This window comes from Lactuca serriola, chromosome 2 (assembly GCF_051521515.1).
Source record: "Lactuca serriola cultivar US96UC23 chromosome 2, Lser_US96UC23_V15, whole genome shotgun sequence".
Lineage (NCBI taxonomy): Eukaryota > Viridiplantae > Streptophyta > Magnoliopsida > Asterales > Asteraceae > Lactuca > Lactuca serriola.
In genome coordinates, this window is record NC_136409.1 from 159,978,920 (window position 1) to 160,051,008 (window position 72,089).

The 72,089-nt window shown below is 34.4% G+C and overlaps 4 protein-coding genes across 6 annotated transcripts; 1 reads left to right on the forward strand and 3 right to left on the reverse strand.

Moving 5' to 3' along the window:
- Positions 1-9,556: 9,556 nt before the first annotated feature.
- LOC145087174 (TPX2 (targeting protein for Xklp2) protein family) lies at positions 9,557-11,263 on the forward strand. Of its 3 annotated transcripts, XM_079025086.1 has the most exons (6): positions 9,557-9,686; positions 9,799-9,897; positions 10,066-10,212; positions 10,357-10,416; positions 10,580-10,674; positions 10,755-11,263. In XM_079025086.1, the coding sequence occupies exons 1-6, from the start codon at positions 9,654-9,656 to the stop codon at positions 10,864-10,866; spliced, it is 546 nt and encodes a 181-aa protein (XP_078881212.1). In that variant the 5' UTR covers positions 9,557-9,653; the 3' UTR covers positions 10,867-11,263. The 3 variants fall into 3 exon arrangements, with proteins under 3 accessions (XP_078881212.1, XP_078881210.1, XP_078881211.1); XM_079025084.1 differs by having other exon boundaries at positions 10,580-11,263; XM_079025085.1 differs by having other exon boundaries at positions 9,558-9,686; positions 9,808-9,897; positions 10,580-11,263.
- Positions 11,264-20,623: 9,360 nt separating this feature from the next.
- On the reverse strand, positions 20,624-24,595 carry LOC145087175 (transmembrane 9 superfamily member 2-like). Its single transcript, XM_079025088.1, has 7 exons — positions 24,385-24,595; positions 23,699-23,739; positions 23,022-23,604; positions 22,804-22,941; positions 22,567-22,723; positions 22,013-22,497; positions 20,624-21,055 (listed from the first exon to the last, which is right to left on the reverse strand). Exons 1-7 carry the CDS (start codon positions 24,540-24,542, stop codon positions 20,836-20,838), a joined length of 1,782 nt encoding a protein of 593 aa, XP_078881214.1. The 5' UTR covers positions 24,543-24,595; the 3' UTR covers positions 20,624-20,835.
- A 6,565-nt stretch (positions 24,596-31,160) lies between these two features.
- Positions 31,161-36,479, reverse strand: LOC145087176 (transmembrane 9 superfamily member 2-like). The gene is made up of 7 exons (XM_079025089.1): positions 36,257-36,479; positions 35,209-35,249; positions 34,535-35,117; positions 34,322-34,459; positions 33,964-34,120; positions 32,170-32,654; positions 31,161-31,680 (listed from the first exon to the last, which is right to left on the reverse strand). Exons 1-7 carry the CDS (start codon positions 36,409-36,411, stop codon positions 31,461-31,463), a joined length of 1,779 nt encoding a protein of 592 aa, XP_078881215.1. The 5' UTR covers positions 36,412-36,479; the 3' UTR covers positions 31,161-31,460.
- Positions 36,480-45,025: 8,546 nt separating this feature from the next.
- On the reverse strand, positions 45,026-50,907 carry LOC145087177 (glutamate decarboxylase). The gene is made up of 7 exons (XM_079025090.1): positions 50,709-50,907; positions 50,414-50,618; positions 47,000-47,200; positions 46,685-46,899; positions 46,347-46,600; positions 46,178-46,230; positions 45,026-45,660 (listed from the first exon to the last, which is right to left on the reverse strand). Exons 1-7 carry the CDS (start codon positions 50,792-50,794, stop codon positions 45,184-45,186), a joined length of 1,491 nt encoding a protein of 496 aa, XP_078881216.1. The 5' UTR covers positions 50,795-50,907; the 3' UTR covers positions 45,026-45,183.
- Between the last annotated feature and the right edge of the window lie 21,182 nt (positions 50,908-72,089).

Sequence of the window (72,089 nt, forward strand, 5' to 3'; positions counted from 1 at the left end):
TGTGTGTCAATTATGTATTTTTGACATTTTCAATGAGTCATGGGCAATATCTAAATCGAGCAAACATAACTACTTTTTTTATTTATTTGTAAGAGTTTCTTTGTATTTAATATTGTAGGGGTTAATTTGGTTCATTTAGAATAAACATAAATAAGTTGCTATTTTTTGAAATAAACAATTCTATTTTGCAATATAACCATGAAATAACAATGTATATTGAAAGTACATAGTCAAATGTTGGATTATATTTGCGTGACCTGTTTTCACCCATGGTTAGCTATATGTAGCTATTTCCCATGTCACAAGTAAAAAAGGTTTAAAGGTACTTTGTGATGAGCAAGGTTTCAACTAATAAAACAAAAAATATTGTCTATGAAGAGGTCCTTCAACGACTATATATATTACCAACTTCAATATATTTTCTACACATTTCAATAATACCAATAACCCTGATTTTCTTATAATTATTCTGCAATATCTATATACATTTATATTTTATTTATTCGTTCCCCCACGTTTAACGCTGGTCATAATCTAGTAATACTTATATAATTAAATCAGTTAAATATCATCTCATAATATCTTATCTAACACATAATATTCTCAGCACCGATTTTAAGCACATAAGCATGTAATTATCTAGATACTTCACATATATATATATATATATATGTGTGTGTGTGTGTGTGTGTGTGTAAGATGAAAGTAACTATACACTCACTTGACAAAAATGGATGACTGACGGTTTCAGCAGAGCTTCGCTTCATACTTTGAAAAGACCTGGACGCATAAAGTACTAAGCCTTAGTTTAGTTTTGTAATCCTTGTGACAATAATAATTATAGTCCAGATTCCTCACTAATATCAATGTCTACATCAAGATCTATCAAGTAAGGATCAACCAGGCATGATAGTTGGGTGGTAGGACCATTTCGGCATAATAGCTTTTCTGAAATAAAACAACCAAGCCAACGTGACCATTCTAGACACATCTCCCGTAAGTAGATAAATCAGTATAATGACATGGAATTACTAATAAATCTTATTTATAGGTTCATAATAACGACTATGAATTATAAATATAAATTACACTAAGATAAAGTCGAGTGTAATTTAACTTACAAAGATTCCCTAAAAAAAGTCTGAAAGTTGTGATGGCAGAACTTCTACTTGCTAGCTACTACTACTTTAGGGATCGTGTAACATCCCAAAAATTATAAGGTAAAATTTTCATGTTTAATTCAACCAGAAACACCAATAATCCTTTTTCCAATCATTCAAAAGTATTTCAGAATAAAAACAATTATCAGAGTACAATCCCAAAATCATAGAGTTGCGGAAACATAGGTAGATGTGCTACGATCAAGTCGGGCCCTTCCCTTTCGAACCAGAAGTACCTAAAACCATAACTATAAAATTGTAAGTACAAAGCTTAGTGAGTTCCTCAAAATACCACATACCATACATATCATTGGGCCTAGCCCTCATACAATGGGCCCAACCCGACATTACCATGCAAGAGTCACATAGACAACTAGCATCCTATATAACATACATTGGGCCTAGCCCTTCCTGGTATGTGGGCCCAGCATAGCTTAAAATAGGCTTAGCTTGTCATAAAATGGGCCTACACCAACATACCATGCAAGAGTCACAAAGAAAACTAGCATAACAGATCCTAGTGGGCCCGTATTGGTGACATCGACCCACGTGTATAGTGAGAAGACTCACCTCAATCCAAGATGACTGAAACACACACGTTGCTGCTACCAGGATCCTCACACTGAACATCAAATTATCCCTAATCAATACTTAAGATAATTTCCCAAAATCCAAGGTCCAATTAATATTCTATCCTTCCAGTGGGTAAAAGACCATTTTACCCTTCCTATATCTGGCCCAACAGCTCATGGCCCACGTCCTAAAAGACCCAAGGCTCAAAAGGCCCAAATGGAGCACTCCAGGAGTACGCCCTGGATACCAGATTTGTACGCTCCGCGTACTGCCTGCCGTTGCACAATGTACAACCCGCCAAAGCTGAAAACGGGGAATCTATGAATTACATTGAGCGTACACATACGTACGCCCACATACTCAATTTAGGATCCAAAACTCTCAATAAGCACTTAATTCTTAAGACCTAAATGTCCAAACTCTGATCTAACCTCTAAATAAGGTCTTATTCCATAAAGTTACCAACTTTACTCCTTTGCATGTCATAATGGGACCCAAAACCCATTTTTAGCCATCTAAACCCATAATATGACCACCAAATTAAGCATGATTCATCAAAACCCATCAAGATGACATTTCTATGCACCAACAACCTCAGAAATGCTAAGATCTAACATTCTAAGCTCTTGTAGTAGCTCATACTCACAAGGATGATTCAAGGGACCATAATAAACCCAAAACAAGCCCTTCACTATATCTAACACAAAGAGTCATCAAGTTAGAAGCTTTATACCTCCTGGAAGTTGATGAAGATGATTAGAGCTTGGATCCGTAATCTTCAAGCCAAGCAACGCTGCTTACAAGATCTCCTTCTTCTCCAAGGCAAACCAAAAATCACACCAAGACTTGAAATTCACACAAGAGAGGATAGGGTTTCGAATTTAGGGTTAAATAGGATGGAGGCTGAAGATAATAGGGTTTGAACCTAACTTGAGTACGCCAAGCATACTCCATAATGCACCTACGATCACTTAGTCCAATACGCCCAATGTACTCGACTAACCCATAATTCTTCTAACTTCCGAAAGCCAAAACTTCTTCTTTCTAACTCCGATTTCGATGATCCTTATATCCACCGAAAGGTGATGAGAAGCTCTACAATCCTATCAACTCTCCTTTGCCTTAAAACTTTTCGAACATATATCCAAAATTAATGAAAGGCCCAAACCATCACTTTACTATTATACCCTTGGGTTCCAAAGCACAAACCAAATTCTTGGTACCCACAACCTACATTATCCACAACCAAATGGTCCTAAACATCTCTTTCCGCAAGACCCAAATCCTTATGATAATTGATCATCGGGTTAGGGCCCTAAATTATGAAACAATTTGAAACAAGGTGTTATAAATCCTAGGGGTTCGCCAAAGACTAAAACTAAGGAAAAAAGGGCTAAAATTTGAAGGAACTCGAGAGGAATGAATTGAAGAGGTTTGAATGTCGAATGGGGGGCTGAAGCTCTATTTATAGCCAAATTCGGGGTGCACGACGTGCAAATGGGGTGCATGTCATGCATTTTAAGGTTACATCTCCCCATCTATTTTTGTACCACATGTCAGGCTCTCCATGGTTTGGGTTTTCACCTTCTAAAATCGCACGTCGGGCATCGCATACAGCGAAAAACACCAATTTTGTAAATTCCATAACTTCTTCATACAGACTCCGTGTTTGACCTTCTTTTTTCCACGCATAGCTCTCAACAAGTACTACAACTTTCATTTAGGCTCCATTGGCTAATTCTGAATTTATTTTTAGCCTTTATTTTTATATGATTTAATGATTTTGCAAAAATCATAACTTTCTCGTTCGGACTCCGATTTTGATGTGTCATTTACCAAAATTCATATCTTAAAGAGTATTATGACTTTTGTTTTGGTGCTTTACCCAAAAGCTAACCATTCTCTTCGTACCTTTTGACATTAATAATTTTTAATTATTTGGTTGATTTTTATATCTTATAAAACTCATATCTCCTTCATATAAACTTGGATTTCTACGAAATTTATATTTTCAGGATCATGTCGACGTATACTTTATATATATATATATATATATATATATATATATATATATATATATATATATATATATATATATGAGCACTTATTTTTACGATTTACGGACGATTCGGTTGATTTTTCATATTTTTCTTTAATACGAAACTTGTATTATATAGTCTACAGCGTGCATGACTATAGATTATCCTATTTAAGGATTTTATTTTAATAACTATTACTTATTATGTGTAGCTTGAATTTATGGGTGTTATAGAATACGAGTATTATGTTCTAAAATTAACGAAAATGATTGTTAACGAAGGACTTGAAGTGTTTAATAACAATGTAAGTAAATATATTAGGTATATGATGAAGGACTTGAAGTGTGGTATAATTTTCATATATAATTGTTTAATTATTATTTTTTGTGGCTAATATATTAATTTTTCTCAGTTTTGGGTGAAGAATGAATATATGACCGATGAGCTCGACAAGGTGCATGAAGACTAGACCTATTTATGTCATATCCTTTATTTACTATTGATATGTATTTGACAATTACTTTTTGATAAATTTGGGACATGGTTTGTATCGGACATTATAAATGGTTTGTGCAATTTGTTGTCTTTTTGTACATGTATGATATTTTATTTTTCATTATAACATATTAAATGTTTAATATATTGGTATAAACTTAGAAAAAAATATAGATTTTATAAAAACATAAAATTATGACATAGAAATTTAAGTCATAAAATTATGTCAAAAAATCAGGGCGAACAAAATATGCCTCTAATTTTAAGTCATAAAATGTTCGTTAAGAATTACAAAAATGTTATAACATGCATATGAAAGTCAATCGTAAATGAATGTGGTATATGTTTGTTATAATTGTAGGTTATAAATGTATGTGGTAAATTTATGGCAAACAAAATGTTTGTCATCTTCCGTTATGGAATAGTTCTCAATGAAAAATATTTGTCTATAATGAACTAGACAAATGTCCGTGCGTGGTGCAGAAACACCTATATAGTTGAAGTTTTTATAAATATATGCTTTTTTAAATATAACAATAAACTGTTGTTAAATTTGATATAATAATTCGAATACTAAATTGATATAATATATTGATTATTTTGAATTATATGATAATATATACATCTATTATAACTGCATAATCTTAATCGTTTGAATGACTTCTACCTACGAGTTACACATGAATAAAGTAAATATAATAGATGGTTTAATGTTATCTATAGTTTTTGTTATTGTTAATTAATTTTTTAAAATTTATTTGCTTAATATTTTAATTTCTATCATTATATTTATTTAAAACATCAAACATTGTTTTTTTATTTTAAAGATAAAAATATAATTATTTATATAAAGTTATTTTTAAGTATTATAATTTTAAGTTATTTTAAGATACCTATCTGAAATTTTTTAACGGTTATAAAAATATCTTTAGGAAATATTTTATTTAAATTGAGATTACAATTTAGTTTTTACATTTAGCACTACGATTTATCACTTTTAACTATTTACAAAATATTCTATGGTTTTTTAAGTGGAACTGAAATTTATATTTAAGTTGACATTGTAATGTTATATTTAAATTAACAATTTAAGTATTTTGTCCAAACTGTTCAAAAGTTGTAGCTTTAAACTGATAATTGTTTAAATACAACAACATATTAAATCTAATAAATAAAGTATAATATGTGAAAAGTTAAATACATAACTTTATAAGTAGAAGTAAAGATATTATTTTAAAATTAAAATTTAGTTTATTTATTATTACACTTTAGGTTTGATATTTATTTAACCTTATTAACCAAATTATAATTATTATTAGAAGACACCACAATTAATCACTTTTAACTATTTACAAAATATTATTTGGGTTTTTTAAGTTAAACTAAAATTTATATTTAAGTTGAACCTGTAATGCTATATTTAAATTAATAATTGAAGCATTTTATACAAATTGTTCCAAAATTATATCTTTAAAATGATAACGATTTACATCCAACAATATATGAAAACTACTAAATTAAGTATAATATGTTAAAAGTTGAAACATAACTTTATTAAGTAGAAGTAAAGATATTATTTGAATATTGAAATTTAGTTTATATATGATTACACTTTAGGTTTAATATTTACTTAACCTTATTAACCAACTTATAATTATTATTAGAAAGAAATTGAAACATCATGGGAGTTTCAAATGAATGTGTTGAAAGGAAAAATGTTTCTTTTATAAGTATATATAGATATAAATATAGATATAGATATAGATATAGAAATAGATAGATAGATAGATAGATATAGATATAGATATAGATAGATATAGATATAGATATAGATGAGAAATATTTAGACGTTGTACATATCAAAAGCCTTTTTCTAGTAATGAAATTTTATTGTTATAACAATTATTATTATTGTTTGTCATTATTATAACCAGAGAATATCAATTCTTAACACATGAAAACCTAAAAAAAATGAAGCAAGGTACTCACCACTAGTATACGTTAGGGTATAACAACTTCCGATTGCAACGGTAAAACCATTCGAAACCTCCAACCTTATATAAAATATATAAACACGTAGACATTGTACATTGAACTTAGTCATTCAATTGAAATGAAGAGGAAAGTCAAAACTAACCTCTTAAAAGAACTTGTTGGTGCCACAGGCTTTAAAAAAGTTAGGTAAGATACCTTTGAAGATATCACTATATTTTGTGTAGGATTCTCTAGAGTAAAAGATATATCATCACCTTGGTGCCAAAGGCTTTAACCAAATAATATGTCACATAGAATACAGAAAGAAACAATTAAGCATTATTTAGTTCATGAATGATGGTTTCCATACTGAATGGTAAAGATAATGTTGTTAATTTATAAAAAAAATATATTGTTTCAATATAACAATCAATAATCTAAAAAAAACAACCCCCTTTAACTACTATTTATCAAATATAATCAAAAGCTTCGACATCTAAAGCACTTACAGCCCAAAATATATTGAAATAATTGAAAGTATTAATGAATTGAAAACAATCTCTAACTCTTACAATTCCAGACACCTGAAAATCATAAATTTAGATTAAATAAAATATTATGACATATTTAATAAGCATAATCAAAATGTAGTAATTATGGTGTAGACATAGAAGGTAATAAACAATAAAATAAACAATTTATATTAAAAGGACCATTATACTCTTGCCTCTTTCATAAGTAACCAAAAGTAAAATATATCCGTTTGTACTCTTTAATAAAGTGTAATATTTATAGAGTTACCAAATTACCATTGATCCTAGACAAGGGTAACCACACCTTGTAGCCATCACCTATGCAACATTTAAAAAATAAATACAAGAAACGTTATAAAAATTAAACTATTGTTCTAATATCTCTTCTAGGATACATATGATTATTGAAATTAATGTCAACAAAAATTTTCATTATTCAAGTGGGTCTAAATATAACTACCCTTCAGTTTTAAGGACCTTGACTTCACTCCACTCCTAAGCAGAAACGATCCATCAAATACTCTAAAAAGCCTGAAAGATTAAAATATACACACAAAAAGATGAAAATGGGAAAATAAACTTTCATATATAACAACAATATTTTATAGACAATAGTACAAACAAGCTACAAATATGCAAATAGAAATGATAGAACATGTAATGGATTCTTTTTTGTGATGGATTTCTGAATTACTTTTTTGAGATATGTGAGGTTGCAAAGAATTGAACAACAAAGAAATGGAATGGATAGGTAATCGTAAAAGCAAGATAATAGAATGAATAATTTCATTCTAAAAACATGTTTGTGAGGCATGGAATGGAATATAATAAAATTTTCATTGGATTTTTATGTTATATATTGCAATTTAAATTGTATAGATAATCTTTCACATATCTTTGTTTAGTTATTATTATGTAATTACAAATGGTTTATATTGCAACTTTTATACTAATATCTTCTCTTATTGTTCAGAAAACTTTGATACTCACAATGTTCCCAACCTTATTTTCAAGAGTGTAAGGTGTAGCCATTTATCCTTGAGAAAGTAAGCTCAATAATAAGATCCAAACCAGTTAAACAAAAGAATATGGTTGTGCAAGGTTCTTACTATACTTCTCGGCATGCCCAGATAATGCAAGTACTTGCATAGCATCAAGTTCAAAACTAAAATGTATTATAAAAGCAAAAAAAATAGCAATATGAGTTCTATGTATGCTTCCTTGAAGAAACAGAATAATATGTAACATAAAAATTAGTATACATTTTTCATAAAGTATTCAATCCCAAACATTTTCCAATATGGTTTATCGATGTAATCTATTACATTGTATACTAAAACTTTGTTTTTTCTTTGTTATTGAGTCTAAAAGATGTTTTTCTTATAATATTAAAAATGGATTGGTGAATAACTTCTTTCTGAGAGCCCAATTTGTGTTTTTATATATATATATATATATATATATATATATATATATATATATATATATATATATATATATATATGTTTTTTACAATAAATCAAAACACATATCATCTCTGGGTTTTGCTAAGTTGTAGGATATGTGGATCACTCACTGGTATAAGGGTTTGAATTTCATCTCCAAATCCAGGAATGGATCGAATGGTGAAAGCATTATAGACATTGACTCAAGTATATCTTCTCATTCACGACTTGGTAAGCTACAAACAAAATCATTGACTAAATGCATATACAAAAATGTAAAAATAAAAAATAAAATTGGCATATACAAATTCACTACCTAGTGGACATATCTTACAAATCAAAACAATGGATGAGAGGTAGTGGTGCTGATGTGTCCATCATTTTGCTCTCCAGATACCTATAACTTAAAAAATCAAAATCAACAATACAGATCATAAGAACAAAATCGAAGCAGATTCAAAAAAAACATAACCATTATCGATTTAAACTTAAATTGGAAGGTTTTATAGATTGGAACTTCATAGTTGAAACATAATAAAAGAAGCATAAGCTAAAACGTAGCCAAAATCGAACTAAACTATGATCTAATTAAAGTAGAATCCAAAAAAAAATTATATCTATATCATTCCTCCTTCTATGATGATCAAACACAAGACTGATTCACACAAATCAAAGCCCACAGGTATTATATTTCTTCTTTCCCCCATTTTCTTCTCCAGTATAAAACTTAGGTTAGATAGATTATGTAAATAAAAAGGAAGATAGCGTAGGGGTACTGATAATGAGGGGTGGGGCGGGGTAATTTTTTTCATTTTATTTTTGGGTGAGATTTAATTGTTATTAATAGAATTCCTAATTTAATCAATTTTATTTTTGGTGGGATTTAATTGTCATTAATAGAATTCTTAATTTAAAACGTCATATACATTTTACAAAATTGATGGACAAAAATAAAATGTTGACAAAGATGACGCAGTAAATAATCAAAATGTGGAAAATATATGATTGAAATGCAATCAATGTTCTTGATTTCTTCAATTTAGAATTAAAGAATATATGTGTATATGTGTATTTGTTTCTTTCGTGAATAAAAGCAACTTCCTCGAATATGTTTTTCCCCTGCTATTAGCTGACAAATTGATGCTCTATGGGAAGACGAATATAGCAATATTAATATCCATATAGATAAGATTTTTTTCATTTTATATAATGCACCTCGTCCTAATCATAATAATACGAAGGATGGGTTTCATCAGAAAGTTTGGTGCAAGAAAGCATGCAACTTTCCCAATAAGCTGATGATGTTCCAACATCCACCGAAACTCAGATGGCTACAAATCTCCAACCCCTACTCCCATATATAACACACACTATACACACTCTTCACTTCACTTCACTTCAACTTTAACTTCTTTTAAGTTATTTACACTCATTATGGAAACCCCTAGAATAAAAACTTCTCACAAGGTCAATATCATCATGCATTAATTCGCTTTCTTTATGTTTTCTTCACCATCTACTAATTCTCTTCCAGGTTTAAGACATTCTAACATGTTTCCCTTCGTGTTGTTGGTTTAAGTATGTGAAGAATACTTCTTACAGCAGTGATGCTGTTCGTTCACCAACAAGACCTGTGAAATCCGACCCCTCTTCGCTTCCCATCAAAACAAAAACTTCGGTATGACTTTTTGATTGAGTAGCTGTAATAAAGTTGGATTTATTTATTATATGTAAATGTTGATCACAAGAACTAATTAAGAGCCATTAAAACAAAGAGCTTCACTTCCAATGTGATCGTATCTAATATTTATTGCGACTAGAAGTAAAAGAATTTATCTTAGTTCAGGTTATCACAACAAAGACATCAATAAAAGAAAATATGAAGCCTGAGTATGTCAAGTTCCAAACACTAGCGAAAGAAAACACCAAATCCATGGAAGTCAAACTCCAAACGAAGGAAAGAGCAGTCAAACGTGCTTTCTTTAACTACTCGGTGAGTTTTGCTCAAGTAAACCTACTGAAAAGGTCCTTTTCGGTTTCAAATTAATGACATTTGGTGACATTTATGACCACATTTTGGTTACAAATGGGTATCGCCTGTATCCATTTACTAAAGTTTAAGACTGTTTGCATACAGATTGCAACCAAGCTCTATCTTATGGAGCAACAAAAGAGGCAAATAGAGAAGATACAGAAGGCAAGTATAGTCGTGTGAAATTTAACATAAATCCCTTTCTTTATTTTGTCGTTAAGCATACACAGATGCACAACAACATATAGATAGAACTACCATAAATAGAACAGGAAAAACATATACGATCTCATTTGAACATTTACATTGATTGAAAACCTGAAACCAGATGATCGAGGAAGAAGAGGTTCGAATGTTAAGAAAGGAGATGATCCCTCGAGCTCAGTTGATGCCTCTATTTGATAGGCCTTTCTTTCCACGAAGGTTACCAGTAAATACTAACAAATCTCTTACTGATCTTCTCGCAATCTTCTTCGACTACTTAATTTCTTTCCTTTTTACAGATCTACAACTCCTACAAAAGCTGCGAAAAAGTCAAGTTCTCAAGAAACGCATAGAAACAGCTTCTCTTGTGCGCAAGAATTCTACAATTTCAGAGAAAATGAAGCGCGTTGATCACCACCATCAATCATTGATCGTGTAGGATAGTACAACTCCAGCCCATGTCTGTTGAGCTGCTTGCAATTGATGAGATGTTTTGACTTTATTGAAGAGTGGTATTTTAATTTGTGAACAAAAGAAAGTAGATAAAGATGGATTTTGTCGAATAAGATCTGAAGTGGCAACTAGAATAAAGTGTTAGTTTGTGGGCTGATTTTTTTCCGAACAGCAATTCATCCAAGGTTGAAGCTGGTGAGGTTCGAACTTGGGCAACTTTTTTTTTTTTTTTTGAATGCTTAAATCCCAAACGATCACTGTTAGGTCACCTCGATGATTGCTATTGGTTTGGTTTCTTTTATGTTATCATGTACTGATTGATCTTGAATGGAAAGTTATGGATTTTTATTTCTCATCTCCCTTTGTTTCAGCATACACTGCGTACCAAACATTTTTTACAAACTTGTGAAAAGTGATAGGACCATGTGGACTTGGCTATAATAGTACTACAAGGATACAAATTGTAGAATAGGAGTGGAATACAATAAATTTCAATGGTTAATAATATTTCTTGTTAAACACTTTTTGGTTTAAAAGCTCAAGGACTTGTGGAAGAAAACTTTGAAAGACAAGGTTGAAACAATTCACCTCATACAACACCTTAACACTTATTTCATAGAGATAACGTGAATGACTTCAAGCACAAGTGACAATTAAGTTTGCTTCGAAATGCAAGTAGAAATATCATAAATACAACGCTTGTGATCAAGGTATATTTTCTAGAATTCTGATGGTATGAGGGAAGTAATTCGATTTTATTGATTGCTTAATCAAAAAGCAATAGAAGAAGAATTTAAATAAGGGAGCAAAACAAACATCCTAAACAATAGGAAAAGATAATAACGAGAATACATTATCAATATCTATGCTATCACTATCCAATACATCCCTTCAAGATGGAGCATTCAAATTAATAATGCACATCTTGCCAAGTAGAAACTAAAGTTGGTTGGCACCAAGAGCTTTGGTGAGCAAATCTACAACTTGCATCTTACGATCAATCTTCATTAGCGTGAATTCCTGAGAAGCAACTCGCTATCGAACAAAGAAACAATCCATTTTCACGTGCTTAATCGAAAACTGGATTGTTCGCAATATGATGGGCCGACTGGTTGTCGCAAAACAAATTGGTGGACGTGTCTAGGAAAACTTGTAAGTCCTTGAGGAGCCATCTAACCCACAAAACTTCACAAACAATCGGGGCCATAGCACGATACTCAGCTTCAGTGGAAGAGTGAGAAATGATGGATTGGTTTTTAGTTTTCCATGAAATTGGAGCACCACCAAGCAGAAGTAAGTAACATGTTCGATAACGTCTTGTTTATGGACAACCGAGCCAATCAGAGTCACAGAAAGCAGTGAAAATTGGTTCTCCAGTCTATGGTAAAAGAATATCTTGACCCGATGTCCCCTTTAGGTATCTTAGCACTCTAGTCATACCTTGCATATGACTTTGACTAGGGTCAGAAACAAACAATCTGACTCGACAAATTAACGGCATATGTAACGTTAGGACGTGTAGCTTGAAGATAGAGAAGCCAACCAATAAGCCTTCGATATGACTAGCATCAACCAGAGCTTCCGCTTCTCGTCGATCTAACTTCAAGTTATGTTCAATAGGAAATGAGCTCGATTTGCAACCCAACATTCCACTATCTTGGAGAATGTCTAAGATGTACTTTTGCTAACTCGAAACTAAGCCATCTGAAGTTTTTGCCACTTCTATACCAATGAAATATTTTAATTGTCCAAGATTTTTAATACTAAACGCTTCATCATGTTGCCTTTTTGTTTGTTGAATCCGATCAAAATTATCACCAACTATAATGACATCATCCACATAAATCAAGATGGCAGTGTAAATTCAGTCTCGATTTTGCAAAAAAAATGAGTCACCGGCCTTTGACTGACAAAAGCTTATGCTCAAAACAAATTTTGTCAATTTATGGTACCAGTTCCAAGAATCTTGCTTTAGACCATAGAGAGATTTTTACACGCGAAAAAACACGAGTATCATTCTTTTTGGAAAAACCTTGGGGAACTTTCATATACACTTCTTCATCCATGTCATCATGCAAAAAGGCATTGTTGACATCGAGCTATTGTATGAACCAGTTCTTCTTGGCAGTAACTCCTAATAGAGTACGCATGGTGACAAATTTTACAACTGGGGCAAAAGTATCGTGATAGTCTACGCCTTCCATCTGAGTGAAACCCTTTGCGACTAGTCGGGCTTTAAACCGTTTGACCTCGCCGGTTGGTTTATATTTGATTTTGTAAAACCATTTTGAGTCAATAGCCCGTTTTCCCTTTGGAAGATCAGTGAGAGTCCGTGTTCCATTATTCACAAGAGCTAGAATTTCTTGTTGCATAGCTTATCGCCAACGTTCATCCTGAGAAGCTTGTTTCAAAGCTTTTAGCTCATTATTCGAGGTAATGACCGTTAGGTAAGCTTTATGATTTTCAGAAAAATCTTGTATCCTTTGGTTTCTTGTGGATAACCTAAGAACACACTAGGCATCCCTTTCTTCTCAAATTTGTCTCTCTTTGTATCGGTATTTTTGTAATACACAAGACAGCGGAAAACTTTCATATGGTCATATTGGGGTTTTTGGTTCCAAATGATTTCGTAAGGGGTCTTATTTTTAATGACTTTAGAAGGAAGGTGATTGATAATGTAGGCAGTCGTTAGAATGCATTTTCCCCAAAAAAAAAATTTGGAAGGTTTTCTTTAAAACAAATTGCTCGAGCTGTCTCAAGCAAATGTCTATGTTTTCCTTCTACCACACCGTTTTGCTGAGGTGTATGCGGACAAGTTGTTTCTAATCAAATCTTTTCTTTGTTATAAAACTGAATCATAAGATTGGAGGTGAATTTCCGATTTTCCGTCATTGTCGCATCTAATTCTTTTTATATGTTTCTCAAATAAGACTTTTATCACTTTGTGACAATCAACAAAACACTTGCTAGCATCACTTTTATGTTTGATAAAAAAAAATGTCACACAGCTCTACTAAAATCATCAACTATACTAAGGAAATTATTAGCCTTCATATAAGATGGTATACAATACCCACCCCATATATCATAACATATCAAATCAAAAATTTCTTTGGTTTTAATAGAGTTAATAGTTAAAGGCTTTCGGGTAAGTTTTGCTTTAGCATAAGAGTCACAAACTTCATTAATAAAACTAATGGAATTATTTTTAACTTACTCAATTCTAGAAAGCTTCTCCTTTGAGCTATAACCCGATCTTTTGTGATAAGTACCCGCGACAGTCACCATAGCATTCCTTTCCTTGGTTATCCTCATTCGTTACAATCCACCATTACATCTACCCACACCAGTCAAGTTCCTCGTTAGTAACCTCTACATCATAGAAAACTTAGGAAAGAATGTTACTACACATTGGAGATCTTTACTTATACGACTAACAGAAAGTAAATCGCATTGGAAATTTAGAACACATAAAACCCCGTTCACTTTTACTCCCCCCGGGAGAGTACAATCACATTTCCCTTTGATAGGAATGGATTCACCATTGGTTATAACAACTGGGGACTCAAAAAAGTTCTTTTCTTGTTCTACCAATAAGCTAGGTAAATAAGTTATGTGTTTGATGCAACCTGAGTCAATAATCCAATCACCTTTATTGCTTGCTTTACATGCCATGTTGGAAACACGCCCCTTTACCTCGTCAATGTTGGGGCTAGAAAAGTGTTTCACAAACAATTGATATTACTCGTTAGTTAGTTCTTGTATGGGACTAGAATTGTGTTCAGTGTAGGCTGCCGCCTTCGGTTTCGCTTTCTCCTTTCTCCTGGACTGGGTATCCTACTAGCTTGAAACAACCTTCCTTCTTGTGGCCATTCCTCCCATAAAATGTGCAATTCTCGTTCTCTCTTTTTCTCTATTGTCTTTAACGTTCTTTGAAAATCATCTTTCTTTATGCACATTAAGGTTTCCATATCTTCTTTGAAATGCCTTGAACGCAAGGGAGTCAAGTTGAGCTCTCTTGTCACTTGAGATCGACCTCTATCTTTCATCTTTTGCCACTAGGTGATAAGCAGTGCCCAAATTTGGAGTGGGTTTGGTTGCTAAAATTTGTGTTTTGATGACATTGAAATCCGAATCTAAACCCATGAGGAACTGATACAATAGTTCCTTTTCTTGAAAATCGTCTATCCTTTTTTCCAATTTCACAAGAACAATTTTCACTCGAACAACGAGGGAAGAGCTAGACAGATGAACTTTCATCCCATAGTGATCGGAGTTTTTTGAAATACGTTGATAGGAGGCTCCATCTTGCCAAGTTGCTGCAATTTTCGGTTTCGGTTTGTATGCTCTAGGAGAGCTTTCCTTGTTGAATCTCTTAAGCAGATCTGACTACATCTGTGATGCATTGCTTGCGTACTTCACACTATTGTGAATGCTCTTCTCCACGGCGGTGTTAAGCCACCCTTTTAGCATTTCATTGCATCGTATCATGTGACATCCTCTAATTTTCAGAACCAATTAAAACTTTTCTTTACGCTTTTAGAATCATCTGTGTATATTTGCGGAAAATCCTAGTACAAAAGATCATTTTGATTACAATTGTTTGTTTCCAAAATGTTAAAAACCTAAGGATGTCATAATCAATACAGATACATAAGTTATAGCGTAAAGACATGATGGTCCTGAATACTATTGCAAGTTGTCTCTTAATCACTCAGCATCCAACCAATTTCCAGTAGCTTAGTGCATGTAACCAACTTTTAATACCAACTCTATTATTAGGTGACACTAACCTATCTTAGTGTATATCTATTCCATAAGAGTATTAGGTATTATTAATCATTTATCTTCTCAACAATTCTAGTTTTAATATCTTTATATAATACTATCCAATTATCCTGACATAAAATAAAACCATATCTGGTTCGCACATAGGCACGTTATGTGTGTGTGTGTGTGTATATATATATATATATATGTATATATATATATATATATATATTCCAGGCAATAAGCACATAATTCACGTACGACTTTCAGCAAATATTTAATATTTTAATTAATACTTATATTAAATCATATTCATAAAAGTGACTATGCACTCACCAGACAAAGTGTCTAGTGATTGGTGAATTAGGCAGAGCTTCGCCTTACACATTTTTTCCAAAAGACCTAGATGTACATAACGCTAAGTCTTAGTATAATTTCATACTTTATGGAACTATTATCTTAAGGGTTTAGATTCCTCAACAATCCCAAAGTCTACTTCAAGATCCAAATAAGGAATAACCAGGTAGGATCATATTGAAGGTAGGGTCTGTTTGGTATACATAATATATTATTTGTAAATTCCACTTTAAACACCTCACTAAATTCAGCATCGACATCACCCCCATGAGTAGAGCAACCAATATAATAACTTGGAATTACTGATAAACCTTAATTGTAGATTCATGATAACGACTATGACTATATTTAAAAGTTACACTTAACATGAACTAAGTGTAGCTTAACTTACAGAGGTTCTTGATGAAAATTGGAATCTAAGCAGGCAGAATGCTGACTCGGGATTTCCTACTCGAAGGCCATTACTCAGATGAGTGCTCAGGGGTGTCACAGGGCTTCGCTATAGGTCAAAAACGAGAGAAAAATGGCTTAAAAGGTAAGATCGCTCGAGAGAGAAAGTGTGTAGGGGTGTGGAGGTGAAAGCATATACAAAGTCGGCTATTTATAAGCAAGAAAAACCTTGCGTTCCGTGCACTCTAGTTATGTGCGCCGCGCACTAGGGCCTGAGTGGCTCTATTGGGCTTCTGCCACGTGTTGTGTCGTCGTTCGCCCACCTCGCCTCCTTCTAGAAGGTGACACGTGTCACACTCTTACGAAACCACATGTTGCATTATTAAGGGTACGTCGACGTGACTCACAAAGGAAGCGGCTCCTGACCATACCACTTGGCGCCCTCTCGTGGTGCCATGTCATTGGCGTGTGCCGTGCACTTTGCGCGCGCGATTTTCCAGATTTTTAAAAATGGCGTAACTTCTTCCTACGAGCTTCGTTTTCGACGTTCTTTATACCCCCGAAAAGCGCTCGACGAGATCTAAAATTCCATTTAGACTCCGTCGGCTAGATTTAACTTTATTTTTAAAGCTATATTTTTAACAGGCTTAGACTGTTAAAGTCCATTAAAAATTTATAATTTTCACATATGATATTCGTTCTCGACTATCTTTATAACGACGGAACCATATGGATGAGATCTTCAACTCTCGTTTAGTTTGTTTTTCCTAACAATCAACTGATCTCTACTGGTTTCTGAGTCGTATACTGCTGCACTGGAACTTCAAAAAATCATAACTTCCTCTTACGAAGTCATATTTGGGCGTTCTATATGTGCACGCTCAGTTTAACGACTATTACGACTTTCATTTAGATCACTTAAGCTAAAAGTAATCTATCAAAAATTCACTTTTTACGATACGTAAAAACTTCGAAAAAATCATAACTTCTTCATACGACATCGGATTTTAGCGTTTTTTACATGTATGGAACCCTTGTCACATATACTATAACTTTGGTTAAGGTTATTTATCCTAAATAACTTTCTATAAAAAATAATTTTTATAGCTTATTCTATTTAATTGACTAGCACGTATCTACGGGCGTTGCACATCACATCCATGGCATGTAGTTCGAAGATCCCTTCCCATGTTTCTTGATGGTCCCGTCCATGAACTCAAATTTGTTCTTGGCGAAGAGAAATTTTTCAATCTCTTGTGACCAATCGACATAATTGGTGACTGTGAGAACTTCGTTAACATGGAGTTTGTTTAGGGAAATCGAAAGGAAGGAGATAGTAGGGGGGAACTATGATCGTCTATTGTGTTGGAACCTTCCCTTGCATCGCCTTTGTATTTTGGTTCACTGCTTCCTTTCATTCTTCAAGTTCAATGAAGGAAGGTCTTGAATCAAAGTTCTAAAACATGCTCTGATACCATCTAGAATTCCGATTGTATCATGGAAGTAATTCGATTTTATTGATTGCTTAATCAAAAAGCAATAAAACAAGAGTTTAAATAAGGAAGCAAAACAAACATCCTAAACAATAAGAAAAGATAATAACGAGAATACGTTATCAATATCTATGTTATCACTATTTAATATGTTTAGCAAGTTTTATACCAATAATACCGATCTTCAAGTACTATGCAAGATCTATAAAATAGTTTTACTTGAATGTAAAGTCTAAACCATTTTAGACATAATAGGTGATGTTTATCCTTAGCAAAAAAAAAAAACAATATCCTTATGTTTATAGTTAGACTTGTTAGATTCGACACTTCTATGATAAGGAAGCATCGGCAAAGAGGTGAGAAACAACTCACCAACACTCCTTTGGACGTCCCATTTTTTCTTTTAACTTGCTTAAGCTAAAAGGATTAGGTCTTCTAGAATTCAGCTAAGCTTTAGCAAATTCTCATATCAATTTTGGGTATGTATGCTCTTCGGCTAGATCCATCATTGTTGAGAGCAGTTTTTATCCTTAATTGATCTTTAGTCAAATTCCTTTAGTTTGTTATCTTAGTCTGTTGTCTTCAAGGGACTATATATCTTCAACTTAACTGGATTCATTTTTTAGTTTATGGTCGGATATCTTAAAACATCCCTCTCATGGGTGATTTTAAAATAGTTTAGTAAATTCAATTAAAATTTCCAATCTTCTGAAATAGTTGATAGTTTGCATAAATAAGTTGGTCTAAATATTACAAGTTCAACAATGTTTTGAACACCGAAAAAGTAACAACCAATAGCAAAACATAAGTGTAAATGTATCATTACACAATGGAGGGTTGTGCTCCTCTAATTCCCAAAGTCAAACCCCCATAATAGCTTCAAAAATACAATCAAGGTCCTTATGACCAACCCTTTTGAGAAAGATATTTCAAATTTGCAACAATCTACAATATCATAATATAAATGTTTAGACAAAAGGAAGTATGCAATGCACATAGCATAACTATACACTTTTAACATATATATAAGAAACAAGGTACTATAATCTTTGGGTTATAACCCGCTCATACACGTGAGTTGCTACTCACAATCCTTGTTTAGGGTATTCTAACAAGTTTAGGGGTCTCAAGTTCAAGTGGTTACACAAGTCATATGAATATGTATGGTAACCAGGGCTTGGGTAGAGATCCGGGAGTGGAACGAGAAATCACAACACCAACAACATCGTATGAAGTTGGTAAGTTAATCATATTAATAAATTTTAGTAATTTGTTTTTACTTTTACATAAACTACATTAAATATGTTGTGTCTTCGTACGCTAAGGCAATGGTGCATAAGCCCACATGGACAAAAGTTGATATAGATACTCACGTCAAAAAGAGTTCAGAAGGTTGAGAATCGATTAGGCTATACGGAGTGGTCCGTGAGTTGCTCCTATGAGATGATGTGCCAACCACATCACAAGTGGAGCACCATTTCCTATACCTAGTGAGATGCAAGTGTAGTGACTTGGCTTGAGTTGGGCAATGTACAGTCACAAGGGAGAGAGAAACTCCCTCTTTCTACACTCTTCTTCCCCCTCTATCTCTCTCGCTCCCGGTGAGTATGTAGCGAACACTATTTCCTAACCCCGATAAAAGAGTGATTGGTTGATGTGGCGTCTAGCTCCTACGCGTTGAGCACTCTGATTAACCTTAGGGTCGATGTCATGTAAAAGAGTGATTGGCCGATGTGGCTAGCTCCTATGTGTTGAGCACTCCAGTTAGCCTTAGGATCAATTGGGAGCTAGTGAGTGGAGAGTCATTGTTAGCCTTAGGGTCAATTGGGAGCTAGTTGGTGGAGAGTCGATTGGGAGTCAGTCTGAGGAGTGGATTACCAACACGTATATGATGATATGTGTAAGTTATCTTTCTTCTTTTGGATATTTTGTTTGATGTATTTATTTATTTTCTCAGGTTTTAATATAATAATAGTCATGTTATTTAATAAATTGTAGGAATCGAATGTGAAAGTTGTGAAAGTTCTGGAGGCGATAGAAAGGAAGGCCAAGTTTTTGGGGTATTGTAGGAATCCAATGTGTAAGTTGTGAAAGTTATGGCGGCAATAGAAAGGAAGGCCAAGTTTTTGGGGTAGGATTCTTGAATCTCAATGTCGAAGACACTTTGAGGGCATGACCCTATCCCAGTTGAAGGTATACTTATTTAGTTATTGTGTTCTATGAATAAGAAATAAGCATAAAAATAACAATAACAAATCCTTAAGCCTCACAAGAATGAGATAATGGATAACGTCGGCAATAAAAATTGTTTCCAAATAAGACTTCCGACATGCAAAAGGAAAGAGAGAAAAATACAAGAGACTGTTGAATAAAGGGAAGAGACATTAAGGGCATTTGTGATCCAAGTTTAATGAAATTTGAATAGAGGCAAGAGATTGTTGCGGTAGGAGTTGAATGCATTGTAAGTTGATTATAAGAAGGTTGAATCAATGGAAAGTTAAATGTTCATTAAAGGGTTGACCCAAAAAAAAAATAGTCCTTCATTTCTGATTGTATGATAAAAAATAGTAGTATGTTGATTAGCAATCCATAGCCCACTTCTATTTAGCCAAGTTCTTTTAATTTTTCATTCTCTCGCTATTGATTTCATAGTCAAGGTAACACCTCACTTACAGAATCTCACATTTTTACAGTTAGGACAAACATACAGGAACGATCTTTTACATCTTCAAACGGGAAAAGGTCTATATAATATATATCTCAAAAATTTAGTCGGTATAGTTTTCATACTAGCTTCCTATCTTCAACCCAAAAAAAAACAACATTAAAACTAAGAAAATAAACATCAATTTATCTTATTAACCTAATCAACATAATTGGAAGGAGGACAACTTGAACAACCTTTTTGTTACCTTTTCTATTCACACTTAATTGAGCGGTAAATGTGGCGAACAAAGAAAAGGGCGGCACGGAAACCGATCATGCCGAGCATGAGAAAGAAGCCGTAACAAATGCAAGCCATGTAACCGAAGAAGAAAGAGGTCTGCATGAATCCAGACATGTCTGATCTTTCATAGTAGTAATACAAGCAATACCCGTATATGAAAACACCCGTTGACCCTCCACATAGGAAAGACCTGAAAAAAATTCACAAATAGAGTCAAAGGTGTAAATAAATGATAGAGTAAGTTACATTTTTGGTCCCTGAGTTTTTTTCAGTTTTGGTCGCAAAAAGATTTCTATGGCAATTTTGTCTCATTTGAGACTGTTTTTGATCCCTAAGTATCTCTCGTTTTTGTGATATTGGTTGCAAGGTTAAATTACATTTTTGGTCCTTGAGTAATGAGTATAGCTGACTTTTTCATTTTGGTCCCTAAAAGTTTTCTATTGCAGTTTTGGCCTTATTTTACGTTCTTGCAACCTTTTTGGTCCTTATTCCAAGAAAAATATTGATTTTTGTACCTGAGTGGCTGATTTTTGCAATTTTGGTCCCAACGAGTTGCATTTTATTCACAAAGTATAGTTTATTATTGCAATTTTGGTCCAAAAATGTTCTCTCTTGCAAATTTCGTCCTAATTTGAGATTCATGTGATGTTTTTGGTCCCTGCTCAAAGTAAAATGACTATTTTTGCTCCACGAGTATACTTGTTATTGCAATTTTGGTCCCTAAAATAGTCATTTTACTTGGAACAAGGACCAAAAGTCCAAAACCACTATATAAACCTCAAATAAGGACCAAAACTACAAGAGAAAACATTTTTAGGCCAAAACTGAAAAAACTAACTATACTAAGGGACCTAAAATGTAATTTACTCTGTTCATTTTTCATAGAACAGCAACCAAAAATCCCAAATAAGGACACCATAGCTGGAAAAGAAAAAAACATTTTTGGACCAAAAGTGCAAGAAAAAAATCAGCACCACTCAAGGACCAAAAACGTAATTTACTTGAAATATAGTCAATCTTGGAACAAACAAAAAAGGGGCCAAAACTGCAAGATAAGTTTTTGGGACAATAATCTGCAACAATCAGGGACCAAAAATGTAAATATATTTGAGAAAGTACAGATTCAAAAGGTAAAAACTCGACATACCTCCACCACCATTCATGATCCTCAGCAGCAAGTTGGAAGTAAGTCAAAGCAACGGTGATGAAGGCAGTGACGATCAAGAGAATGATGAAAACAATAAATAAGATGCTGTAAATGGTGTAAATTCTGTGGCCCCACACACTGGCGAAGATGTAGTAAAGCTCAATGTAGATAGCACTGAAAGGGAGAAAGCCAGCCATGGCCATTTGAGGGATGGTTTTTCTGTACCATGGGAGAGGTGGAATCTCTCTGGGATACTTTGTGGTGCGAACAGGAGCTTGGAACTCAGCTTTGCTGTTTTTTCCAGCAATGCCCCCGAGAACAAGTAATGGTGATGTCACCAAACTCCATATTAAAACAATCACTACAATTGTCCCAAAGGGTAGTGCAGCTGTGGCTGTGTATGCGATTGCAACCGTGTTTAGGAAGCAGAAGGTTAGAAAGAGGGGCCCACAGAAGAGGCATCCGGTTAACAGTAGGTTCCTTACCTGTTGATGCGAGATGTTAGATTTTAAATTAAATGAAGAAAAGGGTATATTGGTAAATTTGTATCGTACCCAGTTGCTTCCTTCTAGCTGGTGGTAGAAAGAGGATGCAGTGTAGCCTGCGATTCCAGATGTAAGCGCGTATATGACAACGAGTGCAGTGAAAAGAGCTCCTCGATTGTATGGATAAAATACACCAACAAGTGCGAGTATGAAGATAAAAAGTGCTCTGATTAAAAAAAAAAAAAAAGTTATCAATATTGAGAATTAAATATTGCACTAAAAATGTGGAATAATTACTTTACTTACAGAGCAAATAGCTGGGTTCCAGAACCAAGGGCAGCAGCAAACAAAGACTTGTACTTTGGGTACCTAAACACATCACCATGAATGTACTTCCACCCAGTCTCCTCTTGATCATCAGCTGCCTCTTCATCATGAGCATACCTTTTTTCACAAATAATTTGATTAACAAGGGGTAAAAAAAGGAATTGTATGTAAAATAAATGAATGATATAATTCCTTACTTAACAAAGTCATTCTTGAGGACACGCATTAGAATAGTGGCAAGAAAACCGGTTAAGAGGAGAACTGTGACACATGAATTGATAATTGAAAACCAATGAATCTCCAAATGATGTGGTTGTGAAGAAGATTGAGAGTATTTCTCCATTCTATTCTCAAAAGGAATATTTGTTTCTTTCCATCTGACTGTATACATAAACTCCACCTCAACTTCTTTGTCTTCAGTGAGATCCACCACAGCATTAGGATCAGCTTTCGCGTTTATTTCTATGACACGATCTTTGTTGTAGAGGATCTCAAAGTGAAGATGTTTAAAAAGGTAAAATCTTTCCTCGCTAGGGTCATTTTTGTCTTTTTCAACTTTCCCTAGAAAGCCCCAGAAAGGCAAGTCGTCATAGTACATTTGGAAATAATAGTCCTTGGCAACAGCACTTCGGAATTTCAATACTTCCTGTTTTGTTAGTTTTTTTCTGCAAACAGTTTCTGACTCTTTTTCAACCATAAATGGAAGCTTATAAGGGGCACTGACTAATCTGTCTCCATTCAGTACTTCACCAAGAGCTTCTGGCTTCTCCTTTAAATGATCTGTAATCATCATTTGCATCAGTTATGTATAATGGCAAGAACAGTAAGTCAAAGAAACAAAAAACAAAAGAATGATACAATAAGAAATAAGCACCTGGTAAACAGAAGGGTAGATCAAAATAGCGGTATGTTTCACTGTAGAAGAAGACAAAGTGAGGAAATGAGGTTTAAGAAGCACGCATATAGATTGAATATGCTGAATAAGTTGAAGGTTCTTCAAATTTGAAGAAATCAAATGCATTTCATAGAATACACACAAATGAGTAATCCTAAACCTACACATTCTCTAACTAAGAGTTATAGGGCCTATTCTTTCTGTATGTCATGTCAATTTTACTTTGTAGACACTCAATAACATGAGAAAGTTCATCAAGGACCATTTCTAGTTTTCTGCATACAGATTTCTGAAATTTCCCTTACGAATAGTGCAGTCCTATCTCTCATTTCAGTTTGGCTAACGAATTAACTACCCAACTCTTTTCCTCCCCTTAATTTGTGCATTATAAGCTGCTCATAACTTTGTGTATTTTCTTACAATGCAAACACGAATTAGCTGAACGATCATCGACCAATCTAAAGTTCAGCCGATAAAACTTTGAACTAAGCAAATAAAACCCTGATTATCATAATTGAAACTGAGATCCAGCAAACTACAGACACAGAAACCCTAATTATCAAAATAGATCCACTAAGTCAGTGCAAGCAGTAGCAAGAAACATAATGTGAAGAAGAAAACGCATAAGACAGAGATCCAATCTACATATAGAGGATAATGCCTACCTAGGGTTATGGAAAGGACCGACTTTATTGGCGTAAATTGGGACTTCATCACCAGATTTGTATTTGTGATCTGAGGCATCCGATTGAACTTCTTCAATGCTAAAAGCCACTAGTAGCGCCACCAGCAACCACCGTACCACCGACATTTTCTTCCCCATCTTAGACGTCTGATACAGTGGACACCAGTAGATGCGATCTTTTACATGTATGTCAACATATATCAGGTACCTTATATACTCCGGCAATGTTTGTTGAAGGGGGTTATCGTGTACTTTTCGAAAAATTAAATTTTACATAAATGGTCCCTCACGTTTTGTTTCTATACTTTAATGACCAGCATCTTTAATCATGCGTTTTAATCGATCTCATGCATTCTTTCATAAACAACTTCATAGTTTTTTGGTACGAATTGCAATAAGATGGATCATTTTAGAGAGAAACTTGATTTACAAAATGAATTTGGTATATTCATCAAACAACATAATAATAACTAAAAGCGTATTTGTATTTTAATCTTATTTTTTTCACCCTTAGATCAAATTGCTGACATCATCTTCCTCATATGGAATGTATTTAATTCCAATAAATGTTTTCCAATCATCAATCAATAACTTACATTCGTTGAAATGGAATGTATTTAATTCCAATAAAAACTTTCCATATTTTACATCTTGAATTTTCAGTTATGAAGATTTTAATATGGTCAATTTTAAAAACATATTACTAACAAATTATTTCAATCAAGGCCTTAATATCAACCATTAATATAAATCCGTTTATATTAGTAAACCATTAATATAAAATCTTTTTTTATTAGGAAATCATTAATACCGAAAAATCATATTCAAATTATCACATACATATACGATTCATCATTGAATCCGCGACTTACATTTATTTTCAATCGTTTCTTTTCTTCAAACTTTCTCCTACAACATCTTTAATATTGCTTATAACTTCCATCATCATTATCTGCTATAAACATTCGCTCTTGTGCGCTAGAAGGTCAGTACTGTCTTTCGCTTTTTATATTTTTTTTGATTATTTTTTGTTCATATATCAAATGTATGTATTCATATATTTCGATTTTTTTTGTCACAAATTACAATCAGTTTACTACTTTTCTGAAACTTTTCAAATAAATATGAAAAGATATTCAGTACCTTTAACAAAACAAAAATTAACTATCTTCGGAACTGACATTAATTACAAAAATGTTACTTTTATATATTAAAGATGATTATGATTTTTTTTTTAATTTTTATATATAAGAATTTGGTTAATTTTGGCATGATTTTAAAATATCATTGAAATTATTATGTTTTTGTATATCATATCAAACTACTTTTTTATCTTTGTATAGTAACAATAAAATTTATTAATTTACACAACAAATATAGATATTTCAAATTTTGTAATATTATTATACCTTACAAAATACAACTCCCTCCAAAATAAATTTTTGCCAGTAATTTCATCCATAATTTCAACAAATTTAAATTTGTATTTTCTTTATATAAATTTTTTTAATGATCCTGATTTTTTTTTCTCCAAAAGTATATCAAACATTTACATTTTAGATAATGCTACCCTATTATAATTATTATTTTCCAAAAGTATATCCGTTTAATGAAGAATTTGATATAATAAAGGAAGTGAATGTTAATTAAAATGAGATATATATTCCATAATTATTACATGAGTTTATTAAAAAAATCAATATCAAGGTGTAAACATTAAATATTTTTAAAGTGAAATTTTAGAATACATACAAACGATGATGTTGTACAATGAAATATAAAATTGAATAGACTAAAAAAAAAACACTATTAAAGCAGTCAATCTTGAATAACATAGTTATGAAAATTATAAAGTAAGATAAAAATTATAAGATATTAGGAGATTTGTAAAAAGTACATTTAATAAAAGCGTTACGGTTATTAGAAAAAATAAGACCGTTAAGATTAGTGAAAATACAATATATAAACTAAATTATCACAATAGTAATGAAATTTTATTATTTGATATTTCATATAATTGAAAGATATATCAAATTACATTGACCCATTGATTGTCATTCATTTATAATTTTCCACAGTTGGATCAACGATGAATCAAACTATGATGTCATCCTAAAAAAAATCATATGCCTTTTCTTTTGAAAAATTAGTACGCCATTTTGTTATGCCTAACAGCAACCACCGTCGAACCACAACTAATATGTCTTTCTTTATGCTTCGTCCTAATCAATTCACAAGATTCAGTTTTCTCAAAAACCCTAATCCACATTAAAATTTCAAACCCTCGATTAATCATCAATTGATTAATCAGGAAGCAAATCATCTCCGATTGTTTTGGTTTTCAATTTTTTAGGTCTTCGATTGTTTTTGTTACTTTCCATGGTGGATTAGAGAATTCATGTCTCACATGAAATGCTTGATTAGGTATTTTGATGTTCTCTCTCCTTCGTTATCTACCTTAATCTTTTACCCGCTCCATCTCTCTCGCTTTCAAATCCTAGGTATGTTCCTATTTTTCATTTTTTTATCTAGGGTTTTTATTGATTCTGAGTGGTTTTCAGATTGTACAATGAGGAAATATTGATTGATTTTCCTTCCCCTTCTTCTACTTTTCTTTTTGTTTTTTAGATACTTAGATTGAAGTACCGATTATCATCAAGATCGATAGAGCTTGAGGATATTGGACACCAAGAACAAAGTGAAACAAGAAGAAGATTGCATGGGCTAAGAATGACTGGTATGTTGGAGTATTATTGACATTTTCGATTTCCAACATGTTTGATTTGTCTTTCATTTTCATTTTTGATTATTTACTTATTTATTTTGTTTTTTTATTGTTTTTATTAGAGCCTCAACATATATGGTTTGGAGCTTAAATATTAACTTCGTTGATTTAGAAGATTTCACAACGGAGTCTCAAGCAAGGAAGCAATTAGTCCATAAGTCCTTTATCATACTATTCCATCAAGTTATCACCAACCAACGCCATCCACATCTCCACAGATCAATCAACAAACGATTGCCAACATTTTCCTGAAGTTGACCATTACGCGCTCTGTTTTCTTTTCTACATAATACCTTTATTATTACTCCATAAATTTGACAAAATTTGGTGTTTCTCTATATCTAATGACCACCACCAACAAGTGTTAAAGAATTAAAATAAAAAAATGAAAAAGTTCTAAAATTACGAGAAGTGTCTTATAACAAAATAAAATATAAAATAAAATGAATTCTTTATAAAGAAGAAAAAGAAATACGAAACCTATTATAAATAAAAAAAAAATCATATAAAATAACCATTAATATTTATTAAGTCCTCATTATTAATTGGATATTTTAAACGTTACAATATAAATAAACAATTAATAGAAATTAACTATTATAAACTATAAATATGAGAGGGTAAATGGTTAATATTGACACGAATTGGTAGACGTAGAGTCCTAATTCGCAAAATTTGACCAACTATTTCTCTATTTTCTCTATTTTAAATGCATGTTCTATTATTAATAAAAACATATGACAACAAACATTTCTAAAAAAACTAACGTCATGTTACTTCTTTATGTTCTTCTTACAAATGCATATCGACCTAAAAATAATTATGTTCCTCTTTTATCAAATACATATTGATCCAAAAATATTTATCTTTGGTTAATCTTTTTATGTGAAATTATCTGGTTTATCAAATTACCACTAAATGACTAAAGCCTAAAGTTTTCATATAAATTTGAGGTTTAAAATCAGTGTCTTTGACTTCATGTGAAAAACGATTAAAGAAAGATGTCAAAATCTCATAAAAATAGTTCTTAAACATTTTGGTGGTTTGTGGTTGCTGCTGTCATTTTTATTAAGAGATATTCAACAATTTTACAAAGAGTTTCTTCAACGATTATATATATTTAGACATTTCTTTATATTTTTTAGACATTTCAATATTACCAATAACACTAAGTCTGTTTATGTTACTTTATGTTTTTTTATTATTATGATTATTATTATTGTGCCAACTTTTTATACCTTGATATGTGTTTTTTATATGTTCTTCCGCGTTTTACGCGGGTTATAATCTAGTAATAACTAAGAAAGTAAACAATGTCATGGTTTGGAACAATGAAAAGGAAGAAAGTAAAAATGCAATAAGATAACAATAAACAAAACTTGTTCTAAGTATTATATATCATAGGATTAACAAAAGGGTTACAATATCATAGTGTTTAGCCTTTTGAAAAGGCAGATAATATCTAAAAGATTAACAAAATGGGCTATCAACATAATTTCCAATTTCTAGTACTATTCAAAAGGTTACACTGTGACAACTAAAAGACATGAAATAAAACCCCCTACTCTAAAACATGAGCTTTTTTCTATATTGGTGCTAGTTCCATACTTGTCAACCACATTCTTGGCTAGCTTATTCTTGGTGATTCTTTAGATGGCCTCCTTAACCTCCATAAGACCACGATCTGCATATGCATTCTCCAATTGCTCAAGGACTAGAAATTAGGTTTCATTTATAACCTCCACTAGAAATCGAGTTTCATCTATACCCTCCTCATCACTTTGAACTTCATCATCTTCATCTTGTCTTACCCAAGTATTTGGACCAATTTCTTTAGTATGAAAACCATAATCCTAATGACACATGATGAGAGTATGTAAACGGATAAAGACTTAACATGATGAGAGTCTATATATGGATAAACACTTACCATGGACATATCAAACTCCATAGGAATCTCTTTGATATTAAGGATTACAGAAAATTCGGTATGTGTTAAACCTAAACATTTCATTATTTCATCATCAGCGTAGTTGGGCTCCTTCAAATTTTGCAATTATATCTTTCACTTGGAATAAGAACATATTCTCTACACAATCTAGTACTTGTGTTTCCTACACCTTAACTTCATTGTTTTTCCATGTTGTTGTGATCATAAACCTTCATCCCTTTGACCACTTTGACATCCATCCATCTTACCCTCATCCCTAGCACCTCTTCACATCTGACCTCTACCCTTAGCACCTCTTCTTAGGCCCTATGACCTCCCCTTGTCTAGTAACTACAGTTGGATCCAACTTAGGTCTCTGTCTTTTTTTAGGGTTTGGTTTTGGGGCAACTATTGGATTTTTACATGAAACCTTGTTATGACCCTTATGTTGGCAATTTGTACATTGGATTCTTCTAGACCTTCCTATATGGTAGTACTTGTCATTATTTTCAAAAATATGCATTCTTCTCTTGATACTTGGTCGACTTGGCATCCTTCTAGCTATTAGGGGAGTGGTTTGGTATATGGAGTAGCTACTCGTAAATTACTTCCATTCATATGTTGCAAGTTCCTAGAGTAGGTATCTTTACACCTCTTCTTACTAAACCAAAGGCTAATAAACTTAGTCGGATCTTTATGAGTGTAATAGATATTAGTTTGTGCATGAACACAAGGTATCCACAGATGACCCACAACTTACATGAACACGCATGTAACCCCAAATCCACACAATAAAGTTCATAGCCATTCCTAGTTCCATAAGCATCCATCTTTGGGGAAAATAATCCAATTCCTGCAGATTAGTATGTAAAACAAATTTAGTAAGATAAACTCAGCCTTTAAAAGGAAAAGGGATAAAAAGTGCATACCTCATATCTTCACCAAAATTTCTCATCTTTTTAATATCAGCAGGGCATACATCACCTTCCCATCTACCAACCTTTTAAAGCATTCTAAAAAACTTATCCATCATGTATAATTTGATTTCTTCAAGCATAGTTATGAGTGGTTTCTTCCTAGCCTCCAAGATGATGAAATTGAACATTCAACAATGCCATCTTCCACTGCCTCACAAGCTATTCCACTACCAAAATAAGTCATGCACAATGTAATGGGGTTCCTTTAATTCAGATGTTCGTAAGCAATTCAATATACCTTCCTGAAATTGGAATATATGTGTTTAGCACATTGCATGTGCTCCACATAAGGAAGGATATCATTTGTTGATTCAAGTAGACCATATAATTAGGATATACAACATTAAGAAAGTATAACCAAATTGCATAAGCAAGTGTAATCAAGTCTTTCAAAATTGGGATATGATACAAAGGAAATTAACCCCTAAACCATCTTTGTCCTTAGACTATGGCCTGTTTACATGGTGTCGTCTTCAAAATCAAAACCATAATCATCCTCATTCTCGACCTCCGCATCATGGATGTAAGCATCAGATGCTCCACAAAGTGTGTTCATGACTGTTGCCCCAGAAGGCGGTCTATTTTTGAATTTGTTTTTCTCTCCAACGTCTATGTTCGTGATACTCAATTTCTCATCTTGGTCTGCACCAACAAAATTAGTGCCTCAAGCATCAATGTTTAGCTTCATTACAAGGAAGGAGCTCTATAAAAACACTCTTCAAACATGGATCGTTTGGGTCCTCACTTAAGCTCTCAATGAATGAAAATGTTGACCATAGAAACCCTAACTTTAAGAGGGTATGTGTAAATGAAGGGCCATGTCAACGATTGTAACCAGTTATGTAAGTGGTAACGGGGTGTTGGAGACAATATGCAAACAAAAGCCAATACCTAGGCTTAATCGTTAAAAAAAATCATGAGTGACTATTCAAGTTAATAGAACCAAAGTTCAGTGACTTTTCCTAACATAAAAAGCCAAAAGCTCTAAAAAAATACTACTTGAACTAGCTTTTGGAGGAATTAAAATTTCATACACAAAGTCATATCACAATATGAAAAGCAGGTGGAAAAGATGTAGAGGGCTTGTAAATAAGTAAGAACTAATACAAACATTAATTACAAGCTACAGAAGTACAGATTTAAAAATGAAAAAGACAAGTATGTATGCCCAAAGCCAAAATTGAGTAGCTACTTTTCAATTCCCTTCCTCTCGTCAAACTTTAAAAATATATATTAAAAAAAAAAAACAACATAAACTATCAAAACATCCATCAAACATCTAACTCGGACACTTTGTTCTCATAGCTTTCATCTTTTTCTTTTCCCCTGGTTGAAACAGCCCCTGAACATTGAGATTTGAGCTTCTATTCACACTTAATTGAGCGGTAGATGTGGCGAACAAAGAAAAGGGCGGCACGGAAACCGATCATGCCGAGCATGAGAAAGAAGCCGTAACAAATGCAAGCCATGTAACCGAAGAAGAAAGAGGTCTGCATGAATCCAGACATGTCTGATCTTTCATAGTAGTAATACAAGCAATACCCGTATATGAAAACACCCGTTGACCCTCCACATAGGAAAGACCTGAAAATAAAATAATAATTCAAAAATAAATTATATTGAAAAAAGTACAGATTCGAAAGGTAAAAAAAAGAGTAAACTACACAAATGGTCCCTATGGTTTAGGGTAATTTGCACGTTTAGTCCCTAACTTACTTTTTTAACTCGGAAGGTCCCTAATGTTTGTTTTTGTTACGCGTTTTGTCCCTATTTTACCTAAAAATTCTATTTTGCACTTGTTTTTTTAATATATTTAAATAAACACAACACCAACCTCATCCCACTCACCTTACCTTACCTACCCCACCATTTTTTTCTCTTTAAATAATAGTATTTTTACGTAAGATAAGGACCAAGCGTGTAACAAAAACAAATAGTAGGGACCAATGGCGTAAAAAAAACAAACAGTAGGGACTTTCCGAGTTAAAACACTAAGTTAGGGACCAAACGCGCAAATTACCCCAAACCATAGGGACCATTCGTGTAATTTACTCTAAAAACAACAAGACATACCTCCACCACCATTCATGATCCTCAGCAGCAAGTTGGAAGTATGTCAAAGCAACAGTGATGAAGGCAGTGACAATCAAGAGAATGATGAAAACAATAAATAAGATGCTGTAAATGGTGTAAATCCTGTGGCCCCACACACTGGCGAAGATGTAGTAAAGCTCAATGTAGATAGCACTGAAAGGGAGAAAGCCAGCCATGGCCATTTGAGGGATGGTTTTTCTGTACCATGGGAGAGGTGGAATCTCTCTGGGATACTTTGTGGTGCGAACAGGAGCTTGGAACTCAGCTTTGCTGTTTTTTCCAGCAATGCCCCCGAGAACAAGTAATGGTGATGTCACCAAACTCCATATTAAAACAATCACTACAATTGTCCCAAAGGGTAGTGCAGCTGTGGCTGTGTATGCGATTGCAACCGTGTTTAGGAAGCAGAAGGTTAGAAAGAGGGGCCCACAGAAGAGGCATCCGGTTAACAGTAGGTTTCTCACCTGTATATCAAAATTGAAAAGATCTTATTAGTATGTTTTTAGAAATGATGCTGATATTGAATATTATTGTTACTAATATGTTTTTGTTTTTATGTAGAAAGTGACATGTTTTTTGATTTGTTATATGAGATAATTAAAGTTGATGATTTCACATGTTTAGACTTTCGGATTTTTTTCACAAACTAGTTAAATGTAGCTTTTTAGTTATTGTAGTTTTTAGTTAACAAAACTTTTAGATAACATAAGGGAGAACTCCATAAAAGTCCTTATGTTTTGGCCTCAAAACCGATTTAGTCCTTGTATGTTTTTTTTTTATTCAATTATGTCCCACAAACAAGGAATTATATTCAACTTGACCCTTTTACCCAGTCAACAGGTAATCCAACGTTCAAAAATTACACTTTCGGCCAAGATTTTAAATTTTATTACAAATTTGTCCAAAATTTACACTTTTGGCCAAGATTTCAAAATTTTGTTACGATTTCATCCTAAATTTAGTTTTTTACATATTTTTTTCAAATAAAAATTCGAATATGTTTTTTTTGTTGTATAATATCATATTTATACAAAAAAAAACATATTTTTCACAGAAAAACATTATTTTTTTATATATTTAAAAAAAAAAACATTTTTATATGCAAAATACGTATTTACAAAAACATTATTTTATTTTAAATACCTATTTATAAAAACGTAGTTATGTGAAAATGCATGAAATACACTTATGTAAAATATGTTATTATACCCCTATATACCTTTAAAAACTTTTATAAAATAGGTATTTCCTTAAAAAATTATATAGAAAAAAGAAGGTTTTTTATGTGAAAAATATGTTTTTTTTTTGTAAAAATATGATTTCATACAACAAACAAAGTATATTTGAATTTTTTTTTTTTTTTTGAAAAAAAAATGTAAAAAACTTAATTTAGGATGAAATCATAACAAAATTATGAAATCTTGGCCAAAAAGAGTAAATTTTGGACCAAACTTGTAATAAAATTTAAAATTTGGGCCAAAAGTGTAACTTTTGAAAGTGGGATGACCTGTTGACCGGGTAAAAGGGTCAAATTGAATACAATTCCCTGTTTTTGGGACTTAATTGGATAAAAAAAAACATATAAGGACTAAATCGATTATGAGGCCAAAATATAAGAACTTTTATGAAGTGCTTATGTATATGTGTTGCTGATGTGGCAAGTATTTAGGACTCTAAATGAGGTCAAACATTGTGGATGCTTAATAAAATGTAAAGAGAATATGAAAGCAATAATCCTTATAATTTGTAGAGTAACATTACATATCTACATACCCAGTTTGTTCCTTCTAATTGGTGATAGAAGGAGGCTGCAGTGTAGCCTGCAATCCCAGAAGTAAGAGCATATATAACAACCAATGCAGTGAACAGAGCTCCTCTATTATATGGATAAAACACACCAACAAGTGCCAATCCAAAGATAAAAAGTGCACTGAATAAAATCAACAAGTCAAAGTAAACACAATTCAGAAACTAATCCATTGAACATGAAAAGTATTCAAGGGCTAAATGCAAGATTCAAGAAATCAAGCATCCTACTTTCAATTTACTTGCAACAATTGCTGAAATGAAAGTAAATTACCAAATTACCATTTCTCGCATTTATCCTATAATTCAAAAATATTCTACTTACAGAGAAAATAGCTGGGTCCCAGAACCAAGGGCAGCAGCAAACAAAGACTTGTACTTTGGATACCTAAACACATCACCATGAATGTACTTCCACCCAGTCTCCTCTTGATCATCAGCTGCCTCTTCATCATGAGCATACCTTTTTTCAAAAATAAACAAAGGGTAAAAAAGGAATTGTAAATGTGTACATAAAATAAATGATTTCATTTCTTACTTAACAAAGTCGTTCTTGAGGACACGCATAAGAATGGTGGCAAGAAAACCGGTTAAGAGAAGAACAGTGACACATGAGTTGATAATTGAAAACCAGTGAATCTCCAAATGATGTGGTTGGGAAGAAGATTGAGAGTATTTCTCCATTCTATTCTCAAAAGGAATATTTGTTTCTTTCCATCTGACTGTATACATAAACTCCACCTCAACTTCTTTGTCTTCAGTGAGATCCACCACAGCATTAGGATCAGCTTTCGCGTTTATTTCTATGACACGATCTTTGTTGTAGAGGATCTCAAAGTGAAGATGTTTAAAAAGGTAAAATCTTTCCTCGCTAGGGTCATTTTTGTCTTTTTCAACTTTCCCTAGAAAGCCCCAGAAAGGCAAGTCATCATAGTACATTTGGAAATAATAGTCCTTGGCAACAGCACTTCGGAATTTTAATACTTCCTGTTTTGTTAGTTTTTTTCTGCAAACAGTTTCTGACTCTTTTTCAACCATAAATGGAAGCTTATAAGGGGCACTGACTAATCTGTCTCCATTCAGTACTTCACCAAGAGCTTCTGGCTTCTCCTTTAAATGATCTGTAATCATCATTTTCATCAATGAGGAATTACAGATTCAAGAAATAAAATAATGAAAGGTAATATGTAATAAGATAACAAGTATACACACCTGGTAAACAGAAGGGTAGATCAAAAAAGCGGTATGTTTCACTGTAGAAGAAATCAGACATATAAAATGAGTGTATAAGAAGGCATGTAAGTATATATGCTGTAAACTATGAGTTTAAGGTTCTTAAATTTTAAAGAGTGTATAAATATGAAGAAACAAAATGCACTTCAAAGAACATATACAGATTCGAAGCATGATGTAGGCAACGGTTCCTCATTACTGAAAAGCCTATCTAGATGGAAGAGCATGATAAGCTTTCTAAGGACTTTAGGAATATTTTTTAGTTAAGATCTCAAAAAGTTACATAATCATCAACACAAAAGAACTGAAGTAAATTTCTTGTGTAAGCATGATATTCCCATTTTTTGTAGTACTTCATAATCTTTTACTAGCCAATTGAATGTCTTTTAAACCTGATTTAGGTTTCATAAATGATTGACATTATAAACTACATAATCTGTTCAAACTTCAAACTCAGGTCTTTATGTTTGGGTTGGTGACATAAAAGATCTATATACGTGTGTATAACAAATTATATGGTGAGGTACAATTAGCAACTGGAAACTAATCAGTAAAAAGAGCTCCTTTATTTAGGATGTGGGAGCATTTAAGTCCAAACCTTTAGTGCTTCCGATCTTATACCATCATTCTTTTCATAACCTTCTGTTCAACATAGACTCATCCAGTTTCGCTCAAACAAATTTCAAATGATCATTTGAAGTTCTAGACTTCTAGTCCCACAGACATGAATTGTATCTCAATTTAGGTATACACTTTATCCATATTAAAAGCTGCACATAATTGGGCAGCTTTCTTGCTATGCCGACGGAAGTTACAGAGTCACCACATCCGATCGATACTTACAACTACAGAAACATAAAACCCTAAATAACATAACTGAAGCTGAGATCCAACAAATAACAAAACAGATCCACTAAACTGTAGCAAAAGCATGAAAACGGAAGAAATGGAGTAGAGAACAAGCATCATGATGCACAAGATCAAACGCATGAAACAGCGATCTAGTCAAAGAATCCATAAGAGATACCTAGGGTTATGGAAGGGGCCGACTTTGTTGGCGTATATGGGAACTTCCTCTTTTTCTTTGTACTTGTGATCGGCACCTGAACGAACTTCTTGGATGCGAAAAACCAGCAGTAACGCCACCACTAACCACCGGATCACGGCCATTTTCTTCAGCATCTTTGGTGTCTGCTACAGATAAAATGTGTGTAAAATAGATGTAATTCACTTTGTAGACTCCATCGAAGTTTGTTGAGGGCTTTCCGGGCATTTCACCCCGATAGGAAACGATGACTTCTCACGTTTTTTGGGTCCCACGATATAAAAAAAGAAAAATGGAAAACGAAAAGAGAATGAGCTTAGCAAGTCCTAAAACGGCAAATCGGGCAACATTCACGTTTAGGGGTATGGATCTTTGTACTGAATGGGTTAAACCCGCTTAAATTTAACAAGTAACACTAAAAGAAAAAAAAAATACAATTATTTTTTTTTTGGAAAATGATTTAAACACAACAAATTTTTTTCATACATAACAATTGATATTTTAAAATATTATATTCTACAATTTTATAATGCATAAATTGTTATGTATAAATTGTTATGTATGACAAAAAACTATTATATACGAATCATTTAACATTTTTTATACAGTAAAATCTAACATAATATGACAACCCCTACAAAATCAATGAGTTTGCGTAACAGATTTCAACATGTTTATGTAAACGGGTTAACATGTTTAGGATGAAATAAGTTGAATCAGATTACGAAAACGAAAACTCAAAAAGTCTAAAAGTTTTTCAAACTTTCAAAATAACATAATTGTACTCCTCTTCACCACCTACCAACTTTTTTCATTTTGCTTTGTAAACTTATTATGAATTTTGTCATACCACCTCCCAACCCAATGTTTTATTTTTTCCTTCCTCGTCGTCTCCTACTTTCCAACTTGTAAGATGTTTCAACCCGACATGACATAATATATTTACAAGGTCTAAACTTTAACCGAAAATTAATACGAAATCGACACGGAAATAAACGACTTGACACGACACGATAATTAAACCGATTGGGTTAGGGTCAAACTCTCTCAACCAATTTAATGTGTTGACACGACACGACATGTTTGTCGTTTCTAATCTTTGGCCTGAATACAAAAAATATCATTGATTTTTCTTTGTACAAAATATATCATTAATTTGTGTTGTATGTACATATTTCACCAATTTATTTTTTACAGTGTATATATTATACCATAGGCAACTTAATACAAAAGGTTTATCAGGTATTTTTCATAATTAAAATTTTTGAATGAGTGATGTAGAAATTATGTGTGGCTATTACATCCATCTCCCCCGATTAAACGACTTTACCCTAATAAAATGACAGGAAACACTCTTAAACAAAACACGTAGTGGAAGTTAGGTTTTCCTGACAAAAATTGGGCAACATAACAACTGCGTTTTGACCAAAACCAGATTTCAACCAATGTGAAATCAACCAAATATAAAGCAATTTTAACATATATAAACAAAGCAAATATTATACCGAACAAATATAACATTTCTTTTTATGTTCCTTCTATTATATATATATATATATATATATATATATATATATATATATATATATATATATATATATATAGGAGTAGGATCAAATAAGAACACCAAAAAGGTTGAGAACGCGAGAACAAAGTATATTCATTTGTGATTTTATGTATTCATTTTGTGGAGCTATGATAAATTATTACACCTTTAATTTCAATTGATGAGAAAAAGCATATTCATGTTGATTGTGCGTAAAAATTTATCATTTCTCCACAAATGAATAAATGGAATCACAAATGAATATACTTGTTCTCGCGTTCTCAACATTTTAGGTGTTCTAGTCATTTGATCATTTCCTTATATATATATATATATATATATATATATATATATATATATATATATATATATATATATACTATCATCGTTTTATATCGTGAACCATATAATATTATAATACGTTTATATCGTGGAATTTATATATACATATATTATAACAATATTATGTTATAAACATAAAAATATCAGTGTTGTAAAAATCCGGACTAGGTTCCGATTAATCTCTAGGCGCTACTTGACCGATTAGAAGACGTCTAGTGATTAATCCCTACATACATAATGAGTGAAGTTGTAGAAAACGACGAAATTTTAACATTTTGAAGAAACTTTATCTTAATAGAAACTATTTGATGAATGATTAGTGTTGTATTAATCATATCAACGTATTTTGTTAGCATATTCGTGGCATTTACAATCTTTTGTTATGTTATTAGTATATTTTATTTTTTAAATTCAAAAAAATTGTAATTAATGGTACCCGATAAATCCCCCGATTAATCCCCGCCTTATTGATTAATCCCTTAACCCTTGTCCACCGATTAGCTAATGTCTAGCGTTTTTTACAACCTTGAAAACTATATGTATACTATAATCATTTTATGTAACAAAACATAAATATGGATATATATAACATCTTTTGTGTAACAATATATATATATATATATATATATATATATATATATATATATTTGTGTATTTTCATAAACATATATGTTAATTTCATGTATAAAATACATACATACCTATAATGTCTTACTCCAAAGGTAGCGTTTCACTTTTTTGTGTTCAAGACTTACCATTCTCGGGTATAGAAGAGCAAGGTCGTTAAACCTAGTTGTGTAAGCTTTAATGTCTGGCCCATTCATTTTCAAGTTCCATAACTCATGTTCCAAATTTTGCACCTTATCCCGAGGACATTACTCTTCTACCAAAAGTACTTTCATATCATCCCACGTCATGGAGTTTGCAGCAACCACGCCCATTGTTTTCACATGGTCGTTCCACCATGTACGAGTTGCATCCATTAAGGTAAAAGCAGCAAATTGAACTTTGATGCCTTCAAAACAATAGCTTATTTCGAAAACACCTTCCATTTTCTCTATCCACATGGTCAGACCCACCAATCCTTCGTTTCCATAAAAGTTTCTCGGATTACAATTCATGAAGTTATTGAATGAACAAGTTCTTCGGGGCTCTCTGTGATCTACGTTAGAACTGTTGCCATGGCCATTTCTAAATCTATTGTTTCCTCCTACGGGTGTTCCACCATGAAAATTATTATGTTTGCCAATGCATTGTAAGGCGTTACACTAAAGCCACCATGGTTTGGCATAATGAGTCACCATCGAGTCAACGCCATGGTTCGATATAATAAAGCTACCATGGTCCTACATCATTAAGTGTCACCATCGACCCAACATCATGGTTTGACATAATAAAACCACCATGGTATGGCATCATTAAGTGTCACCATCGGCTCAACGCCATGGTTCGACATAATAAAGCCACCATGGCTCATCACCATGGTTTGGCATAACGAGTCACCATCGGTTCAGCGCCATGGTTCGACGTAATAAAGACACCATGGTCTTACATCATTAAGTGTCACCATAGGTCGAAGCCATGGTTCGACCTATAAAGCCACTATGGATCATCACCATGGTTTAGCATAACGAGTCACCATCGGCTCAGCATCATGGTTCAACATAATAAAGCCACCATGCTTTAGCACTCTAAAACATGTGTTCCAGATTGGTTAAGACTTTTTTCTTCAAGGAATAAAGATGGAGTTTTGAAGAAAACTTTGTGCCATGACATGGTGCATGGATGCCCATGACGTGGCCATGTTAGAAAGGAACACACGTTTTATGGAGCCACCATGGCATGATATAAGACTGCTACAACGTGACAGATGTTCAAGCTCAAGCCCATGTATTTTTAGGGTTTGTCTCATATTTAAGCATCTTAACCCCATTCTAGTTCATCTTCTTCAACCTCCATCCCTTCATTTCGAAACCCTAGCTTCTCTTCCATGGAAATGAGCTTGGTGGCTTGATCTTGAGGTTAATGTCTTATTTTGGTGAAACTTGAAGAAGAAAGAAGTTCATCTTTGTGCAACGAAGCAATGAGCAAGCTTGGATCCAACATCTTCTCCACATTTATGAGTTGTACCAGCCATAAAGGATCCCATGAAAATTTTCTATGATAATGAAGGAGAGTGTGCCTTAACCAAGGAACCAAAGAGATCATGGTAGATCAAGACATATCGACAGAAAATACCACTTCATCAGACATCGGGTAGAAGAAGGACTCCTCGTCGTCAAGAGGGTATCCTTTGAAGAGAATCCTGCAGATCCCTTCACAAAGGGTCTGAGTAGGATTAAGCACGTTCAACATGCAAGGAGCATTGACCGGAAGGGTGATATTAGTTCTAGTGATTAGATAGACCTTTAGAAACTTGTAACAATGTAAATGTAATTGACATTTGATGATTAAATAATGGAGATTTGTTTAAAAGTATTGTTTACTGTCTCTTGTCAATTGTTTATTTTATGTTTCACTTTTGCATGTTTTACTTCCGAATAATTGGATTATTCAAAACATCCACAGTCGATCATACTTTGGAAGTAAGTAATGAAGTAAGACTGTCATTAATTGGCTTGTAGATTGTCTAAGTGTTTAGACATATCAATGGTTTGTTGCAACGTACATGAATACTTTTGAAATGGGGATTTGAGTATTGGATTAATGCCACGCTCATTGAATTACTTCATGGAATTTATCACAGGTAATTATGAGACGATAATATCATATAGTATTTAAACCGAGATATATGAGTTGTTGTTTACAAGTTGGTTGTGCATTGATAATGCGTAAACGCATCAGTAACTTGATGTTAAAAAACATATTGTCGTGTGCGATTTAATGAGTAAATGGTACAAGCATATAGGTCAAAGTTTATATGTTCCTTTTATACCAAGGGGTAAAAGCGATATCTTGGGCCCCTCTATGGTTTTGTGTTGACTTATGTGTCGGGCCCGGTCAAGACTGAATTGATGTGTTCAATTAAGTTTGTTGTCAAATAAATCAGAAATTAGGAAACAAATTGTTAGACAATGAGAATGATTTTGTTCCATATCTTTGTCCACATGATATCTTGCAAAACAGATGATTATATGATCCCTTATCTTAAGGACTTGTAACTAACTAGGTCAGAGTTCGACAACGGCTTTTGAGAGCTACGAATGCTAGTCAAATTTTGGAGTCATACTTGCAATTATAGTTATTAGACATATCCAAGTGGGAGACTGTTAGATTAGGTGTCTAAGACCATAACTATAATTGGTATGTACTTGATTTGATGGTAGCATGATCTTTTTCGGTTGCCTTCACACTGGCAACTAGACAGGATAACTATTGGAGAGAGAGAGAGAGGCTGAGTTTATTATTTGGAATAATAAATTGGTGCATAAAAATAATTTATTAATATATTATAAGAATAATATATTAATTAGAAATTATATTATTAATTAGTATTTAATCAGAAAATAATTTGGAATTAATTTCATGATTAAAGGAATTGAATAAAAGTGTAGGGACTGTTTTGTAATTATTTGATAGTTGTGGTTTTGGGCCATTAGATCACCCTTATTAGGGAGGGACGAAAATCCCTAGAAGGTTCTAGAGATTTTTGTCCAAGCCTTAAGATAAGGGAGTCCATGGACTTGCTTAGGCTCTAAGCTAAGGGATTAGGGTTTCTATCTCAAAATCCTAGCTAGCCTCAAGTATAAATAAAGTCCTTGGCCTCTTGAATTCGGGCACCTCATTGAAACCCTAAAATAGCCGAAATTTTGAGCAAGTGACTCCTCTTTCCTCTCTCTCATTTTCACCCTCTTGCCCTAGTGTGTTTGTGAGTCATTAGAGGTACTACGCTTGTGGTAGTTGTTCTCAAAAGCAAGGATCGTCAAGAATTGGTTGTTATTACTATATAACAACAAATGTATGTGTTCTAATCTTTCTTATGTAGATTTCGAAATATTAGATGCATATTAGGGTTTTCTATTTTGTGTTCAATGCTTGTATGTCTAATAGAGAAAACGTAGATCCAATATAGGGTTACATGCACACTTAGGATTGTTTGTATAAACTCATCAATAGGAGCTACTCTTATGTGGGCTATTTGCTCCTGTCAGAATAAGCAACTATTTAGACATAAGAAGCCTTTGAGGGCGGTCTTATGAGATTTTATAGTTTCTCAATCGTTTTTCTGGATTACTGCTAGGAACCAAATCTTTGTGTTAGTTGGATAGGTTGGTTGCAAAATCCCAGATTAACAATTTCCTCTTTGTAATTCTCTAGCTTTTGCTAGTTTTTAATTTTATGCCGCTGCTAAAAAACACACATCCATTGCCTATATACTAACAAACGAAATGCAAAATGGTATTTTAGGCAAAAAAAAAAAACAACTATACTGCCAGTTGGTGAAAATAAGAAAAAGACGTTTGGTTTTTAAACCGGTTTTTCCAAACCCGTTCGACTCAAACCGAGTTGAACGAATCGATGGTGAATCCTATACTAACCACCCGTTCAACTTGAAATCGGACTGGTTTAACTCAAATTGTTGGTTTTTTTCGCCTCTTTCCATTAGTTAGGTAGCTTTCATTCTTTTATGACGTTAACTTTTCTTTATTATCTTACTTATTATCGGTTTATCTTTTATTTTAATCTTCAAAAATTGTATGTTATAAACAGGGTCGGTCCATTAGTTTTTATTGCCCTGGGCAAGATAAAAAATTTATGCCCCTATGTTGTATCTGAAGACAAAGGTGATAAATCCTCACCAAGGTTTGGGGTTTTTTTTTTATCTTCAACATTTTGATTTTGATCATTTTTTTCTTCAAAAATTTCATCATTTTTATCTTTATAACATAACTAACATTGATTCAAAATTAAAGTAAGTGATAAAAATCAAATCCTGACATGTTGATAAATGTCATAAAACCCAAAAATGAGGTCTTGAAATTGATTTTCTTTATTCTTAAGGTTATTATCAGAATTATGAGGAGGTGGCCATAACATGATGATTTTCCCAAAATCAACTTCCCCAAACACAAAAATCTCGTACACGACAGAGGTTGTGAGGTAAGAAGTTCAAATGTGGCTCACGTTGTTTTTTATGGTGATAGATAACCCATTGGTATTAATGTGTTCTTGGTTTTGGGTGTGTGTTTATCATATCCAAAAGAACCCACTCTGTCTTGTTCTTGAACTTCTTACATCAAGACCTTTGTATTGGGTTTGGATGAGTGTTTATGTGTTGATTATGAGGATTAAATTTATCTGATCAAATGAATCAGAATCTAATTTTCAAAAACTAATATCAATATTGCAAAGTTAAACTTTCTGAATCAACACACAAAAATGATGTCCTCAACCCCTAGAAAAAAAATCTAAATCAAAATATACTCAGATAGAAAAGTAAATATGCATAAGAAAACAAATATGATGTGAAAGGCAAGAACATATGAACTCAAAAACTCTATAAAAATTAGAAATCAAAACACATAAAAATAACTCCATCCTCCAAACCAAATCCAAACTTTATAAAACCAGAAATCAAAAATATAAAAATAACTCAGACTTATTAGAGAGAAGATCATAAAGATAAAATACAACTTCTATAGATATCGAGAAATTAGAGCAGACTGAAACAAACTTTGAACTCTAATTCTGAAGTCTCGAATTATCGTCTTCATTTTTCACTCTTCAAGTGAAAAAGTCAACGATAGCATTGTAACAGAACGTAAAAAAAATTGGGATATATTGCCACATTGTATCTAGAAATCGATTAAATGGGAGAAAATATCAACAATTAAGGTGTCAAATAGGTAAATATTCACAAAACAGATTAAATAGGGGAGGGCATCATCTATCGTCGACGGTGGTATAAAGATAGGATACACAAATCGCCAAATTGAGACCAAAAAAAGAGAGACAATCAAAGAGAGATTGAAGCTAAAATACCAAATACGATTATAATGAGGGAGACGAGGGTTTATAGTCGTATTTAAGAATCGGATGTTAGAGACATAAATCGATAGGAAACTCATCGTCTTCTACATCGTGATTATTGCATCATCGTTTTTCAATGCATTGGTGATTTCAGTTTTCGCGTTTGTCAATGCATCGATTGGTGATTTCAGTTTTCGCATTTGTCAATGCATCGATTGGTGATTGAAGAATCGCCAATTCGGAACTTTGTTTATTTGAACCAAATTAAGCACCTATACTATAAAAGATTGGGCTAAAATTATGCCCTACTTTTCTTGCTGCTTGGACCTTAGCCCAAGCCGCCCATATATTAGGTCGGCCCAAGCCGCCCATGTATTGGGTCGGCCCTGGTTATAAGCAATTGTCCGAAAGAAAAATTAATCTACAAAAATTGTAGTTTATAAGCAATTGTCCGAAACAATATTTAAGAAATTGTGATTTGTGATCGAGCTGATCTCACAGCTTGTTTGCTTGGAAGTTTGAGAAGTCCTACCATATAGGCATGTATTCTTTTTCCTTCGACAAGTTCTTGGCATCTTTTTTTATGAATATTTTCTGCATAGTAATATTCTTATTTAAAAAAAAAAACATTATAACAAAATGTTGACCGTTTCTATACGTATTCTTGAATCTTGAGAGTTCAATGTTTTAATTGCTTAACCACATATTCATATCTTCTTACATTTTTGAAAAATCAAGTTGTCTTTTTTTTTTTTTTTTTTTTTTTTTTTTTTTTTTAATTGTTCTTATATAAAAAAAATTGTAAATAATATTAACCCAAATGTCTCCAATCTCCATGGATCAACAAATTTACATTATAGTGTCATTGTAAGTTCGTAATAGAAAAACCAGACTTGAACCTCAAACCTCACATATTAAAATCATCACATTTTTACTGTTAAAACAAACATACAGAAACTTATTAACCAAAAATTACAATATCTGAAATCCACACAATAAAACAATACTTTATTAAAATTTTCAACACAAGAGAATACTACGAACCAAAACCCTAACACACACCTTGAGTTTTCTTCTTATCCAAGACGAACTTCCTCCACGCGTCAGTAATCTTCCTTGTCACCTCGTGTTCAGCATCGACTGCTGCCACCGACATTCCATTTTCTTCTGACACTGTCTTCTTGGCACTCAACCTGGCTGGCAACGTATCAAGCTCATGAAGCACCTTCGATATGTCCACCACAAGTCTATCTGCTAATGTCCTTGAAAAATCTTCTCTAACCACCACCCTGAGAACCGTGACATGTTGGGCATCTGGTGGCATCGTGTAAGCTGGCACGATCCACCCGAACCGCCTCAACATATCTGATATCTCAAACTCGGTGTGTTGACTGTGATCCTTTAGTGAAAATGCTACGAGTGGGACACCGTTGTCTTTTGAGATGATGTTGAAGCGTCCGGTTTTTTCAAGTCCTTCCTTTAGGACCATTGCATTTTCTTGACAATTTTCCATAATGCTCTTGTATCCCTAGTAAGAATTCATACAAATAAATCGGTTAAGTAACAGGTCAAGAAGTTGGATGAAATAAAGTTGAGATCAAATTCTATAAAGCCATTGTACTTTTCTTTTAGTCTATTTAACCATTCGGAATTTTTTATTCTGAAAGTTTGTTTTTTTACAAAAAAATAAAAATAAAAATAAACTCTACATGTAGCTTTGAATTCTATATAAACCACTATAGTTTGAAATTTGTTCATAGCCACCAGAAAAAAGTTTTTTTTTTTATTATATAACCATTAAAATTTTGAATTTCTTACAAAAAAAAATTAACCCAAAAAAAGATTTTTGCAATTCACTAGTGATGGTTTTTTTTTTTCCTTAACGAAGTCTGAAAACTAGAAGAGAAAACACTGTAGCCTCCGGTGTAGAAAAAAGTTGTGACATGATGAGATGGATAAAAAATGTGCTGCCATTTAGTAATATTGACCTAAGAATTTCTAGGCAATTAAGGAGTATGTGAAGCGGTTTAAAGATGAAAACTAACCTCAAAACCCAAGCGAATGAGTTGATAGTATTGAGCAATGATTTGACTAGAACCTGAAAAATAAATTCATAAAACTTGTTGGTTTATATGGTTGAAGACAAAGAATCCACTATTAAATTCTGTTAAAGTCGGTTGAAAATTGTTGTAACCGATTGATTTATAAGTTTACCTTTGGAGAAATTGAGGGTGAAAGTGGGTTGATCAGCACCAAGATAATTAATATGAAAGATAAGCTCATCGGGTAAGTCTTCTTTGTTCCTCCAAATCACCCACCCGATTCCAGCATACACAAGACCATACTTGTGACCACTAACATTTATACTCTTAACCAATGGCAATCGGAAATCCCATTCCAATTCCGGGTAGATAAATGGTGCAATAAATCCCCCACTTGCAGCATCCACATGAATCGGAGTATCCCACCTACATACATTCATTCCCATAAGATAATAAAAATACATAAACATAATTTCAAATTATATTGTATTTTTTATTTTTCAAACGTACCCAGTCTCTGCATTTTTCTCAACTAAGAGATCATTCAAACGCTTAACATCTTCAAATTCACCGTTGAGGGTTGAACCCAAAATAGCAGCGACACAAATTGTGTTTTCGTCAACCATCTCCACAGCCTTTTCAGGGTCCATAACATAGTAATCATCCCTCAACTTTACTTCTTTCAACTCCACTTCAAAGTACCTTGCGAATTTCTCCCAACATACCTTGAAAAAACAAACAAATTGTATTTTTAATTTTCTTTTTTACTTTTTATCAACTTTTTAATGTATTGATCATTAATGAAGTGAAATATTGGTTACTTACTTGAACATTGGCACCAGTGACAATGTTGGGTTTATCGAATGGTTTTCCTTGTTCTCTCATCTTGTTTTGCCATCTCCTTTTGAAGGCTAATCCGGCTAACATGATTGCCTCAGATGAACCTACGGTCCCCACTCCGACTGCAGTCTCGGTTTCACCAAGTGGCGCGTTGAACAGATGTGCTATCATGTTCACGCAACGATTCTGTATTTATTTTAATTTACAATAATATGAATAAGAACTTTTAATATATTCTCAATCAAAAACATCTACATGTTATTAACTAAAATAACCATATTTTAGTGTTACTCATTGAATAAAAAAAGTCCTTGAATTCGTGAGGGGGAAAATTTGCGAATTTTATTCATATATTCATGAGGTTGGAAAAAAATGTTAAGATCTATGTTTCAAAAAAATGTAAAAAGTAAAGTGAATTTTTTATGATAGAAAACTTTGTTGAGTTTTGAACCCACAACATAAACCTTAAACGCTTTAACCATTTTTGCTACATTTTATAATTTTTATATTTTTAAGAAATATTCATGATTTTGAGAATTTTCAACCTTACGAAAATCTATTAAACTCACGGATACACAAAAAAATTCACGATTTCATGTATCTTTACAAATTCACGAACATTAACAAGATTTTGTTAGAAAAAGTGTTTTCGTGTGAAAAAAAGTAACCATGTGAGAGATACGCGTTAAAAATATGGTTATGTTGATAAAATGATCTTTGAATAATGGTGTGAATTCGGTGGATATCTCGTATTTTTTTAATCGTAATATGGATTAGAATAGAATTTGTTGAGGATTTGATTCTTAGGGGATGATCTTTCTTTCTAAATATAACAATCGGATGATAGTGCTTTAATTAATTTAAATAATTTACTCTTGTTAGTTTAACTTTATTGACAATGGGGTTGGCACTATTATTGCTCTCATGATTTAAAATGACGTTCGACCCCACCACTTCTTATACACGACTATCTGTGATATGTCTCTTTAATCAGAAATATTAAATTATGAAACGTTATAAAATTTTCAATGGCAACATGTTAAATGATAATCCCAAAATAGGAAGTTACACTTTTCCTAATACCATGATGCATCACATGTCGATAATTTGACTAATGATCTTAAAGTACACTCTTAAAGCGATTGAATATTTCTAAAAATAAAAACACTTTATTGTGATATACTTTATTTTTTTTAAAGCCGTTGAAGATACCAATGAAGGTGCACGTTAGTAAGATGGTATACGTGGCATCTGGGGATTGGGACAATTGGATATGACAGTGGATTGGGGTGAAATGGGCGTAATTCATGACAATAATTGGGTATACCAGCATGGCAAATGACATGGGATATATTTATATTTACGTCAAATCGGATTTGATCTATTTATATCTTTTTAAAATTAAAATATCAGTTTAAATGATGATATTTTTGAAATTATTGCAAGGGGAGAAAAGGAGACAGGAAAATCATTTAAAATCTAAAAGTTTTGTTGAAGACAAAGAAAAAAAACAGAAAATCAGGACAAATCCTAAAGATTTTTATTAAATACTTCTCAAAGACAAATTGCATTTAATTTTTTATCATATTTACTTTATGATACATATTTTAAAATATGTATATTAATGTTGTAAATAAAAAGGTGATTAAATTATCAGTTGAAACACAAAACTCAAAATCAGTTTGCACAAACGTTTTAAACGTCCTAGTCACGTTTTTTTTTTTTTTTTTTTTTTTTTTTTTTTTTTTTTGCTGGAGAGTTTTTTTAGGCATCAAGATCAAGATCAGGATTAATATTAATAATAATGCTAATAATGATGATAATAATAATAATAATAATAATAATAACAATAATGAAGAGAATTATAGTTTTATGATTTTATGTAAATCGCATATATATTTTCAATAAGCGTTTATTTTATTTTTATGTTTTCTGTAAACAACACGTTTATAATTTGAAGCGTTAAAAAAAGTTTATTATCATCACTTTTTGTATAAAATAGTTTTATATTATAGTATTTTTATGCATTCTAAGAAAATCAATTAATCAATTACTTCTACTGTTTATCTCGATATCTTCAAATAGAAGTCTTCATTTGTCGAAACGCGTTAGTAAAAGTAATCCATATATATTTGATTCTGTTATTTTTAAATCTTTTTTTTTTTCACATGAGTGTACAAGAAAGTAAAAAGTTAAAACGCTATAGAATAATCCAAAAAATTGTTATCTTATTGTTATTTATTTATGTTTACAAGAATTCCAAAAAATACTGTATGTAAACAGTAATTCCATTTTAAAGATTGGGTTATTTTATAGTGGAACTAGTATAGTTGTATGGACAGATCTATGTTTATAGTGCCCCTATAGTCTACTCTTAAGCAAATAGTTAATTGTTGACTAATAACTTTCATTTTCAAAATATATATCAATTGATATTTCATTTTCAACATAAACATCATCTGAACTTTGAATCGATCCACTATAAAATTGATGAGAATAAAAGTTTTTGAATTGCAATAACAAATTCTGAAAAAGAATTTTGATCCTTAAACCTTTTGTTTTGATGATTTGTAAAAGAAACCCAATCTTTTAAAAAAAGTAAAAAAAAAAAATTTAAGAAAAAAAATTATGATGAATATCTTTACCTTTTTTAAACACGGAACTAGCCCTCCTTTAGAATATTTGATCAAGTAAATTTTTTTGATATAATTAGGAAATATCTCTATAATAATAATTTCATTAATTTAATCGAAAAGAATGGAATCAGTTAAATAACAGGGGAACCCGTCGACAATACATATTTGCCTTTGGTTTAATGAATAATCAAAATAAGAATATCAGAATAAGGACAAATACTATTTTTCTTTTTAAAATAACCAAAATGGCATGGAATGTGAAGGACCAATATAATTGGTCAAATTTACATCAAACCTTTTAATGCGGGATGCCCTATTTCGTGAATGTAAGGTGTATATTTTTCTATAACCATCATAATCCTTATTTCTGCCCAGATAGTGATACATATTGCTGAATATTTTTTATTTTAAAATTGATCAACAATTAGGTTTATAAGTTTTAAGTTTGTAATTACATGTATCTGAATCGATTCATAACTTTGGTAACAAATATTTATATCAACATGTAACACTCGGATATGGAGTATCAACTGTTCTAACATTTTTATATCATCATCATTGACTACATTCAAACATATATTTATCAAAATCGTGTGATCATTTAAATTTTAAATTAGTTCAGATTTAGACGATGACTTTTGATTAATTTCACGCTTTTGTTTATCGTCGATCGACGTCATCTATGATCTAGTCAAGGTATCTGGTGTATTAAAAAACTTAGGGCATATGATCGGAGGAAGAAGAAGAGAGGAAATGAGGATACCTGGAGTTCAGTAGTGACAGGATACTCATCCATGTCAACGTAATTCTTATTAATGGAAGACATGATTAGCTTATCACATTCCGGTTCCATCCATGTCGTGACGAACGACGCTAGATTCAGCCTCGGATTTCCGTCCAACATCAGTTCATCGTTTATTATCTGATACGCAGCCTCCTTCGGAATCGAATTGTCAGGCATCTTAAACCTGCAATCATCAAAATTAATCTCGAAATCAAATTTCAATACAAAAGTTTTTCAGAATCTGTAAGATCTGGTCGATCGGAGGAGCTTGCACCTTGGTAGACATGTGCGGACGTATCGTGAAGCAAACGTCGAGTGCAAGGAGGCATCGGACTCCGACACGGCCTTCGATAACACCATGCTTGTTGTTTCACTGTGTTTCTGTGCGTGTTTTTTGTGTGTTTTTGTGTGTGTGTGAGAGAGAGAGAGAGAGGGGTAGATGGGGAGCAGTTGAATGTGGAAGAAGGAGATCGTGGGACGAGCAATTATATAGCCACACAATTCGGGAGGAAGACACAGAAAAATGGCTGGGGACAAAAATATAAAATGTAGAGGTCCTTAATAGAGTACTTTAATATTACAGGGGCTTTAGTGCAAATTTATGTCGGTATGGAAAGTGGGAACATCTGCTGATGGAATTGGTCGACTTTTTTACACTTAACTAATAAATTTCTTTCATCCCTTTAATTGTGCATTTAATTGTGCTGTTTAATCTTTACAAGTTTGATACTCTGAAACATATTTAACTTAAAAGTCGAAGGACAACTCATGTGCCTTCTTGATTGTGCTTTTATAAATCAATTATATTATGATATAATAACATTAAACTCTTTTTTGATCTTGATTGATAAATTGCTATTCATAGTTGATACAATAAACAATCAATTTAAAATAATAAATTATATTTGAATCATAAGATTTTAAGAATATGTGTTTTGCACAAAAATTAACATCGTTTTGAAAATAGATCGCTACAAAGTAAATTATAATAAAATCACAAGATTTTAAGAATATGTGTTTTGCACAAAAATTAACATCGTTTTGAAAATTGATCACTATAAAGTTGAAGTTTGTAAGATTCGAACTTTAAACTGTTTATTCTGAAATACTTAATTTTCAAAGGGTCTTGACTTTTTCATCTATATTTTTCATTCCTTCACTAAAAACATTATATATTGACATTTTTACCCTTTAGTTTAATTAATAAATAATGAAGATAGAGAAACATAATTTCCAAACGATGCTGATTATTTCTCCTTCCTCCTTTGTGATGCTTCTTTAGCCTTCTCTATACAACATGCTTCTTTCTCCCTCACAAAAGGTAATTGAATATGAATACATTTGTGTTGCTTCTTCCTCCCACTCCAACACCACTCCTTGATCTAGAATTCCCATCAGTATGATTCAAAAATTGACGCTCTCATTGTGTCGTTCATCCAAAAATCGATTGGTGTATATGTGGATGTTCCTATTGGTATGCTCGGATCGATCGATTTATGTGTGTGTTCATATGTAATTCCCATCGATATGCATAATCGAAGGACCATCTTGGCCTAGAATACTTGTTTGTGTGTCTACAATTCCCGTCAATATGTGTTCATCTATAATTACTAATTACTAATTAATATATGTGTGTGTTTGTGTGTTAATCTGGCGGATAGGTGAGTTGTTCTTTGATCATCATAAGTTCTTTATTTAGCATCTATTTTGTATTCTATTCGATTTATTTATGTTTCAACCATCTCGAATGGTTCTTACAAATATTGCTTTCTTTTTCAATGTTGTGGATGTAGATTGAATCATTTGTTATAGTTACAAAGCGGGGAAGACCAACACTATAGTAGCAGAAGCAAGAAAAGTTAATAGATATGATGTTCCAGGCTAAAGACTTTGCAAATGAGAGTAGAGTTTCTCATTCACTCTTCACTTGCAGATGCGGGGACCTTAAAGAGTGAGATAGTTTGGATAGGGGAAAGTGACGGGGAGAGGCTACATATTCTCTTATGTGGCAACATTAAGGGGCTTTTTTTTGTGAAGATCTGCGCAACCACTTTTGTTTGCACCGCACAGACAACGCGCAGACATATGCCCTCACAAAGTGTTTGTTTTTGAAAGTGCGCAGATCAAAAAATGTCTGCGCGAGGTCTTCCTGCTGCAAACATGAGCCACTGTCTTCAAAGGTCTTCAAACCTCATTTTTGTTGGATTAGGTGTCTAAGCCCATAACTATAATTGGTATGTACTTGAATTGATAGCAACACAGTCCTTTTGGGTTGCCCTCAAACCTAACAACTGGACAAGGAAATTATAAAAGGAGAGATATTAATTTATTATGAGATTAATAAATTAATAAAAATGATTTATTAATATGTTATGAAAATAATATATTGATTAGAAATCATAAGATTTAATTAATAGTTAGCCAGAAATTAATTAGAATTAATTTTGGGGTTAAAAGTATTAATTATAAAGTGCAGGGACTGATTTGCAATTATCTAATAGTTGAGTGGAAGGCTCCAGAACCTCCTTGGAAGGAGGTGGATGAAATCTATAGGGGAAACCCTAAGGATTTCGTCCAAGGGGGCTTGGATAAGGCCCTTGGGTTTGCTTAGGCCCTAAGTAAGGAGCATTAGGGTTTTTCCCTAAACCCTAGATCCTTCAGCTATTTAAGGAGCCTTCTGGCTCACTTTTTAGGTCACTGATTTCTTTGGAAGAAACCCTGGCCAAATTGCATACTCCCTCCCCGCTCTCTTCTATTTTCTTTCTTGCTAGTTTGGGTGTGATTCCATTAGAGGCATTACACTTGTGGTGCTAAGCTTCCAAGAAGATCAAGATCAAGATCAAGGGAATTATCAATTGTTTACTATAACAATTGAAAGGTATGTAATTACTAAACCTAGTTTGTAAATTTCGAAAATAGCCTCTCTCCTCTAGGGTTCTTGTTTTGCAATTCAAAGTTGTATGTTCAATAGTTAAAACATAGATCCAAAGTAGGTTGCATGTGAACTTAGGAATTGTTTTCTAGTTTATTTGTTTTACCTAAAACCCATCAGTGGTATCAGAGCCATTGTTGTTTTAAATTGAATTGCTATAATAGTTGAATTGTAAATTAGGGTTTATAGCTATTAAACCCTAAAAGGCCAAATTTTCGATTTCTAGGGTTTTTGGTTCAAAGGGTTTTCGAAAACCCTAGCCTCCATGAACCCTAGTCGAAATTAGGGTTAGGGTTTCCAAAACCCTAGCCTCCTCCCCTTGAAATTTCGAAATATGCTACCCCTTTTAGGGTTTCTTTGTTTTGGATAATAGTTGCCTTATTGGATAATTGAGAAAAATAAGGAAATTATCCTATCCCCATATTTTTAAAATCTAGAAGGGATAGGGATTAGGATTAAATTAATTGTTTAATTTAATTAGATAATCCTTATTAGATTTAATTAATTAATTAAAAGTTAATTAATAAATAAATATTAAATCTAGTTATTTGGTTGAGAAAAATAAGGAAATTATCCTATCCCCATATTTTTGAAATCTAGAAGGGATATGGATCAGGATTAAGTTAATTGTTTAATTTAATTAGACAATCCTTACAAGATTTAATAAATTAATTAAAAGTTAATTAAAAGATAAATATTAAATCTAATTAATTGGTTTATTTAAATTTAAAATTTAATAGTTTAAATTTCGAAAATTTATATAAACCCTTAAAGTTTTAAAAAGTTTAAAACACACATTATATATATATATATATATATATATATATATATATATATATATATTATAATTAAAAGTTAAATATTATATATGTATAAGACTATGGTCAGTCAAATCGCTAGTATGCCTCATTCACGAAGCTAATCAATAAGGGGGTATAAGGAAACTGCCTATAAAATGGTAGTTGAATGGGTGTCCACTCTCACTCACCGCTTCCTTGATTAGTGGAGGGTCGTTAGCAGAACGGATTTGATAGGACAACTACATCTCATTAAAAGTATAATGTTATTAAAGAAAGTACTATAACATTATTTTACAAAATCCCAACTCTAGTTGCTTTGGAAAAAAATGTGAAAAGTATGCTAATCCATGAAATTGCACATTATGCTTTATTGGTCGTTAGTGGAGCGTGTGTGGTTAACCGGCACACTAAAAGGCACTAATAAAGAGTAGTAATGGGTATCTCATAATTGCCATTTTGATGGAACGTGTGTGGTTTACCGACACATCAATAGTTAATGATAAAGACAATGAGGTTACCAAGCACATTTGCATGGTTATTCACATCTTGTTTGTGATCCTCGGCATCCCAGTCACAAATAGAAGAGCATAATTTGAGACTAAAACATGCCATTGAATAGTTTCAATGTATCTCAAAGGATCTAGGAGTTTCCAATACATTTAAAACTTAACCTTCTTTTTCGTTTTTCATGGTGGAAATTAGTAAATCGTCATTTACCTACCTTCAAATATTCTGCAAATTGGATTACGACATCCCTCTTCCAATTTGTGGAATGTTGTGTTGGATCCTAGCCTCGATGTTTCATTTGGGTGTCACATCAAGGATTCTTATCAACTAACTTGAATTTTCTCCCGTTTTGTAGATGTCTGAATCTAACCATGGTCTTCCCGAATCTAAAGGAAAATGATTCCTGCTCAAAGTCTGTTCCACTATGAAGGTGAAAGATCAATCCCTGCCATGTGGACTAACTTGATTCCACTTCCTCCACCTCCTCCCGTTGTTCTCCCAAACCCACAAGACCGAAGGATTGAAAAGTTCAATATCACTAAAGCCCTATTGGCAATGAAACATGAAGATGGTAAAACCGTGTGTGCTCACGTCATAGGGGTGAAATCACACATCGATAGGTTGATAATGTTGGGTGCGACCTTTCCCAAGAAGTTGGCTACGGACTGGGTTCTTCAGTCACTCCCTGAATCATATAATAAGTTTAAAAGATAGTATTATGTGATGGATCTTGACGCCACCCTCATTGACCTAACTTACATGCTTATTGCTGCTAAATCATAAATGATTTGGCAAAGCAATGGAGCATATTTGTTTGGTGAATCAACCAACCATGCTTTCAAGGACATTCCAAAAGAACCCACCTGTTTCTGCTGCCAAGAGAAGGCGTTGGATACAAATCTGCCCTGAGAACCTAAAGAGTCCAAGAGATGGGAGAGTCAAGAAATATGGCTCTGCTTTAGGTAAAATCCACTATCTAACTCCATTAAGTTCCTATTCATTGATTCTTAATACATAATGTGATAAGATTACATTTGAATGTTTTACAGGATCAGAGAAAAGAGAGGAAGCTTGATGGAAAAGCAAGATGAGTCTGATCACGAAGAAATGGATCACCGTCGCATGGATTCAAAGATTATATTTTGAGCTTAGAAAGTTATGATAGATTTGTTAGGAATAAATACATAGTTTTTCAGTTGATTTTGAGATTAGAAAGTTATGATATATTTGTTGGAAGCTACAATTTGCTGGTCAAATTTAGAAGTCATACTAGCAATTATAGTTATAGACTTATCCAAGTGGGAGACTGTTGGATTAGGTGTCTAAGCCCATAACTATAATTGGTATGTACTTGAATTGATAGCAGCACAGTCCTTTTGGGTTGCCCACAAACCTAGCAACTGGACAAGGAAATTATAAAAGGAGAGATACTAATTTATTATGAGATTAATAAATTAATATAAATGATTTATTAATATGTTATGAAAATAATATATTGATTAGAAATCATGAGATTTAATTAATAGTTAGCCAGAAATTAATTAGAATTAATTTCGGGGTTAAAAATATTAATTATAAAGTGCAGGGACTGATTTGCAATTATCTAATAGTTGAGTGGAAGGCTCCAGAACCTCCTTGGAAGGAGGTGGACGAAATCTATAAGGGAAACCCTAAGGATTTCGTCCAAGGGGGCTTGGATAAGGCCCTTGGGTTTGCTTAGGCCCTAAGCAAGGAGCATTAGGGTTTTTCCCTAAACCCTAGATCCTTCAGCTATTTAAGGAGCCTCATGGCTCACTTTTTAGGTCACTGATTTCTTTTGAAGAAACCCTGGCCGAACTGCATACTCCCTCCCCTCTCTCTTCAATTTTCCTTCTTGCTAGTTTGGGTGTGATTCCATTAGAGGCATTACACTTGTGGTGCTAAGCTTCCAAGAAGATCAAGATCAAGATCAAGGGAATTATCAATTGTTTACTATAACAATTGAAAGGTATGTAATTACTAAACCCTATTTTGTAAATTTCGAAAATAGCCTCTCTCCTCTAGGGTTCTTGTTTTGCAATTCAAAGTTGTATGTTCAATAGTTAAAACATAGATCCAAAGTAGGTTGCATGTGAACTTAGGAATTGTTTTCTAGTTTATTTGTTTTACTTAAAACCCATCAATTTCAACCTAAACAAAAAAAAACATAGGACACCAGTTTTTATTTTATTTATTTATTTATTTTGGGTAAAAATGCATTTTTAATGTTTATGACATGAAATCAAGTTTGAAAAATAAATTTATTTCAGCAGCTGCAGACGTTAACACAAATAGTTTTCTTATTGCAGACTGCATACATTTGGTCCACCTCTTCTGCCGCAGAGACTTACAGATGTCGTCCGCATATTGCAGACATTCTGGCTTCGAAAAAACAAACCACACCTAAGCTTCAATTGATTTCTTCCATATCTGACACCATCCATTAGTCTTTCAAGTTTTAATATGTCTTTAACACTAGTGAATCGCTTGAACTTGAAACCAAATTTTGTACTATTAACATTCTTTTTCTTATTCGTATATACAACCACCTTTACCGAATGTTTGAAAACCCCCTTAAATATCGATTCTATCTATGTCATCTAGTATGTTAATCACCTGGAATGTCCTGACCCCGTTCTGCTCATATCTTTGATCTAGTGTTCTTTGTCGTCCGACTTCTGTTCATCCTTAGTCACATGCGAATCTTCCTCAATATCTTTGGGTTGAAGCTGTTTCAACGACTTGTTTTAATCAAAGTCAGTCTTTTATTCATTGTCGATTAGATATCGCCCCATATGAAATCATTAACAACAGGAAACCAAATGTTACTTTTTTTCCTGTTTTTGGTTGCAGATGCTTCATTATGAATCTTAAGGATAATGTTTTGAAAATTCCAGTCCAAAGCTGATGAAGGAATATTCTTAGGTTATTCTCATAATTCGGCGACATACAAGGTGCTCAACTAGCGAACCCGGAAAATTGAAGAAACTTATAATCTCACATTGGATGATCACCATGTCAAAAGATTCGAAAAATGTTTTGAACAAAAACCAATTATTAATGTATCAAATGATGAATCTGAAAGTATAAATTTGTTAGATTTTGATTATGATATAATTTTTGGTATTCCTGACAGGGCTATTGATGCAGAAATTCATGTTGAGGACAATCAGATTCCTGAGGCGTCGAAATATTTTGATGATTCAACTGTTATACAAAAAAATGTTGATTTAAACTACACAACAAATTCTCCAATTCATGTCGAAAGTATGCCAGTAATAAACAATGCACAAGTGGAGGGCGAACACTTGAATTCGATGCATGCAGTTGAGGGGGGAAAACTTTCGAGAACGTTTAACATCAAGGGATTGCAAATGTTGAGGGGGAGAAAAATATTAATGATCCAATTGTTGAGGGGGAGTAACATGAATCTTTGCCTAATCATTCAAAGGATTCACTTGAAGTTTTTCATGACATGAATGAATCTATGTCGAATGTAAGTGAAGGATCGGAAAATGAAGAAATGCTTGAAGATGCACCATTGGATTTTGATCTGGCGTATCCTCCGATGGATAGATGAACTCGAAGTCATCCACAAGAACAAATTCTTGGTGATCCACATGCCGGCATATTAACTAAAGCTTAGATTCGTGCGAAGAATGAGGTACTCAATACTCATCAGGAATTTTGTATGTTCAATGTCTTTATTTCGAAAATTGAACCAAAGTCAGTAAAGATTGATATGGAAGATCCTGATTGGATTGTTTCTATGCAATCTGAATTGGCTGAATTGTAACACCACGACTCTCAGGTATAAACTTAAACTTTACAATCTTATATTTCCATTTTGAAAGGTAGACTCGATGAGCTGGATGCCCTGACTCGTCGAGTAGGAACGGATTTGGTCTCGTATTTTAAGTGACCAGCGGGTGCGTGAGTTCATCTCGTCGGAGATCACCCATGGTATTTTGGAGTAAACTCCTGTGATATTTGTTATGATCAAGGATAGGATCATGGAGATTAAGTACGAGCATCAGGATGCGTATTGTGTTGGGATTATAGAGTTTCTGGATGAGCAATTCAGAGCCTTTTAGGAATAGAGTTATGATCAAGGATAGGATCATGGCAGGACAGTTGGGAACCTAGACTCCCTTATTTTGGGGGAGGGCTTTGTTGGTTCCCTAGTGTGTGGAAGATAAGGAGATGAAGAAGGAGAGGTATCATGATATGTTTAGGGACGGCATCAGTGATTTTATGAGCTTGTCATGGTGCAAGACCTTGAATGATATGATTGCTAGAGCCCGAGACCAGAAGATTGATTTGGAGGACCCATGAGAGACACTATCAGGAGAAAAGGAAGGGATGTTTAACTTATGGTCAAATGTGTCATTTCAGTAGGGATTGCCATTGAGGATCGTTTCTGTTGTGGTTTCACTACAACCAGGCGGGCCACAAGAAGGCCAATTGTCTGAGGCTGATGATTTAAGCAGTGAAGGCACATGATCTAACTACTTTGAGGATCACTGACGATCATGAGGGCAGGGTGGAAGCCATAATAGTGAGGAGCCGAGCATTGCAACTTCAGTCAGGAGAGGCCAAAGTTTCATCTGATGCTATCTTGGGTATGTTATCTTTTGTTATTCTAGTGCCCTAATGCTGTATTTATATGGTTTGGAGTCATGCGCTTGCATGTGTAAGATATTACCTTCGATGTACTTTCCTTATAATTTCCTGGTTAGTGGTATCAAGGGTCATTATATTCCATTCTGCATGCCATGAGTTATGAGTGGGGCACGTCTTGTTGAGTTGGGTATAGATTGTTAGGTATTTTGTTTTGGGCCATTGGTGGATGCAAATTAGGGGTACGCTTGGAAGACCAGTAGTCGGATCAACATGTTAGTTCAGCAATAGGGTAAAGGAAGTTGTAGTGCAAGTTTGTTTGACTGTTGGAATTCAAGATAGATGTGGAGTGCAAGGGGTTGATCAGGATTTGAGTGCGGGAAAGTTACCACAGGGTCAATATTCTCAGGATGTGTGGGTGGTACTTGCATTTAAAGCTTGAGGAAAAGATCTCATGGAAGTTAGTTGTCCTGTCTTGGGAATACTAAGTCAGGATCCAGAAGTACTTGTTTCACTTAGTATGGATAACAATTGTTTATAGAAGGACTCTTGGGTCAGATCGTTATCATTACTAGGGAAGGAGCAGTGGCGAGTGGGTGATGATGGTAGGCGCATGGGTTTGTTCAGACACTAGAATTGGAAAAGGAATTTCAAATTTTATTTGTTGATGATGTTTAGAATGCATAAATCCTTTCGGTAAGTGGAATTTTGGTTGGTGATCCATCAGTTTCGGTAAAGGGTTTCGTTATTCGTTATCTTTAGTAAGGTTGGCAAAGTGTAGTTAAATCCAAATGGGAGAGAACCGTTTGGATTCCAGGGATAGAATCAATTGCGGAACCAGGAGGAGTTCCACATCCTAGTCGAGAGGGAAGCCAGTGCAAGTGGAAATCTGGATGATGGTTGCACATGGTTGGGGGTTCAAAAATTTACAATGATAGGGTGGCGCATTCATAGTGATGCATAGGAGATATGTGGTTGGATCCAGGTTGAGGGTTGTGCTAGAGGCTTTCTAACTATTCTTTTCTAATGAAGGCTTTTAGGTTTGAAACATGACCCGAACACCTGATTGTGATGCATTTAGTGTGTTTTGAACCATTTTTTTTATTGTAGATTGGTATGGTTAGTGGAGAGCAAGCCCATGAGTCGGGCTCATTCCCTACTATCCTCAAATAGGGTATATCCTTGTCCTTGATCATCTCAGTCACCACTGATGATCCTCTCTTACTATGATACTACGTCTCTGTAGACATCCTGCCCAGATACTCTAGTGAAAGATCGCAACCAATGCTACTCCACAAGGTTTACCCCCAAGCTCGGAAATCGGAACTCATTATCTCTTCTACTTCTTAAAAGAAACGAAAATAGCGCAACTCTAGTCACAGAAAGTGACATCTCCTCTATCGGCCGATTGCTTAATTTAGACTGTAATCTTCCATAAATCACCGTCTTCTACTCATCCTTGAGTCTTGCGACTCCAACTGGAATCTCACCAAAAATCACTCGGAAACTAACTCGATTTCCCTCTCAAGGTACACTCTGTTGAAACTCATTCAACATGGCCCTTTAGCCCCATACTCCTTTACATCTGATCTCAGTCTAACCAATCACAATGGAATAACTGGTAAAACCAGAAGCACTAACCGCCACAAGTCTTGGTACTCGAACCATGTGGCCACCTCTCGATCTGCTATGAATCATCGTACTCGAACCATGTTCTCTCTTCTCAACCCACTACGAATCATGGTACTCAAAGCATGTTCTCTCTTCTCAATCCACTATGAATCATGGTACTTGAACCATTTTCTCTCTTCTCAATCCGCTACGAATCATGGTACTCGAACCATGTTCTCTTTTCTCAATCCGCTACGAATCATGGTACTCGAACCATGTTCTCTTTTCTCCATCTGCTACTTAGAACTTTTGGAATTTTCCGTGTTTCAAGTATGGGTCCTCTACTTTCAGTAGTACGGGCCCATACTACCTGCCACATCTACCCATACTTTCCACACGTATCGTCCCAAATTTCCTAAGTAGCTGTTCAACCTCCTCAATCACCAATCTCGTTACGCAAGTTCGCTCCCCAACGAATACTCTCCTCTGTCAGCTTACTCATCTGAGTAAATTCACTCTCTAGGCTCTTCCTAAGTTCTCACAGTCCTCTGCCATCAGCTGCTGAAGAACTCCTCATGATGCCAGCCATCTACCTCCTGAATATCGTCATATTCACTTAGTAGCTGTCTCCCATCATCAAGAGTTCCACAAATAATGAAGCAAGCATCATTCGAGCATAAGGTAATCTCCACTAGCACATAAAACCCCTCTAGGGTATTACTCCTCTTGCTCTCCTTATACTCGAAGGATATCACCGAACTCAAGCAACTTTACCCCACACGAGCATCTGACTACTCTGTCAGTAGACTCCTCGAATGCTCATCTAGGTATCTCTCCTAGATTACTCCTATACTCAAATCCCCCTCTAAAAAGGATTCCTGCTGGATACTCTTACTCCGTACATACTTAAAGCAAATCATAGATAGCAACAACTCCTAGGCTAAGGCATCACAAATCAGGCCACTCTAGTCCTGAAATATGAAATACCTTGCCTATCTCTAGCATGCATAATATCTCATAAAATCTCTCATAAATATCTCATAACACAAAAGTAAGGGTATTTTGGGAAATCACCGTTCGGGCCCTGGCTGATTGTATACATTGCTCCAACTCATTTTCTCGTAAACTTTTTCTTATTTTTAGAAAAAATTATCTCTTTTAAAAATCTTTTGCAAATCCTTAGTTTGAGTTCAAACACACCCGGAGGTGCATCCGAATCCCTCAAACCAAGGCCCCGATACGAACTTGTAACACCGTAAATTTTCAAACACATTTTTCATTTTAAAACACAAGAAAATATGTGTCACATTCCCAAAATCACAAGTATCAAGCCAGCGCCTTCCTACGATCCTGATAAGAACCTGAAACACATAGCACATAACACGGTAAGCACGAAGCTTAGTGAGTTTGCCAAAATACCACGGACAAATAATTAGCCACTAGAGGCTATAACTCTACAAGACCCTCCGGTCTATGTGTCTCAATGGGACCCTCCAGTCCCACAGCTCGTTCGACCCTCTGGTCCGGTGTAAGTGAAGACCCTTCGGTTTCACAGCTCGTTGCACACTCTGGTCCGGTCTAAGTGAGAATCCTCCGGTCTCACGGCTTATAGGACCCTCCAGTCTAGTCTAAGTGACGACCCTCCGGTCTCCAATTTCGTTGGACCCTCCGGTCCGGTCTAAGTATCACATAATATAGCACACAACACATATCACACATAAATGCATAACTCAAGCAAGCACTGGTCACACATAATTACCACTCTAGCTAAAGTATAATGAGAAGACTCACATTGGATGATGAACAGCTCCTATAGACGCTGCAGCTACGCATCGGTCACTAACTCTGTGCCAAACCCATAATTATCCCAATCAGGAACCAAGTCCGATCTCTCACTCATTAGGTCTAAAGGTAGTCCACTAACCATCCCATCAATGGCCTAAAACACATTAGGCCCAACACAACCCAATAATAGATGGGCTCTCCCAAGCCCAATTCTTAATGTAAATGACAAGCCCAACTCAAAGGCAAGAGGCATAATATAATATTTCTCTGCTCAAAGTCACTAATACACAAGCCCAAAGGTCCAAGCCCAACCCTTAAGGCCCATTAATAAATTCACCCCAAAAAGCTCACAGAGAGATTATGCGAGGCGTACCTTCCCTTGGTATGCTCAACGTACACTAGCATGCAGAAATACAATCGGGGACCCCAACCCAGTGCGTGGGGGGTATTGGAATTACACTGGGCGTACGCCCAATTTTGCCTAGTCCATTCTCTTGGTCTTAACCCTTTAAGACCTTAGCTCATTTCTCACATCTGGACTCCCTAATAGCTCTTACTCCATAAATTGAGTGACTTTAAGCCTTTGCATGGCTGATGAGGTCACAAACACACAAAACTCCTACTCTTTTAACTAAAAATGCTCATATCTCATGCATGGACTGATTTTCATGTTAAAGACCTCATTTTTATGGATCCTTTCCACTAGAAACACTTAAATGGGCGGATATTAAGCTCTGGAGTGCAACAACTCATAAAGCCTCAAGCTTTGGGACCAAAAACCCTAAAATGGACCATATCAGGTACAAAGCACAAAGGATGGGAAAGCTTTGAGTTGTATACCTTCAAATGATGCTCCAACTACGGAAAAGCTCAGATCCAAAGCGTGGACTCCAACTTTATTCTCTTCCATGCTCCTTCTTCACTCCAATAATCCCACAAGAACACATAAAAGCTCACCATGGTCACACACAAGCTTAAGAACGAGGATTAGGGTTTGAGAGGGTTTATTGACTGAGGACGGTGGCAAGGAATGAGGCCATCTCATTCTTTATATAGGGACACAACCAAATTAGGTTTTATCCATTTTGTGCCTAGTATGCCCAGCGTACTAGGTGGCTCTGCTTAAAACCGATGCACATGAGTACGCTAAGCGTACACACAGCGTACTCCGCTGCCATTTTTTTCAATTAAAGGGCTTATCCTGCCATAACTTCAAACTTCCATTGCTTCCTCGATATAACTCCGATTCTAATGAAACTCATACCCACAGAAAGGTGTCGAGATACCCAACGCTCCTAGAAACTCGTCGCAACCCTGAGACTTCCCCTATCCCGGGTTGCAGCCCACAACCCTAATCTCAGACGATCTGAAACAGGATGTTAAAATTCTCCCCCACTTGAATTAGATTTCGCCCTCGAAATCGCTCCTTGTCAACACATCGATCGAACCCAATAACCCGAGAAGCCCACTGAAGGACCTCATATCATATAACCATCTCTTCCAAAGACACCTGATCCCAACCGAGATTCCTGATTCGAAGAAATACAAACCCATCTGCCGCTGTGGTAATCGATCTGAATCTCCAGAACTTGAACACCCTAGTGGTCTGTCTCCCTGTCAGTCCACCCTCGAAAAATATCGTGTTAATCGCACATCAATTAGCAGACTCTAAGAATACTCTACTAACTTAGATTTTCTTATCGATCCCGATCAGACTTAATAGAAATGGAAAGGTCATAGCTTATTAGGGACCCACCGCCTGAACAACTATCAGAACTCCGCTGAAGGAATGATCCTCAAAACTTTGTCCTTAGGCACCAGAAATGGGTCAAAACTCTGCCTTCCTTACTTATAAGCCCCAGTTTATCTCAATTGTCCCTTCCAACACTGAACACCAGGTCAATCCAACCCAACAGTTGAACCTCTAAGGGTTACCCACTGCACACCTAGTAAAATGACTTACCGGCTCCCTTCTCAGTTCTTACGATAGCTTCCTTGACTTATTATGACTCACTAGTCACAAAGTTCGCTTTACTCCAAGCGAATACTCACCTTCGACCTCTGTCGTCTACCACCTACTGGTTCAATGCGTCTCGCAGTCCTTCCCATACAAACGAAACTGACCCACACTAGGCTAAGGCTTCATATGGAGATCAATACCCGTCAAAATGAAACCCATCTACGAGTATGAAACCTCATCTCACCTACTCAATACATGAACAGATCCAAAACCAATTTCAAAAGCCTGGTCCGACACCGAATTGGAACCACTCGTCCCAACGAAACACTCAACTCACGACCCATGACCCGCAACCCACGTGTGCTTCATTCCAATTTCTCTCTCCACAACCAATTCAGAATATAAAGATTCCTGACCATTATGGAGACCTCCGTCTCTTTCCCAGTCTGGCCATCAGGTTCCCGAAGACTCAATCCAATAAGGCTACTCAAGTCTATGAACTCTCATGTGTCATGCTCTGGCTGACGAATAACACAGCTCCTCGCAGCACCACGACACTCTCTCATTGGCTAGCGAGTACTACGGCTCCCCGTAGTATCATAACACCCTATCGCTGACTAGTGAGTACTATGGCTCACTGCAGTATCACAACACCCTCTCTCTGACTAGTGAGTACTACGACTCCCCGCAATATCACAACACCCTCTCTTTGACTAGTGAGTACTACGGTTCCCCACAGTATCACCTCACCCTCTCGTTGACTAGTGAGTACTATGGCTCCCCGTAGTATCACAACACCTTCTCGTTGACTAGTGAGTGCTACAGCTCCCTGCAGTATCACATATCCCTCTCGCTGACTAGTGAGTACTATGGCTTCCCGCAGTATCACAACACCACCTCGTTGACTAGTGAGTACTGATGGGTTTTGGTCCTAAGAACATCCTATGTGCTCATACAACCCCTAATGCTTGGATCTAGGTTTCTCTATTGTACATGCAAGTTATCCAAGACTATAAACCCTAATTCTAGTATTCAAATAATCATATTAACATGAGAATAGGTTTATAATGTTACCGGGAAAGAATTCATTGCACCCCTAGGCACAAGTCATCCTCGTACCGGGCTTGGACCATGTCTCCCGAACAATCTCAGTACATATAGCGCAAGACGATTCCACATATCGAGGTCGGAATGGGATCGGGTGTTTTCACGTCTCACCGTAGTGCCCGGTTTGTCTTGATTTCCGATTGATGAACAAGAAGGAAAATGGAATTCTTGGATTTTCTGACTCGCCCCCGGCGAAGGGTCCAAAGAGTGTAGCGGGGGTAAGGTAAGGAGGCCGCCAGAGAGGAAGGCAAACCGCTCTGCTGGCCTCGCGCTCCAAACTGATGGCGTCTCGACGTTCTCCTTGAAGCTGTCCTGTCGCTCTCCCCCTTTAAGAAGTTTGTAAAAAGGCTCAAGTTTTTTGGCTTCCTATAATAGAAACCCCTCCTAGGTTGTGGCAACTTTCTACTCCTCCTGAGCTGTCTTGTCGTAAACCGCTTCCAGTCGAGTTTTATAGATTCCGATAGAGTCACCGCTCGCTTTTGCTTTTGACAAGATGCCCTAGTCTTTTTGGTAAGCGTAAGCATTTCGTAAGCAGAAAAAATAGTACGCAGGGAAGTACCTATCTGAAAGGAAGGTAACGGCTGGCACATAGGGACATCGGTTTAAGCTCCCTCAATGGGTAGCTTTATCATATGGAATAGGTCTCTGGCTTGCTCCTGTCTGCTCTTTGGTTCTCTATCGGAAAGAGTCGTAATCTTTCCTTTCTGTCTACTCTACTATTGATTCCCTTTGGCTCGCTCTGTCCTAGTAAGTCATCTCACTCCTTGATTGTTATGTAGCAATAACAATCCCAAATCTCCTTGTATTGACTTTGGAAGGCTTAGAGGCACAAGTGTCATTCCTCTAATGGCTTACAAACACCATAAGCAAGAGGATGAAGAGGAGAGAGGATAGAGGCTGCCCAAAACCGTCTACAAACCCTAGAGAAGTCTTAGCCACATTTTTGGGTCATAAGGGATCCATATATATAGGAGGCAATTAGGGTTATCTAACAAGGAAACCCTAATTTGGATGCTTAAGCCCTAAGCAACCCATGGAGCCCTTTTCTCAAGGCCTTGGATGATTTCATATGGGCTTCCCCCATAGAATTCGTCCACCTTATGATATAAGGCAATCCATGGCCCGAATTGCAATTATCTTATAATTACAATTCCAGTCCCTTAAGTTTAATTAATTTCTTTTAGTCACAAAACTAATTACCAATTAATTATTGACTAATATTAATTAAACAATATGATTTCTCCTTTAATATATTATTCCCATAATATATTAATAAATCATATTTAATCCTTTCTCTCCATAATTCATCCTATCAAGTTGCTTTGGTGAAGGCAACCCAAAAGGACCATGCACCATCGGGTCAAGTACATACCAAAATAGTTATGGACTTAGACACTAATCCAACAGTCTCCCACTTGGATAAGTCTAATAACTATTATGCGTATGACTTTAGATCCTGATCTGCAATCGTAGCTTTCCAAAGCCGCTGTCAACTCTGATCCTATCAGATACGCGTGTCCTTAAGATAAGGGATCATATATTCCTCCATTCTAGATATCATATTGAGATATGATTTCAAATCATTCTCTTTGTACTATATCTTGATTTTTGATCTTTGACGAATGACTAATTGAACAAATCAAATTAGCCCTAGCCCGACCGAGCATTTACATTTGTCATCACTAAATCATCGAAGGGCCCAAAGATATCGCTTTTATTCTACTTTGAACAAAAGGAACGGATAAACTTTGATTCAATGCTCGCTTGCACTCACTCACCGAATCACACACAATAATATGTTTTATAACACCAAGTTACTAGTGCGTTTACATATTATCAATGTGCAACCAATTTGCAAGATACAACTCACACATCTCGGTTTCAAGAATATAAGATGTTATCGTCTCACTAATCACTCGTGATACAATTCATGGAGTTATCCAAGTGAGCGTGGGTTTAATCCAATGCTCAAATCATATTCATAAGCACTCATGAATGTTGCAGCAAACATTTGCTTATGTCTAATACTTTGTTAGACAATCCACATACCAATTCACGACAATCTTCATTCATATCTACTTCCAACATATAAACGACTGTGGCCCGTTCGCATAATTCGATTATTCTTAATAAACTCAATTATTCTGGAAGTCAAAACATGCAAAGTGAAACACAAGAATAATACTAATCCCATATGGCCTCAAACCTTTGAGCATAAATAAAACACCTTTTATTTATCACCATATCGATTACTCATTATTTGTTGTTTCGGTTAATCAACTCCTTACTTGAATCACAACACTTGTCCCATGATCCTAGCATGCACACAATGTTTACCTATGGTTCTTACTTTGTGAAATAGATCACATTGAACACATTTCCAATCATTCTCATTTCACAACTCCAAATCCTTCTTCAAAGTGAAAGAATATCAAATTCTTGTTACTTATAGAATATGCTAGATTCTAACATTTTATGCAATGATCCTTTCGTAATATCACTGCACCAAAGTCACAAAGACTATTGACAATGAGATTACAAAGTCCTCTATCGGAGATTGTTACAAGACAATTCCTTAGATATGATGTCTCTCACTCAAAGTACATTCCTTTGAACATCCTTTTGCATAAAAGTTCCTAATCTTAGACATAGATTTTTCAATATTCAATTCCCAATATGGACACGCTTCCATATTTTCCATATGACAACTTATTCTTAATAGAATCTTATCTATTCGTAATGATGTCGATATGGTTCATCCAATATGGAAACATTTCCATAATTTCCATATGACAACTTATTCTTAATAGAATCTTTTCTATTCATAATAATGTCGATATGGTCCATTCAATACCATGCTTCCAACTACTCACAAGCAACCAATCCTCATCGAACTTTGGATTGTCCTTTGATAGTGGTTTAATTATTTCAGTCAAAACCGATTCTAGTCCCTTTTCCCTCTAAATGCGCTAGACATTTGGAAAATTTTAGAATGGTCAAATATTAAAGCATTTGCAATCGATCCTATACTCGAAGCGTATGGGACACGACACATAATGTTTTATTTGCTATGTTCTCAAAAATTCGAATTGTAAAGAGGAATGGCGTAATCATAATCGAAATTTTAAGAACACACTATGTACCTTTGACTAAATTTATTAACATTTCTCAACCTAAGCCTTTAGATTTGAAATGAAGCATAATATTCTCTCCCTTAATTATAGCAAAATTGCTTTATAACACTTACTACTTTGCAAGGTATAACTCTTGTTTTCTATAATTAATATTGCCAACTTGCAATACGTGCCTTAATAATCATACAATCATAACATTTATGCTCCCACTATCATGATGATTATTATAAAGCGTAACACTTATGCTCCCATTAGCTTCGACATGTATTCATAAACATCTTAACTTCCAGAAAGACAATACTTATTGAATTTCTTAAGTCCATGTTTCTAATACTTAGTGCTTTGATAATCTTTTATCAAGGCTTCTTGAAATTATACACCTTTGCCTTCGATAGTTCATATGTGTGTCTAAACACTTAAGACTAATTTCCAAACCTCACAATTCAAATTATGGAAAGGGATACCGTAACCATAGTCGAATTCGAGAATGCAATTTTACAATCACTATCTTCTTAAAATCTTTCTTAGTGAAAGCATTTCCTCACAATCATTTTCATGAAGGAGGAAATCTTATTACACTTAGATTTTAAACGGTGTATGTGTTCCTATCCATGTGAATTTGTTAAAACCAAAGTTTATGACAAATTCAAACTCATATGGACCGAACTTTCTTAATCTTGATTTCTTGCCTTATGGTAGCACAGCTGCCCACCATGTCTTCCAAGTAGTTAAGCAGCTCACCCTTTCCTATCAATGTACCTTTCATTGATTAAGGTGCTTTGCCTTTTATGCGTTCAAAATGAGAACTCATAGAACTCACATGCATAATTAACTCGATTGGATTGGCACAGAAACAAAATAATGTCATCACGATAGGTTGTAAACCTCAACTCGTGTGCTAGTGATGATCGTTAAGGTTTATTTGATCCTCAGGTCATTACTTAACCGCATTTACCAATTCTCTTGCTGACCAGTGAGTACTACGGCTCCCTGTAGTATCACAACACCTTCTCTTATCACCCCAAAATCTCATCCTCAGGTCATTACTTAACCGCATTTACTAACTCACGCTTCGCGGCCCAATCGTAGATAGGTACACCCACCCACCCATGCAAAGCATCACTAATCCTGACGACCACCGTCGGGACAGAACACTTTTTCTCTCTGCAATTCACATTCTCAGATAATCCCGCTTGATGTCAATTAGCTAAAAGGGCTCCCTCTAGAACCGTAGACACCTGATACGCCACTCCTCATCTCATAACTCAAGTCTCCAAATAATATGAGATTTAGAACATCGTACTCGGATACCATGGTACTTCATCACATAACCGTTTCTCTAATCCGCACTTGAACGGATCGCTAATCCCCTTAATAGAATACACAATTCTCCCTCACTCAGGGTTCGAACCATCACCGATTGGCGTGCCAACAATCTATTCCATAGGCTGATTCACCAGGCATGTCACACTTGACTCTTGAAACGTATTACGCAATCACTCAAGGACCTTCCCAATAGAACCAATCAACTCCAAATATCCTCTCTCTGACAAAAATCTCGAAATCCTTCCAACGCGGGAATAATAAAAAAAGCAAGAGAACCACCCTCTCATAGAAGATACACAACTTAGACTACTAAGGCCACCGTCCCAAAATGCTTCTCTTGGTTACCTGACACCGCTGCTAATACATGCCCTATCATACTCAAATAGGGTATATCCTTGTCCTTGATCATCTCAGTCACCGCTAATGATCCTCTCTTACTTTGATACTACCTCGCGATAGACATACTACCCATATACTCTCGTGAAAGATCACAACCAATGCTACCCCACAAGGTTTACCCCCAAGCTTGGTAATAGGAACTCATTATCTATTCTACTTATCAAAAGAAATGAAAATAACAGAACTTTGGTCACAGAAACTAACATCTCCTCTATCGGCCGATTGCTCAATTTAGACCTTAATCTTCCATAAATCACCGTCTTCTACTCATCCATGAGTCTTGCGACTCCAACTGTCATCTCACCAAAAATCCCTCGGAAAATAACTCGATTTCCTTCTCAAGGTATGCTTCGTTGAAACTCATTCAACATAGCCCTCTAGTGCCATACTCCTTCACATCTGATCTCAGTCTAACCAATCACAATGGAATAACTGGTAAAAACAGAAGCACTAACCGCCACAAGTCTTGGTACTCGAACCATGTGGCCACCTCTCGATCTGCTATGAATCATCGTACTCGAACCATGTTCTCTCTTCTCAACCCACTACGAATCATGGTGCTCAAAGCATGTTCTCTCTTCTCAATCCACTATGAATCATGGTACTTGAACCATTTTCTCTCTTCTCAATCCGCTACGAATCATGGTACTCGAACCATGTTCTCTTTTCTCAATCCGCTACGAATCATGGTACTCGAACCATGTTCTCTTTTCTCCATCTGCTACTTAGAACTTTTGGAATTTTCCGTGTTTCAAGTATGGGTCCTCTACTTTCAGTAGTACGGGCCCATACTACCTGCCACATCTACCCATACTTTCCACACGTATCGTCCCAAATTTCCTAAGTAGCTGTTCAACCTCCTCGATCACCAATCTCGTTATGCAAGTTCGCTCCCCAACGAATACTCTCCTCTGTCAGCGTACTCATCTAAGTAAATTCACTCTCTAGGCTCTTCCTAAGTTCTCACAGTCCTCTGCCATCAACTGCTGAAGAACTCCTCGTGATGCCAACCATCTACCTCCTGAATATCGTCATATTCACTTAGTAGCTGTCTCCCATCATCAAGAGTTCCACAAATAATGAAGCAAGCATCATTCGAGCATAAGGTAATTTCCACTAGCACATAAAACCCCTCTAGGGTATTACTCCTCTTGCTCTCCTTATACTCAAAGGATATCACCGAACTCAAGCAACTTTACCCCACACGAGCATCTGACTACTCTGTCAGTAGACTCCTCATATGCTCATCTAGGTATCTCTCCTAGATTACTCCTCTACTCAAATCCCTCTCTAAAAAGGATTCCTGCTGGATACTCTTATTCCCTACATACTCAAAAGAAAATCACAGATAACAACAACTCATAGGCTAAGGCTTCACAAATCAGGCCACTCTAGTCCTAAAATATGAAATACCTAGCCTATCTATAGCATGCATAATATCTCATAAAATATCTCA

What these genes read in the sequence shown, in the direction of transcription:
- LOC145087174 (XM_079025084.1), top strand. Translation starts at nt 9,654, where the DNA reads ATGGAAACCCCTAGAATAAAAACTTCTCACAAG. An exon ending in GAATAAAAACTTCTCACAAG is followed by an intron (nt 9,687 to 9,798) that starts GTCAATATCATC and finishes TGTTGGTTTAAG; the next exon opens with TATGTGAAGAATACTTCTTA. An exon ending in GTGCTTTCTTTAACTACTCG is followed by an intron (nt 10,213 to 10,356) that starts GTGAGTTTTGCT and finishes GTTTGCATACAG; the next exon opens with ATTGCAACCAAGCTCTATCT.
- LOC145087175 (XM_079025088.1), bottom strand. Translation starts at nt 24,542, where the DNA reads ATGGGGAAGAAAATGTCGGTGGTACGGTGGTTGCTGGTGGCGCTACTA. An exon ending in TCTACCCTTCTGTTTACCAG is followed by an intron (nt 23,605 to 23,698) that starts GTGCTTATTTCT and finishes TGATGATTACAG; the next exon opens with ATCATTTAAAGGAGAAGCCA. An exon ending in GGAACCCAGCTATTTGCTCT is followed by an intron (nt 22,724 to 22,803) that starts GTAAGTAAAGTA and finishes TTTTTTAATCAG; the next exon opens with AGCACTTTTTATCTTCATAC.
- LOC145087176 (XM_079025089.1), bottom strand. Translation starts at nt 36,411, where the DNA reads ATGCTGAAGAAAATGGCCGTGATCCGGTGGTTAGTGGTGGCGTTACTG. An exon ending in CTCAAGAACGACTTTGTTAA is followed by an intron (nt 34,460 to 34,534) that starts GTAAGAAATGAA and finishes TTTTGAAAAAAG; the next exon opens with GTATGCTCATGATGAAGAGG. An exon ending in GATCATGAATGGTGGTGGAG is followed by an intron (nt 31,681 to 32,169) that starts GTATGTCTTGTT and finishes TTTTATTTTCAG; the next exon opens with GTCTTTCCTATGTGGAGGGT.
- LOC145087177 (XM_079025090.1), bottom strand. Translation starts at nt 50,794, where the DNA reads ATGGTGTTATCGAAGGCCGTGTCGGAGTCCGATGCCTCCTTGCACTCG. An exon ending in GTCCGCACATGTCTACCAAG is followed by an intron (nt 50,619 to 50,708) that starts GTGCAAGCTCCT and finishes TGATGATTGCAG; the next exon opens with GTTTAAGATGCCTGACAATT. An exon ending in CTGTCACTACTGAACTCCAG is followed by an intron (nt 47,201 to 50,413) that starts GTATCCTCATTT and finishes AAATAAATACAG; the next exon opens with AATCGTTGCGTGAACATGAT.